Source organism: Lygodium microphyllum, chromosome 8 (assembly GCF_053477565.2).
Source record: "Lygodium microphyllum isolate KBCC chromosome 8, Lygodium_microphyllum_v1.1.10, whole genome shotgun sequence".
Lineage (NCBI taxonomy): Eukaryota > Viridiplantae > Streptophyta > Polypodiopsida > Schizaeales > Lygodiaceae > Lygodium > Lygodium microphyllum.
Genome location: NC_141142.1, coordinates 111,209,604 through 111,281,692, shown reverse-complemented (window position 1 = coordinate 111,281,692; position 72,089 = coordinate 111,209,604). Strand labels below are relative to the sequence as shown.

The window sequence follows — 72,089 nt, the reverse complement described above, 5'->3', positions numbered from 1 at the left end:
TCATGATAGGACACCCAAATCTAGGGATGACTTTCTCCCACAGGAATCTGGTTGTAATTTTAACATTGTTTTTGCATGTTTCTCCAACTTCCGCCCACTTGATCATATCATGAATTTTCAACTATTATGTACCAAGTTTAGGAGTATAGTGCTATAGGGCTAATTGGTCCCATGAAGTAAATTTTCATTCTCCCAAGGGTTAGCAATAAATTAATTGTGTGAGATCTATCTTTATCTTTTTGTATCACCATCTTCGTATGCTAGCATTTGTTACAATGATTAGCTTTAAAAAGGATTGGTCACCATAGCTATGATTATAGCACTTTTTGAGTCGTGGTGTTGGCATTGAAATGGCATGTGCTATGTCTTCATGTGCCACATTGAGCACATTCTCAAATTTATATTCACAAATGCATATCCTTAGTAGACCATCTTGTCCCAATCAATAAAGTTTTGTAATGAATTGATTTGTTGTAGAACTACTAAACAATATGAAATGGGAGATTGCAAAAACTCTCTAAAAATCTTGGTCGATAGAGCTCCAAATGAAGATTAAGGGTTGGGATCTCTGTCTAAACACTTTGCAACAAGATACATGGGATTCTTAGTGCATTGACAACCTTCAGTACATTCAATTAGCAACCCATTGGAAGCTAATAAATTGCCTTATATTCATAACTTCCAATATTGAGACCCTCAAAAGTTGGTACTACTATTATGATTGCACAATGGAGTTCCTAAAGCAAATGAGCTTCAAAGATTTCAAAATCAAATTTCTTCTCCTTTATAATGATACAAAGATTGAATGAGGGTGGAATTTGGTGAGCTGGATAAGATAGAAGTGGAAAGGCTACTAGTAAGATAGTGCTTTCAATCTTAAACTAAATAAAATATCCTCTATGCACTTCTATATGGCACTGACAACTTGTGTGGCGCCATCATATTCACATAAGGCACAATAAAGAAATGGAAAAAAGAGATAACCAATGCTTCTTGTTTTCTTTCATATTGCAAGTTAAAGAATAAGAGACTAAAATCACAATAGAAGTTAAGATATGTTGGTGAATCTTCTTTATTAGTGGACTACTCTAGAGATTTGGGCACATACCCCTACTTGCAATATATGTTTGGAAAATGAAGTTTTGGGGATTTGAACATATACCCCTACTTTTAACACATATTTGGTAAAGTTACTTTTAGGAATTTGAGCACATGCACTTGTGTTTGGCGCATTTTTGGTATAGTATACTTTTTAAAATGTGGTATATGGTAAGTAGTATTATCAAAAGGATAATATAATTACAAAATATTCACTTGAATAACTTTAAACAAGGGTACATTATTGCACATAAGAGCATTGCCTTGTTTTAGAGAGAGAGAGAGAGAGAGAGAGAGAGAGAGAGAGAGAGAGAGAGAATTTTTTAATTTTCTAAAATAAACACATTTCAAGGCTAAATGGACCACTTAACTAAAGTTAGTAGTGTGTACTTTTTTTGGGAGCTGCACCACCTTGTCACTCACCATTGTATAAGTATATGCCCTAAAAGGCAATGCTAACAAATCACATTTGGAAATTTTTAACAAACAAAATATGACATTTTGAATTTAACCAATGAGATCCTTACTTGAAAATAACGAACTGACACCCCTAAATTTTTTTCTTCATGCAATACATTTAACTCTTTCAAACCCTCTATATGGCTTCTAACCTTTCCTCCTCTATCACAATAACATCTTTCAAGACCTTTATATGGTTTCCTCCTCTATCACAACAACAATATTAAAGGACTATGTATTAGGTCAAATCTTGATGCAGACATTTTGCAATAGAGGTTCCTCTTTGGAATACAGACCAATGGTGATCAACCACTAGCACACACTTTAAAAGATATTATTAAAGAGCTCTACCTAGCCACCAATGGTGACTAAGATAGCTACATGTGCACCTTTAACCCCACCTATGTCTCAAGTGGTTGCTAGTGGTCCATCTCGACATTTCCTATGAGGCTCCTATCATGGAATGATCTATAAAAGGACCCAAGTATTCTCCAAAAAAGGGAAAAAAAATTATATAGACAATCAAACTTATGATATGGTCCCTTTTTTTTAGTGGGTTGGGGGATTAGACCACTCATTTAGATGGAGAATCAAAGTACCCAATACTAGCATGCTCTCCATCCATTTTTCCTATTATGAAAACTTAGAGTCTATTAGACAAATTTGGGGATCAAGCCTCTTTTTAGATAGTAAATAGCTAGAGATCTACATGAGAGTATTTAAGAGATTGGTTCTTTCTTCAAATAGGTGGCCTCTACGAGGAGAGAGCCTTGGAGGAGGGGGGGGGGGCATTTGAAGCTTCATTGGGAGAACTTCAAAAAGTGAAGAGTCATATAGGACATACATGGGTGGTTGAGAGGATGCATGGAGTAAAGCAACAAAGTTAAATGTGATGGAGGAAGCTAGATTAGAGTGCAAGTATCATGTTCGAGCTTCCTTCTAAACATAAGCAAGGGACGATGAACAAAAATTTCTTCTAAACTACTAGCCCTAGACACCAAATGGGGGTTGGAGACTCAATCATGCAAAAGGATCCTTGCTTATGTCCCTAAGAGGTTAGACAACTAGTCATAGATACCTATACTACCTTCTAAACATAAGCAAGGGACAATGAACAAAAATTTCTTCTAAACTACTAGCCCTAAACACCAAATGGGGGCTGGAGACTCAAGCATGCAAACGGATCCTTGCTTATGTCCCTAAGAGGTTGAACAACTAGCCATAGATACCTATACTACCCAATTAGGTTGTATGAGCAAACCCCTGGTATATGACAGAGGGAGAGAGAGAGAGAGAGAGAGAGAGGGAGATGTTAGCAAACATGGATCTTGAACACAGTTTAGCTATGGAGGCTTGAACTCGTAAGCAAGAGACATGAAGAAGACTGATGACTAGATACAAACTTTTACTCAAGTGAATTAGGTTCCAAGATAGATTAGCTTGGACTCATAAACACAATCTTGAGTGGATAGAGTTATAGACTCTAAGTACAAAGTACAATAGCATTCATTCAAAAAAGTGAACCAAGTACATGCTTTTATAGCTTTCTAGCTTCTCCACTTCTCAACATCCCCTCTCAAATGATGAGTCCCTACACTTGCTGAATTTTGCCCCCCCTATATTATAACATGGCTTGGAAGACTAGCTCATAGGCAGCCTAGTCAAGTTAAAGCTTGAGACTTTACATCTTTGGCAAGGGTTTTTCAAATCAAATCCACTAAGGGAAACATTGAGATCCACTATGGGAACAAATTCCTTAAAACAATCTGCCGAGAGTTGTTGATGGTAGCAGAAGTATATTTTTCTTCTTCTTCATTCATGAATTGACTTTGGTGGTGGTCATTCTGCAATTGCTGTGCTCTTTTCTTGTGGAAGCATTCACTGACAATATGGCCAGTTTTACCACAATAATGACATGTCATCCAACTCCTGTTGTCGGTGTTGAATCCTCGACCTCTTCCCTTGGGTCCAATAGCTCCTCTAGTGTATAAGAGGTTTTCCCTTGAGTTGGTCTCTTTTACATCTTTGCTTTTAAATTTGCTTTCTCCATCAAGCAGTGAGTGCTCAATATCTTTGAGTGAGAGACTTGGAACATTACTTCGAGTGGACACAAGGTTCTCATATGGATCCTTGTTTCCACTTGCAAATAGTACAGCTATTGCTTCATCTTCATCAATATTCTTCTTAAAAGTTGCAAGATGGTTTTTTAGGCTCTTGAACTTGTTTATGTGTGTGGTCATAGAAGCATTGTCTTTGATATCTTGTTTATAAAACTGCATGAGTAATTTTACCTTTGAGTTCTTTGCTTGGGTACCAAACATTCTTTCAAGTTCCTCCCAAGCGGTTCTAGCATTTCTAATGCCATATATATAATGTAGCACGTCATCACTTAGTCCCCAGGCAATGATGCCTAGTGCCTTGTTATTCATCTTCTTCCATTCTTTGGTTTTGAACTAGTCTTCTTCAACGAACCCATCTTCATCATCTTCGTTCTTGTTTTTTGCATCATCTTCAAACAAGTCCCACAAGTCTTTCCGCATAAGATGGTACATGGTCTTCTCCTTCCAGGCATGGAAGACTTCACCATTAAACTTTGCTATATGTTCCACTTCAGTCATCTTAGTAAGAGGTCTTACCACGAGAACTCTTAGGCGCAGTGTCTATCCTTTTACAAGAAGATTGAGATTTACAAGGGATTTGATAATTGTGACTTTAAAAACATTACATAACTTGAGAATGTTCTTCGAAACTGGAATCAAAAGATGAGTTACTTTTGAGTAAGCTGAAATATTCAAGTGCCAAGAAGCACTATTTGAGTATCAATAGATATTATATCTTGAAGATCTTGATATTTGGCTCGATGTTGCTAGGTAATCTTTGAACTTCCTTGGATCCTTCTAGATCTGCAGTAGGCTTCAGAGATAATTTCAGAGTGATCAAGGTCACTAAGTTCATGGCTATGGCTTCCACTGTTTAGGGTTTTAGACAGCCCTAATTTTTTTGTTGTAGCAGGAGCTAGGCACAGCCGTTCGGGCCGAGGATTGGATGGGGGATAGCCTATAATATAGGCTTTAAATGCCCCATATGAGCAGAACGAATCGCAGCCTCCATACGTCACGCATACTATACAATTTTCACAGGGCGCAGTAGAGATAGTGATGCTCGATTTTCATAATGCTAGGCTCTACGATGGATAATGTCACACTCTGATGTGATAGGGAGCTACGCTGGGAGCAGAGGAAGAGCTTCTCAGAAGACACCTCAAGTTGAAATTGTCTGTATGATGAGATCTGAGAGCTCCACTGAAGATAGGTGCAATCTGGCTATGGTGACCAAGAAGAAGTGTGTGAAAATAAAGTAGGAGATGAACTCAACTAGTTGTGCTGAGCTGGAGTTGAGCTATGATAAGCTGGAGAAGTAGGAGAAAGGGCTAAACTGAGCTCACCGTGGCTCTGATACCATGTTAGCAAACATGGATCTTGAACACAGTTTAGCTATGGAAGCTTGAACTCGTAAGCAAGAGACATGAAGAAGACAGAAGACTAGATACAAACTTTTACTCAAGTGATTTAGGTTCCAAGATAGATTAGCTTGGACTCATTAACACAATCTTGAGTGGATAGAGTTACAGACTCTAAGTACAAAGTACAATAGCATTCATTCAAAAAAGTGAACCAAGTACATGCTTTTAAAGCTTTCCAGCTTCTCCACTATCCTCACTGAGCATATGGGATTCACGATAGCTCTTCCTGGAGCATACATCATTTGTCTATTTCTCAACAAGAGAGAGACAGAGCACTAGCAAGGCGGTCAGCATGAGAAGATTCTTGATGACCCCTTTCTCAGAGGAGGAGCTTGCAAGGTTGAAAAAGACCTTCTTTTTCAGTTATTGGGATGTTATGAGCGCAAGCCTTCTTTCATCCTTCTAGGAGATTATGGCACCAAGAGATATGCCAGAGAGACTATATGAGAGATTGATCCACCTCAGTACCAAAGGTAGTGGAGACATATTTAAGATCTATTAATGGAAAGAGAAACTTGGACACTTTGCTAGGGACCATGTTATAAGATCCTTGCAAAAATGATCTAGATTTTATTCTCATGTCAAATATCATCCACCCCAGTTAGGCTTGTTATGTTTAGGAGTGCAATATCTTGGGACATTCTTGACAATACATTGTCTTTATTTTGTTCTGGATCATAATCCCTAATGAAGAATATGGCCCCATGTGCAAAATCCCCTACCATGATAAACCCAGCAATATATTGATGATGGGTATAAAGTGCGGCTTATCTTGGACAACATTTTTACATTGTGGAATCCATAGAGATAGAAATGTAGTTTTCTACATATCAATTTTAATCAGGCCTATGATAGAGTGCGTTGGCAATTCCTAAACGGAACCATACTATCCAAAAAAATGGGTCAAAGGTATAGCAACCCTCTAGTCTTTGGCTCACTGCAAAGTTCTGATTAGTGATTCTTGAGGAGATTCAAGGTTCAAATACATGGTTGTCTCCTTATCTCTCTACTTTTTCTTTTTATTAAAAAAGTCCATGAGCTCATTTTTTAGGGACATATCTACAAGTATCAATGGCATTAGGCTGCCCATCCCAAAGTTTAAGGAGCTTCTACATGTAGAATCTACAAATGATACAATTGCATAATAAGGTGGAGATAAAGATAGCTAGCATTTTTATGGATGCAATAGAGATCTTCTCTAGATCTTGAGGATATCTTATTAATGGCCAAAAATCCTTGGAAATTTGCATTTATGATGCTTAATAGTCAAGTTGGAGGCTACAAGGACTTGACTCAACTTCCTTGAGGAACTTCCATGAAGTATCTTGGATGTCATGTGGGCATTATCATTACCCAAAGTAGTAACTAGCATCCTTTCTCTTAAGCATTAGAGGAAAACTCCTAAACTAAAGGACGGCAAGAATTTCACTACTATTAAGGAGAGTGGTGGTGGCTAATTAGGTTCTACTCTTCACCATGTGGTGTATAACTTCCTATCAGGCATTCAAGCCATTCATTAGCCAAGCCAAACAACTCATTGGGAATTTTATATGATTAGCTAGAGATGGAAGGCCACCTAGGGGCCATCATTATTCATCCCAAATCTAGAGGTAGCTTGGAGATCACAAATCCACATTATAAGAGTAGAGTTTTCTTGGTGAAGCTCATTATGAGGAGCCCAAGTGAGGAGTCAGGGAAAAGCGTTGTGGAGACTAGGGACTTCTTTCAAAGGACAAACCACCATTCATTGGATTTTCCAACAAGTTGGGGCTAGAGAGTTCGTACAATTCTTAAAGGGTTTCTTTGTTGTGATACCCTATGGGCAACAAGCATTCATTGTTAAGGCTTATGTATTGAATGCTTACGCATGCTTTGGGATGTTGCATTGATGTATTGATACTTGGCATTGGTTATTATGTCAAAATTTACTTAGATTGAGCTCTAGGCTTTGGTTTTGAGCTCCTCTGGTTGCATATTTGCAATGGCTACTTGCTTTGATACTTTCTAAGTTACGTGCTTGAAGGCTTACTGTGGGTACATGCTCTCAAATGTATTGCATTATGTCGAGCACCTAGATGCTATGAGGCATATATATTGAGCTTTGCTTTGCTCTTGGACATTTCGATTTGCTTCTACATGAGCACTTTGATCTTTTCTTTGCAAATCTTGGAATCCTAAGTCAATGGGAGACCCTTACTTGCTTATGTATATATGTTTAATTGGTTATGGTCTACATTGTTCATGCAAATACCGATGATTGTTGGCTGATTTTTCTTTGCTTTGTACACCTAGTACTTCCTCCTATCAGATAGACTCGTTAGCTTGGATACATTCTCGGTTATATACTCGAGCTTCATTGTTCATATGTAGTGAGTTAGCTGTAGATTAATGGATCTCTATTGCTTTTAGGATATCTCACACAATCAACTTATGTACATGCTACTGCTCTATTTGAGATTACATCTATGTCTCTGACATCTTTGGGTCCTCGACAGTATTTGCTACCCCAGTGGTTTATGCTCTACTTTGTAGTACTAGTTGCTACCCAAATGTTCCTAGCAATGGGAGCTTTGTTTTTTGCTCATTTGCCTATAGTTGTACATTCATTTACTACAATTTTATGACCAACCATGTTGAAATTTCAATTTTGAGCAGTTATTTGAGAGCAAACATTTGTTACAAACACTCTACAAGGGTGGAGCCTTATTAGGCAAAGGCCCAACTATCACATGGATCTCCAAGAACAAGATGCTCAATGCCCCTCTCTACAATTGGAAACTCCACAAACCGAACATCTTAATTGGTCTACACCTCTCATGATCATAAAGTCTGTATCCTTGGGACTATGAGCTATATCCCATGAACACTTGTTTCTTGGAAGCTGGCTTTATCCATCTTCTTCTTTGAGATGTGAACATAAGCATCACACCCAAACACCCTGAAATGAGAGACAATTGCCTTTTATCCAAAGAAAGCCTCAAAAGGGTAATATCAACCATGGCCAAGGTAGGGGATCGATTAAGGATGTGGACAGTGGTGGCCAACTCCTTCGGTCCGTCGACATTGAGGTGTCTACAAATACTCCATCATAGTCTGTGCCATCTTGATGACACTACGATTCTTCATCTCTAATATGTCATTCTCCTTAGGGATATTTGTGTTGGCAAACTCTTGGTGAATGCCAAGATCTATACCAAAAAGAGTTAGCTCTTGGAAGACAAACTCCCCTCCCTTGTCAAAATGCAAGGACTTCAGTTTCCTGCCAGACATGTTCCTCTTCAAAGAACAACCAATCCTTTAAATGTGACAATGCTTCAAGATTAAATGCCAAGAAATACATCCATGTCATCCTCCTAAAATCATCAACAACTAGCATAAAATACAAACTCCCCTTAAGGGATCTATCCTCGTAGGTCCACATAAGTCCGTTGAAATAAAATCCAAGTGATCCTTAACCCATCATGAAGCCTTGCTGGGAATAGCATCTCTATGTTGCTTAACGCTAATGCAACATGCACATGGCAGGTGGCTCACCCTAATCTCTAGCAAGCCTCACATAACCTAACCACAAGCTACCTTTCGAATATACTCACAGTTCAGGTGGCTAAACTGAGAAAGCAAAGCTTGGTCAGAGTCTGTGAAGAAAGAAGAAGAGAATAAAAGGTAGAAAAAAATCGCATCTTGTAGACTCTATTCACCTCATGTCCTACACAGAGAATCTCTTGAGATACACCATCAAGAACTTGGAAGGAGTGCTTATCAAACTCAACTATTAAACCAAGAGCATAGATCTTGCTCACAAAAAGGAGATGATACCCTAGAGCTCGCAAATAGAGCACCTTTAATGTGTGGGCATTGACCATCTGGAATCAGTTGCATACTTGCCTTTGATGGGGACCAAAGAAGTGTCACCTATGAGAATTTGCCCATGCATTCGATGCATATGAGCAATCCCATTTGAAGAAATCATGGGCAAGAAGTGTGTTGTCCACAATCCACTCACAAGACTAGGGGGGCACCATCGTTGCATCAATGGTTGGCCTTGGAGGAACATCCTCTATCACCTCCAAATAGAGGAAGGCAATCAATGAAGGAGAAACCACCGCTCCTAAGTCCTTTGTAAACTTCTCCTTCTTGGTGTCCTTGTCCTTGTTGAGGCAACCTTTCTTATAATGACATGTCTTGCCATAGATGTGGCAAGTAGAGTACTTCGCTTTGTCTAGTTTGGACTTCTCATCCTTCTTGTTGTTGTCATTGATGTTCCCCTAATGTTGCGAAGGCTAACCAGTCAAAGCCTCCAACTTGGGAGTGTTCTGACCTTTGAGTTTTTCCTCTTGGTCCAAGACCATAAGAACCAGCTACTCCCACTCAAGGGTCTCTCTTTGCCCTGAAGCGATCAAGGTGGAGTAGAAGGCATTGAATCGGAGCAATAATTGAGAGAGAAGAGTTATCGCCACGTCCTTCAAGATAATCGCCTTCCCTATGTTCTAGACTTGCATCTGCAATTGTTGAAGCTTATTAGTATACTCCCACATATAGAACAAGACTTGTTAGAACTCCAAGTCCTCATCTGAGCCTCCAAAGACACCTACTTCATAACGGTCATCCGACTATACATTTGATCTAGCTCCAGCCATATCTCTCGACCCATGATCAAGTGCTCAATGTGAGCTATGATAGCTAGAGTTGGAGGCATCACCTGTTCTAGGATGGTTTATAGCCTTGGTCACGAGCTCTGCCAAATCATGAGACTCTAGTATGGCAACATCATAATGTGCCAAATGCAGTAATTCTCCCCATCAAGCTTCTGATATGAAGGAAGACCCAGCAACATGAGGACCTTACGGTCCATAATAGCCTAAAACTCCATGTCAATTTCGATCAACATTGTAAATGGGATGACTTGCACAAAAACAAGGGCAGTCCCCTTTGACTCCACTCATGGTGCAAGTGCCTCCTAGGACTTCCTTCGCTTGTTCTCAAAGAATTTCACCCGTCGAAGGCAATGAAAACTCAAAATCTCCTCCAAAAGGCTGAAAACATAGCCTTTTCTCCTTTAACAACAGGAAAAACCTACAAAATACAGCAACTCTACTCCTCCACACTTCACATGTTCACCTCAACCTCCATAGGTTGTAAGTGCAAACTTTTGTCATGAAGAATCCTCCCAATTAGATTTGCCCATGACCAATCAATCCTTCTATATGCTTCAATACCATGTCACGGTGTAGCAAATGCAAAAGCATATGAAAGACAAAGAACACAAGAGAGGGAAAGAGAAAGGAGATAGAAGAACGCAGAAATCTGTAGTCAATGGATGCTGAAATGAAGAAGGCATATATACAAGGGGCTGTCAAAGTATCTCATTGAGCCTAATACCTAAAAAGACAAGTGATGGAGGGCAAGCTACCTAGTGGCCATATACAGCACAAAATAAAGAAATAAAATATACAAGGTGGCCAACAAACTAATCGGCCCACCAACTAGCGGTTGGCCATAAATGTAGTAGACTGTTGCAAGACAATCAAGAAAATCAGTGATCTCACACCTAGCTGCCACATGGCATTGTCCTACCCGCATGTATTATTTCCCCTCAAAAATATTGTTGAACTTGACTCCCCACACGCCGCGTAAAACTTGAGCAAGGTTATCTCCCACATCGTAATTGTCGGCACCCTAATTCATACCTTGCACGCACAAAAATGAGGCCTCCACATTGAGCAATTGAGGCGAGGGGTTCAAGACCGCATAGCTGCGGAAGAACACCCCTTTTGAAGGGGCAATTGGGATAAAATGATGAAATTTAAGTCAATTTTTTTTATAATTATCCCTTCCCCCAACCCGATGCATGGCTCGAGGAGAGGGAGTGTGGGGAGCAATGGGCTAAGTAGGTGTGGTGTAGGGAGCATGAGAAGGGAATGGCCATGCACCAGCCACGTGGTGGCCACCATCTTTCCTCCCTAAGCACTATATGAACCCCCATGTGGACAAAGGGGAGGGGGATCAGATGAACGGAGATAAGAGGCTGTTGCGCTAACGACTAGGGCGGAGAAGAGAGTGGGAGGCGGCCATGCTGGAGGAACGAAGGGGGGACGCTATCGTGCTGCTCGATTGTGTGGAGAGGAGGGACCACCGCCTACAGTCGAGGTGATCGCCGCCACACACGCCTGCTGCTGCCGTTGCAGCTGCCGCCATAATCGCCCTCCCTGCCATCATCCAAATCACCCCCCCCCCCCCCCCATCGACAATCTTTTTCTTCTCCTAATCATTGGGGCCCTACCATGTCGATTCTGTTTATAATCAGAAGCTTCTAAGGATAAGGGACATAGGCCTTGTTCCTACTTGCCATTCCTCGGTTTTAAAACCGGGTTCGTAAAACTCCCATTCCTATGCGAGGAGAAGGTATTGACCTACAAGCAGTCTCGAAGAGCGAGAGTAGAGGCTAGAAAGAATCCGCGGAGTTCAAGTCATCAACGATGGCTCCCAAGAAGACGCAAGGCCCTACTGCGGGAGGTTCCTCCCCGAACTTACGCGTGGACATCACCGCAGATCCACAAGCCCAGGTTCCACGAATTTATTTCCACATAAAGAAATGCTTTAAGCACGCTTAATTCCGTAGGGAGAATGCATTTTACGCTTATCGTTGATTCATGAAATACTGATATAAGGACATTTGAGAAATTATCTCTGTAAACGATGGACAAGGATTGGTGCATATCATGCAATTGGATCGTTTGCATTTCCAAAGTTGTGAACATAAACTACTTGTCCATCTTAGGAGATTAGGTGCACGTTGCCTTGTCGTGCACTTCAAAGTGAAAGTCTAAAACGCATATTGCCTAGGGTTAAAGAGGAAATTGTCAAGTGCATTGGCCATGAAGGAAAAGAGTATCTTGCATTTAGTCAATAACTTCTTGTTATGACTCGCATGGAAAGAATTGTTAACGGCCGTTGCACGGCATGAAAACAAAACAATGGACATTGCACGTTGCATGCAAAGATGTTTGTCGAACGGATCAAAGGTTGCATGTCACATGAACTTCATTAACAATGTTGTATTTAGAAAAGAGTCGCATGTTACATATTTGTAAATTTCATTTCATCGAGTTGCATTTGAAAAAGATTGCATGGCTTGTCAAAGCATGAAATTCTAAAGCTTGGACAAAAGGGTTGTAGGCATGATTCTTTGATGTAAAACCTAATAGGTCCTATGTAAGTTACTCTCCAAATTATCATGCATAATGACTTTAGCAAGAAAATTTAGGGTTATTGCAAACCTTTTGGTGCGTAGAAGTAAGGATTCACATGTTTACATGTATTGTGGCGTCTTGCAAACTAGTTTAGCATCTCTAGGAAAGGATCGTCCTTGTCACAAGACAAGTAGGTCAATTTACCCAAATCACTTGTGATATTATAACCGTTAGTGTTTCGTATAGGCATAACTAGTCGATACGATAAAAACCTCAAGTACTAGCTAGGGTTTGGCACGTCAGAAATGCAGCCTAGTATCGTACTTGGACGCCAAGTCGAAACCCTCAAACCCAAAGGTCCTACCCACATTCACGGAATGTTTGGGGTCAATTGGATGCTCATGCAAACAACGATCTAGGGTTTCTACCCTAAGGATCGTTCGACCTAATTCTGAAACTTGGATTGAGTTTGGAAACCCTAGGACCGAACATTGTCGGCCTAGTACTATTAGGGTTGGGTTGGATAAGAAAACACCCTAAACCCTGCTTCTTGCCTAAACAAAATTCCTTGACCAGGAAATGCTATTCAATGGGATATATTCGACACTTGTGCAACAAGTTGCAACGTCGCATGGCCTTGTGGTTTAATCACAAGATAGATTTTCCATTCCTTAGAATGAGGTTGGCAAGTTCTAGCGCAAGTCTAACTTGCAAGAGGATGAGTAGACATCCTGTTACATCACCTTTCTTGGGTTGATTTGCCAAGTTAATGGAAGTTATGTATTTGCTTAGTAGCAAAGGATCAATCAAGTTAGAGCGACATGGTCGCCAGGATTTACTGTTAATTTATGAAACATGAGGTGTTGGTTAAGTTGGGTTGACAGGGTATAACCCTAACCCAAGGACAAAAGGGTAAAACAAACAAACCCTTGGGGATCTTGCCAAGTCGCAATTGATCCCGGATCGAATGTTGGATGCATTTGAAGAGAAGAATTCACTCCTTAGCAGTTGGCCAAAATAAACGACCACTGGATTGATTGTGCTTGTAACAGTTTAGGAGTATTGTTTGCATTGTTTCCTCAAGGAACTAAAAGATGGAAATATAATTAATGCTTCAGGTTGAAGGCCTGAAGGGAGGCAGCATCAGTTACCCCCAACTGTCTGCCTGACCCTAATCAAGGGGGTTGTTAGCTGCGCAGGGAACGTGGACCAAACCCGCCGCGAGAGGTCTCTCCGTTGGGCACTACTTGGAGCAGGAGGACGCTTGGGTGCCAGGGGGGACTCAGGCCGTAAATCCCTTGCCTTCCGGGCCCTACACAAGAGGCCAACATGACTCGAGATTGGATCTCGAGGCCCGCATACTAGTCTACGCGCGTTAGATGTGGCCATGGGTCCGTCCTACAAATGGGTGGTCCCGGTTGGCCGGGAACTTTTCTCAAATGAAATTGACAGCAAGAAACTTTTCTCAAAGGGAATGAACAGCAGGTAACACTGACCTAGAGTTCAAGTTACTAGAATCCCGATTTATGTTGTTGTAGGGGAATGGAATGGGACTATGCCTTATGGACAGAGAGGTTGAGCTTCGCATCCCTCTCGTTTCCATTCTCCTTGAACCAAGTGCAGCATGAATCCGCTTCGACCCTGATGTTTCTGCGTAAAGTAGTTCGCCTGGGTTCGACGCTAGTTACTCTCTAGGAATTTGACCATAAGAGGAAACCCTGATTCAGGTCGGCCCTAAGTGGGAATGGCCAGGAATACTTCCGCTACGTGGCAGACTCGGGAAGACCTAGATCGCAAACCCCGTAACATTCCATGGGAGTGTCGGGCGGAGCTTTCTAGACCCTCTTCCCGATGGGCTACTAAGATATGTCCCGAAAAGGGAACAGGTGGACACGTTACACCGCAATAAGGTGCACATACACAATGATTGCTAAAAATGCCCAATAACTTATAAGAAAATACATAACTCCACTTGAGAGAGAGAACTAACTACACCGTTTGTAGCATGAGAATGCTAGTCCAAGGGATCACTAATATCTAACAACTTGGATAGTATGTACATCAATAACCAAGGATGGTGGATGGCTGCTAACAATCGATCTACAATACTTGTGTAGATATTGCAAAGTTATATAATCTAACTATTCAATTGACTTTTCAAATGGTTCAAACTAGACAATCACAAGATGCCTGCCCTCTTTTCAAACTCAAAGTATCACTTTTAGAAGACCTACACTTTGTCATGAGACTCGGACATGTGTGGCAATATTCAAAAGTAGCGTCCAATGACCTTGTGGTAACCTAGTTAAGATGTAATAGTGTTGTAATCGAAGAAGCCAAGAAATATGGCCAAGATCTTGCATCTAAAAGGAGAAGGCTATGAATTGTGTTTCGAGAATTAGAAGGAATTTGCTATCTAATATTACTTTTACTCCTAATCACTCTTATCTTCCCCTACTGCATGCATGTGAAGATTACATAACAGAGTTCAAGTGACTAAAATCCAATAAAAAGGTCTGATGGGAGGTGGAGGGTGATGCACCTTCCAATTTATTTCTCCAACCATTAGGAACAGGTAGAAATGAGAGTCAACCTCATGCATTGAAGACAATGATAGAGCCCAATACTCTACAACAAAGGATATACTATCTACTTTTCACGTGCATCTAGCTAAGATACTAGGTGCTTCTATGGAGAAGGTGGATGACTATGAGCAAAAAGTCTACTTACTTATTTGAAGATTGCAAGCCGACTAAGGGCCTTGGAAACATGGAATACCACTAGGGGCCATTTTTCAAAGACAACGTGGAGATGATAGTCAAAATGATGAAAGATGGCAAATCTATGAATATGGATGGCCTATCCATGAAATTATACAATACACTATGGGATGTTTGTGGGAAAGAACATGTTAGATTCGTTGATTATTGCTTTAAGAAAGGGAATGTTCTTCTTGTTGTAAATGCAAGGCTAATAAAGTTGACACCCAAGTCAGTTAAAAGGCTTCATTTGACATAATGGTGGCCTCTCACCATATTCATGGTCTCCTATAAAATAATGGCAAAAGTTATGGCCCTTAGAATAAAATACCTTCTTCCTAAGGTTCTACATGCTCACCAAAAGGATTTGTTCATGATCGAAAAATGCAAGATGCAATGCAAAATCTTGTGACTACCTTAACTAGTGGACCGCATCCACCCTCTTAGTCAATCTTGACTTTGACAAAGCTTATGAACACGTGGGTTGGGATTTTATATTACTCATGCAAATGCATAGGCTTTGGCTACAAGTTTATAGATATGTTTAGCATTCTTTTCACCAATGCCTTAGTGTGTGTGCAAGTACATGGAGTGGTCTCTAAAGCCTCTGCCCTAAGAAGATTTGTGTGTCAAGGTTGTCCCTTGGCCCCTCTTCTATACACAATTATTACCAAACCGTTGTTGAGAAGAATTGATTGGCTAGTCCAAAGAGGGACCATACATTGAATTGAGCCTCCTAATGGTGAGACAATGGTTGCCCATTTTTTTGTAGACCACAACTCTAATATAATTAAGGATGAACGTTATAAATTGGATGCATTGTTGGAGCTCTTTCAAGCTTTCTCAAAACTTTCGAGTTCAAAGATTAGCCACAAGAAGATAGAAATTATGTATCTTGGCTTTGATGGTGACCATAGGTAGCTCGTGCAATACAATTGCAAAATTATCAAAAATGGGGAGATCATAAGATATTTGGGATGCCCACTTGGCATTGGAGTTTCCTAGAAATAGCACTTTCAGTGGTTTAAGAACATAGTTCGAAAGTTCAAAAGTGGAGTGGAGAACAATATTCCTTGGTGTGTAAGATTATAATCCTTGCCACTATGCCAATGCTTCTAATGATCTCCATGCTTACCATCTTCACCTAAATAGATCTACCTAGAATGAATTGGAGAAAATTTCCCACAAATTCTTGTGAATGCAAGGAGAAAGCCAACAATAGGATATTATGGCCTAGGGTTTAATCACCGCTCCCAAAAAGGAGGGTGGTCTAACTTTATAAGCATTGAAGTAGAAGGCTGAAAGGACGATTGCCTTATCTTTCAACTCCTCATAAGGCTAGATGCACAACCACCTTGGGCATCAATTGTCAAACATTATATAGCTAATGCCAAACTACCAAGAAGTTAATGGCCTAACCTAGCATGTTGGGATATTTGGTTGAGCAAGAGATTTCAAATCAAGATTCTTGATTCAATGGACATCCAAAGACTTGTTAATGTGTGAAACCAAGAGATTTATAAGGCCACTTGAATTGGCAATACCTATGAAAAAGACAATTTCAATTTAAATCAAGCCTTTTGGCTACTTGCAAGGCCTTGTGAGAATGACAAGGCACCAATAATAAATAGCTCTAGAATCTCAAGAAAACTATATTTGCAAGGCATTCAAAAGTGAAGACATCTAGAAGGAGCAAAAGTTGGAGTGACTCTCAAAACAAGAAATGAAACAAAGATAGATGCTTGATGAAAAAGAGGTCCAATGGGCCTTTCAAGCACTAGTAAGACAGAGAGTAATTTACTCAACTAGACCTTGTCCTCACTTGCTAAGGTGGTATTAATTCAATTACGCATTTTTTTTAAAATTATTTAAGTTACATATGGTCTTAGCATTATAAGCATGATTGGATATTAACCAAGCCGTGCACCAAACTTCATGTATCATTGATTATTTGCTATACTTTGAAAGCACTTAACAAATCTACTCTTGTACTATGCCTTGAGATAGCTGGTTTTGAGGGTGATCAACAAGATTCTCTCTTTGAAAAAAAATGGAATTTTACTCAATAAGCTACTGGGCAACTTGTAACAAGTTTTGTTTCCATGTTGAATCTTTCTTGCTGCAAAATAAGTGTTAAACCTTTATTGATGTTCTTCAACGAGTCTAATGTATTGAACGTTTTGTTTCTTGATGTGAGATTTTATTGGTCTATCCTGCATTGCACCTTTTGAACCTACCGTCTTCAAGCGTCAACATTATGGACAAGGCTAGTGGCAAACCCTCCAGGCCAAATTGTCAATGACAGTAACAGCTCCTCACAACTTTAGACCTTCATTAGCTGAAGGCAACATAGATGGCAATATGCATGTGGTAAAAGCTCTGGAGTCAAATGCTTCTGATCAAAATGCTTACACACCAGCTCTTATACATTTATGGACATTAAGAGATTTTATAGTTGTTCTTTCAAAGGGTAACACTCCAACTAAAAAGAGAAGTACAATTGCAAGATCCAATTTTTCCTCTTCACAATGGTCCTAATCTTCAATGGCTTTGACCATAAGGACTTTTACAACATAGAAGTTCTTTACTTTATGTTTATTTGAATTCAATTTTTCCTAACACGTTAAAGATATTGACTACAGCTAAAGAATGTGGGAAAAGCCAACCAGCATGCAATAACCTCTAAGACACCTACCTGAAGTTTGTGGACTTGAACATGAAACACCCGACCTATATGATTTCATGTCTACACTACCCTAGGCAAGGCAGGTGTGCATGCAAATAAGTGCATTAAGAAAACACCCATATCATGAATAATACAATCTTAATCTTGATGCCTAAAAACAGGTGTAAAAGGTGTAATTTAAGTAGTGAATTCACCATGTGACACTAGGGGACAGCAAAGTAGTTAGCGTGAGCCTTCACTCATTTACTGATCATGTGCACCCTCGTAAGGATGTTGGCCTTGGCATCAACCCAACCACTGAGGCCATCCCCTAAGGGTATAGACCGACCTCTTCTTCCTGTTCTTTAACAGATTAAGGGAATGATTGCTGACTGCCTTATGTCAGATCTGATTGCTTTTCATTTTGGATGGCCCAGTTCCACTTGCTTGATATCACCATTCCCATCACAGTCAGCAGTTTCTTCGAGGGACCAAAATCATGCCACAAGGTTTCACTAGGTGTTAGACATTTATGATAACATTGAGCCTGCTGCAAATCCATGCCAATTCAAGCCTAATCAATTATCCCTGATCAATAGGTTAAGAGGATCTCACTAATTCATGTTTTAATACTTCAGGCGTCATGAACCAATTTCAAATACCACAGCCATAACTATCCATGACCATTAAGGCATTCAAAGACTGACATCAATATAATAACAATATCTGAAGTCTCATTTCACATAAAGCTTAAAAGGGAATAAAATGTTGAAATCACATGAGTTCACCAAATTCACAGACAAAGCCCTATGCTTCATACTCTCAATGTCTCGCCAAAATTGCATAGCAATACCACCAGGCCACCTGTATCATCTCTTTCATGGAGTGTCAATTAACCAGGTGGCCAGGTCATCTGCCTGCCTCCAAGAAGGTGAAGGTGAAGATGGTAGACAGATTGACCTGCAGGTACAGAAACACCATAGATTGAACCAAAGTCCTACATCCATCTCAACTCCAAAATCTGATTAAATCCGCTAGAAACTTACATGCTTTGGGCCCATCATTGATAACAACTCTGTAACCATCCTCAAGGCCTTCCTGAAGTGCAACCTTCTTTGCAGCATACAGAAGTTGTCCCAAAATTTCTATATGCTTTTCTTCAGCCTGCAGGAAATAGTCTTGGTCAGCAACATCCTTGTGGAAGGTGAACTCAAGAGCAGACAATCTCATTTACAAATTGCAAAAACTTTACTAAGATGAGCCACAATCTGTGAGATGATTTGAGATCTCAGAAGCCCGTAGTAGTTTCATCTATGCATCTGTTAAAAGAGGTACACCCATCAATAATGGCCCAACAAATATCACTGAAGTTTCTTGTTTGAGCTTCCACAATATGACACTCGCCAAACAAAGAGTGAAATGGAACAGGATCCATGCATTGGTATCCTAACCTCACCTTGAAGAGATCACCATTGTGCATCTTGGCACTATCAAAGTAAATATTCCTGCATACAGGGCCAGCCCTTCAATGGATCATGGATCATTTGGATCCCATGCAGTTCTACCATAGCCACCAATTTGTTGAGAAGTACAATCTCCAAACAGAACTCACCAGTGTAGCACAGCTAGTAGAGCACACAGTTTGGCCTAAGGTGCTGAGGCTGAGAAGAATCCGGTGTGTATTACAGACATACACCATCATATTCTACCAGCCATTCCAGACTGCTCTTGTATCTAGAGGGAAGAAATGACAGCCACTCACACGAGGTTGAGCCTCCACGGGTACAACAGTGCTGTGTAAGGATTGCACCATCCACCAGGTGTTATCCCGGATGAGGACAAAGTGAATGATTATCCACCAAGCCCATGTGATCACAGAACCAACGCTCCCCCTCAAACTCCTTTGGGGTTGTTCCACATTGATTGTGCTCCCTTTTGAATGGTAGACATACTATCAGCATAGTACCTTGGATGGTATACACAGTCCCTAGAGAGAAATCCAAACGTCTTTGGTTTTGTTCCAAGTTGATTGTGATCTCGTGTCAAACATACCGTCAACACAGTAGCTTGGATGCATGCTGAATACATCCAAGTTCCACTACATACGAGAGCTGTCCAAAACTGGTGGAGTGGAAGTGCTACCTCCCCCTTGAGCATCAGGCAATGCTCTAGACCCCTGCTCTACTGAACCTAACTAAGCCCGAACTGAAGTCAACTCTAACTAAAAGGCATCTAGATAAAGTTGCAACAATTGAGGAAGGTCTACCAAGTCATCCTCTTCCATCCATTGGTGAATAGTTCTAAAACTTCACCAAGAATCTCCTGAAAACTTTACCTCCAACCTTTCTTTCCTTATGCTCCAAGATCCACCTAAGTACCAAGATCTCATGTAACTTGTCAACCTCAAGCTGAATTTCAGCAGATACATCCTCTTGCACATCACCACAAAAAGACCTCAACAAATTGATATGAAAGGCATTGTGTATCCGCCAATGTGGAGATAATTTCAGCCGATATGCCACATCATTGTGCATGCTGAATACATCCAAGTTCCACTACATACGAGAGCTGTCCAAAACTGGTGGAGTGGAAGTGCTACCTCCCCCTTGAGCATCAGGCAATGCTCTAGACCCCTGCTCTACTGAACCTAACTAAGCCCGAACTGAAGTCAACTCTAACTAAAAGGCATCTAGATAAAGTTGCAACAATTGAGGAAGGTCTACCAAGTCATCCTCTTCCATCCATTGGTGAATAGTTCTAAAACTTCACCAAGAATCTCCTGAAAACTTTACCTCCAACCTTTCTTTCCTTATGCTCCAAGATCCACCTAAGTACCAAGATCTCATGTAACTTGTCAACCTCAAGCTGAATTTCAGCAGATACATCCTCTTGCACATCACCACAAAAAGACCTCAACAAATTGATATGAAAGGCATTGTGTATCCGCCAATGTGGAGATAATTTCAGCCGATATGCCACATCATTGTGCATGCTGAATACATCCAAGTTCCACTACATACGAGAGCTGTCCAAAACTGGTGGAGTGGAAGTGCTACCTCCCCCTTGAGCATCAGGCAATGCTCTAGACCCCTGCTCTACTGAACCTAACTAAGCCCGAACTGAAGTCAACTCTAACTAAAAGGCATCTAGATAAAGTTGCAACAATTGAGGAAGGTCTACCAAGTCATCCTCTTCCATCCATTGGTGAATAGTTCTAAAACTTCACCAAGAATCTCCTGAAAACTTTACCTCCAACCTTTCTTTCCTTATGCTCCAAGATCCACCTAAGTACCAAGATCTCATGTAACTTGTCAACCTCAAGCTGAATTTCAGCAGATACATCCTCTTGCACATCACCACAAAAAGACCTCAACAAATTGATATGAAAGGCATTGTGTATCCGCCAATGTGGAGATAATTTCAGCCGATATGCCACATCATTGTGCATGCTGAATACATCCAAGTTCCACTACATACGAGAGCTGTCCAAAACTGGTGGAGTGGAAGTGCTACCTCCCCCTTGAGCATCAGGCAATGCTCTAGACCCCTGCTCTACTGAACCTAACTAAGCCCGAACTGAAGTCAACTCTAACTAAAAGGCATCTAGATAAAGTTGCAACAATTGAGGAAGGTCTACCAAGTCATCCTCTTCCATCCATTGGTGAATAGTTCTAAAACTTCACCAAGAATCTCCTGAAAACTTTACCTCCAACCTTTCTTTCCTTATGCTCCAAGATCCACCTAAGTACCAAGATCTCATGTAACTTGTCAACCTCAAGCTGAATTTCAGCAGATACATCCTCTTGCACATCACCACAAAAAGACCTCAACAAATTGATATGAAAGGCATTGTGTATCCGCCAATGTGGAGATAATTTCAGCCGATATGCCACATCATTGTGCATGCTGAATACATCCAAGTTCCACTACATACGAGAGCTGTCCAAAACTGGTGGAGTGGAAGTGCTACCTCCCCCTTGAGCATCAGGCAATGCTCTAGACCCCTGCTCTACTGAACCTAACTAAGCCCGAACTGAAGTCAACTCTAACTAAAAGGCATCTAGATAAAGTTGCAACAATTGAGGAAGGTCTACCAAGTCATCCTCTTCCATCCATTGGTGAATAGTTCTAAAACTTCACCAAGAATCTCCTGAAAACTTTACCTCCAACCTTTCTTTCCTTATGCTCCAAGATCCACCTAAGTACCAAGATCTCATGTAACTTGTCAACCTCAAGCTGAATTTCAGCAGATACATCCTCTTGCACATCACCACAAAAAGACCTCAACAAATTGATATGAAAGGCATTGTGTATCCGCCAATGTGGAGATAATTTCAGCCGATATGCCACATCATTGTGCATGCTGAATACATCCAAGTTCCACTACATACGAGAGCTGTCCAAAACTGGTGGAGTGGAAGTGCTACCTCCCCCTTGAGCATCAGGCAATGCTCTAGACCCCTGCTCTACTGAACCTAACTAAGCCCGAACTGAAGTCAACTCTAACTAAAAGGCATCTAGATAAAGTTGCAACAATTGAGGAAGGTCTACCAAGTCATCCTCTTCCATCCATTGGTGAATAGTTCTAAAACTTCACCAAGAATCTCCTGAAAACTTTACCTCCAACCTTTCTTTCCTTATGCTCCAAGATCCACCTAAGTACCAAGATCTCATGTAACTTGTCAACCTCAAGCTGAATTTCAGCAGATACATCCTCTTGCACATCACCACAAAAAGACCTCAACAAATTGATATGAAAGGCATTGTGTATCCGCCAATGTGGAGATAATTTCAGCCGATATGCCACATCATTGTTCTTTTCCAACACCTGAAAGGACCTATAGTATCTCATACTCAACTTCGGATACAACCTCTCTCTTCCCTTCATCTTTTTCAACCTTGCCTTTTCAAAACGCAACAATACATAATTATCCTTTGCAAATTGCAAAGCACATCTATGAGGATTAGCTTCCTTCTCTTGCTTTTCCTGTGATTTCTAAAGTGCATACTTCATATTTGCATAGGTTGCATCCAAGTTTTCCACATAATAATGAGCCTCAAAGATCTTATCCTTAGTCTGCAAGATATGTGGTATCTTCTCGCCATCCTCAACCACATCAAATGGAGCTTTACCAGTGGAACTATGCACCCTGTTGTTGTACACAAACTCAATCAATCGCAAACACTCCTCCCACTATGCCTTGTGGTCTAAAACATAACACCTCAAAAGATCCAACACCATGGAATTTGCTTTCTCAATTTGACCATCTATTGCCGGATGAAAGAATAAGGAGAATTTCAATGTGGTACCCATATTCTTAAACAACCCCTTTCAAAATAAACTAGTCATCCAAGAGTCTCAATCACTGACAATCAACTCTGGTATACCATGATACTTAAATATATACTGTAAAAATAATCGTGCCATATGGTTAGCCTTTATTTTCTTTCTTACCGGAAGAAAATTGACATGTTTGCTAAACCTACAAATGATAGTTCATATCCCATCATTCCTTGTAGGTGTCCTAGGAAACTCAAAAATAAAATCAATTGCAATGCTCTGCCAAGGCCTATCTAGAATAGGCAAGGGCTACAACAAGCCCGACATCTTACCTATCATGCTTTACCTTATAACATATGATGTATGTCCTGACAAATTGTTCTATGTCATGCCTCAAAGCTAGCCAATTAAAAAAATGCTCCATTGCCTTGACTGTGGCATTAGTACCTATGTGTCCTACATACGAAGGAGCGTGACTTTTAGTGATAACTCTAAGCCTCAACTCCTTTATGATACATGTTCATCCATGCATCATCATAAATCCATCTCTAAGCACAAAGTGCTCATGTCTATGGCCGCTGTAAAGCTGATCATAAACATTAGCAAGTCCAAATCAACAACATACTACTCTTTCATGGCATCCATCTCAATGTGATAAACCATGCTAACAATTGAAATTTGTAACTTACATGATAGTGCATCAACCACAATATTGTTTTAACCATCAATAAGTACAATCTGAAAATGAAATATAGAGAGAAATTTTGCCCATCTCATATGCTTCTCTAACAACTTTGTTTGCGTCAAAAAGTACCTCAAAGTTTGATGGCATGTCTATATTGTAAAATCAGACCCCCAACAAATAAGTTTCCACATAGACAATGCATCAATTACAACCAAGAGCTCTTTCTAAGACCTATAAATTCTTCTCTACACTGGAGAATTTGGCTCTCATAAGCCACAACCCAATGCTATTACAACATGCATCACATTGAACCACAAAAAACTTCCTTAGATCAAGCAAGACAAACACAAGATCTGAAGTAATCTTATCCTTCAACTTTTTAAATGCTGAAATTTCAACTACTGTCCATCTAAATGGCATATTCTTCTTCTGCAAAGCATGCAATGGAGATGCAATTTCAGCAAACGTACATGCTTTCTGTGGTAAGAACATAGTCCCAAGAAGCTGTAGATCTCATGTATATTTCTCAAAGCCAACCATAATCCTTTTGTTTTCGATCTTTGCAAGATCCATGTGAATACCATCAACCAATACAATATGCCCCAAAAAGTGAATCTCATGCAAAAAGAATTCACTTTTCTTGTCATTGATAAACAGTGTATGCTCGCATAGTTTATTATACACACTGTCCAAGTGTTTTCTATGCTCTACCTCATTCTTTGAATAGACAATCATGTCATCAAAGAAAATGCCCACAAATCCTTTGTGTGGCCTAAAGATTCAATCCATCATCTGATTGAAAGTGGCAAGAGCATTCATAAGTCCAAAAGGCCTGACAAAAAACTCATACAACCCAAAAGATATCTTGAAAGTTATCTTAGACACATCCTCCGATCTAATGCATATCCGATGATACTCAATTTTCAAATCTATACGGCTGAACATGGCTGCCCCTTGCAATCTATCCATAACATCATCGATTTGAGGGATCCAAAACCAATTCTTTATTGTGATCTTGTTCAAACATAATAATCAATGCGTATATGCCATGAATCATCTTTTTTCTACACCAAAAACACTAGAGAACAAAAAAATTATAAGTTGGGTTGAATTAGCCCTTTTTCTAACAACTCATTCACTTGACTCGTAATCTCCTCTTGCTAGGTTGAATGGACTCTGTAGGGTGGCTTATTAGGTGAGTTACTTCGAAGGATAAAGTCTATGTCATGATCTTTAGGCCTTCCAAGCGGTAACTTACTAGAAGTGATTATGAGAAGCAATCAATACACATTTTTAGAAATGACATGTGATCCTTCTCTAACTTAGAGATATTTCCAATATTCTCACTATCATCCTTATCGTTAGTAAAAACAAAGTGCGCTAACAAATGATTTTTAATTACTTTAGAAATAGCAACTACAAATACAACAGAAATAGATTCTCCTTTCAACTTTACATCAAGTGTAAGAGTCTTTCTCTTATGCTAAATAGTGATCTTTTTGGCATGTGAATCAATCATTGCATGTATACAGTGACACCATGGCATACAAGCAACACATCAGTACGCTCAAGTGAAGCAATGAACAACTCTTCGTTGTCCACATATCTGAAGCTTTCCAATGAGCGATGTGACAAGCTCTGCATGGCCTTTACATGCCATTCCAACTTTTCCCATGGATTCCATCTCCTCTCTGAGGCCTAGACGGGTTGCCATGTATACAAAGATGAAATTGCCTCGTGCACTTCCAGCTTGCTACCTATGGGAACAGATCTTGCAATGTGACACTCCTATTCACAAATAAAACATTTATTTGCAGCCGTCAATTCTCTGCATTGTGCCATTGTTTCCAAGCTCTTTCTTTGCTGTTTTGGCCTCTTTTGAAGATGATTTTCAGATCTATCCCTTTCAAGACTTGAACAACTTTTTATTCTACTTCTCCACAGTCTCTAGGAAGCCCTCCTTAGAGAGGATGGCAATTCCCTAATCAAGCATTTAATTACAGCAATCAGCAAATATAAATTGAAATGCAAGCTTTACCTTTATAATATTGGACAAAAGACACCCTATTGGTCCCAAAATTTATGCCCCTTTTGGTATTTCTTTAACTTCAATTGCCAATAGATGTATTACAAATCGAGATTCCACAATCTCCTTGGCTAATCCAAAAGCTCCTTGTTGGTTCAACAATCAACAAACAAATTGTGAAGGGTGCAAGAGAAAGCACTCAGATAGTATGTGCGTCAATCGAGGTGTGTTCAGTTGTGCAGTGCAGTGAGAGAGTCAAGAGATGGGTATGTATCAGTGTGGTACACACAAAGAATAAAAGAATGTATTTATACTTAGGATACGGTACACTTACACTCACAAGGGTGTGTTCACATGTGTAGATAAATATATACACGGAAGTAGCATAAGAGCCTTTACACCCAACAACCTCCCACTTAAAGATCTTAAGTGAACCTTTAACCAACTCTCACTAGCCGAATGCAATGCTCATGTTGAGCCTTTGCAAGATTTTTAGTGAGAACATCTGCAGGTTTATCTTGTGTTTTGATCTTAGTCAGTGTGACTAGGCCATCATCTAGAACCTGTCTGATAAAGTGATACCGCACATCAATACATTTGGTACGTGCATGAAACATGGCATTCTTAGCCAGGCATACAACACTCTGGCTATCACATCCAAGGACAAGTGTTTTGGTGGGCAGCCCAAAATCCTCGACTAAATAACTAAGCCAAACACCTTTCAAAGCTTCAATGACTAAAATATATTCACCCTCAGTGATAGAAAGTGTTACTATCTTTTGCAATCTGAAGCACCAAGAAATGGCCCCACAAATCAAAGTAAATCTATACCCGCTAGTAGACTTGCGAGTATCCAAGTCACCTGCCATGTCTGCATCACAATACCCCTACAGATCTAACGTACCCTTTCCATAGCAAATACATTTTCTTTGTGTGCCCTTAAGATACCAGAAGATGCATTTCACTACTTAATGTGCTTTGCCAGGATTTGATATAAACCTGCTCACAACTCCCACTGCATGAGCAATGTCAAGTCCAATGGCAAACATAGCATATATGAGTGGCCCACGAGCTGAAGCATAAGGAACACCCCTCATAGAGCTAGTTGCCTAATCATCTTTTGGGCAATCTACTTTGCTAAGCTTTAGGTATGGTGGTAAAGGAACACCAATTGGATTAGCATCTGCCATAGAGAAACAATCGAGTACTTTGCCGATGTACTTTTCTTGTGAGAGAAATAAGAGCTTCTACTCTCTATCTCTTTGTCACACGCATGCCCAAAATGTGTCCAACTGGACCCAAGCCCTGTTAGGAGTCAGTTCCCTGCCACGTCAACAGTGCTACGTGGCAATTTTGCCATGTGGCAATAGTCGGACTATCCGACTGCAGTCGGCTACACCTACCTATTTTGGGCATTTTTCGAGGCATTCTTTTCAGCCTTTTAAAGGTTGAGTTTCCAATAGACTTCATCACTTGTATCTGACAGATTTCAGCCTACCAGTGACGGAGATAGCACTCAGAATGAGGGAGATCGAGGTCCTCAAGGCGGAGACATACGCAGATATTCTCTCTGCACCCGTGTATAATTCTGCATCCTTATACAGCATCCTTCACTGCAGATTTTCTGTGTTTCACTATCTCTTTCACTCTCTCTCTTCTCTCTCCGTTCACTCTTTGTCATGGTCATTCGCTTCCGCATTGCTTCACTCTGACATGGTATCAAAGCATTGGAGGACTGAGACCTATCTGAAGAGGAGTTTTCAGCGCGACACAAGGCTGCGTTTTCAGTGTTCAAGTGCGAGCAGGTGGGCTGCGTTTCAAAACAAGGCTGAGGCGAGCATGGGTGTGCGAGAAAAGAGAAGATTTGCTAAAGCTGCTGCTGTTTTTCTGCTGATAGAGAAGAAAGAAGGCTGTGTTTTTTGCCTTCAAGTGCAGATTTTACCTTTTCATCACCTCCAGCGGGCTGAAGAAGGTTTGGGAATCGAAGACAAGAGCCCTAGCAAGCTGCCATAGTTGCCTCCGTACGACATACGGATCTGTTCGTACCATACGAATTCATACGTGATTTTGCGCCTATTTAGACCACCTCGCCCGGGCATCCTACATCCCATGTCAAGGGTTTCTTGCTCCCCCGCTTTTACTCCGCCTACCTACATGGCACTTTTTGGGGGGTGGAAAGCTTGGATACCTCATCCCATCCTCTTTTCCAGCCATGCACTCCCCTCCCCAACCCTCTTTGGATTCCTTCTAGCTAGCAGCCCTCTCTTTGACCGTTGACCCCTCTTTGACTGTTTGAACTTTGATCCTCTCTCATCTACAAAAGGTGCTCCTCTCCTCCATGCTTCCACACCAATTCAGCAAGCACTTACCATTGTCATCTTCATCTCTTGGATCTTGATTCTTGAATGGACTTGTGATTTATCATTCTCGAATCTCACCTCCCATCCCCTCTTTCCCGCACCCTATCAAAGCATTTGCCATTCTCAAATCTCATCTCCCATCCCCTCTATCCCGCACCGTATCAAAGCATTTAGCATTCTCACCTCCCATCCCCTCTCTCTCACTCTTGCTCTTTCAACTTTACCCTCGAGCCTCTCTCAAGTCTCCCTCCCTTTCAACTTTCAAGACTCAACTTTCAAGTTTCAAGAGTCAAGAGTCAAGACTCAAGTCTCTCTCTCTCTCTCTCTCTCTCTCTCTCTCTCTCTCTCTCTCTCTCTCTCTCTCTCTCTCTCACACAGACCTCTTTATCCGTCATCAGCACCATGACTCGTGAGAAGCACGAGGCCTTTAATTTGCATGCGTTCCATGTGGAGAGGGATACAATTAAGTCCAACTCCCACCATTGGACATGCAAGTATTGCAAGAAACACTATACAAGTGGTGCAACTCGGCTTCCAACATCTTTCCAAGACGGGGGGGGGGGGGGGGGGTGGAAGTTGCTCCATGCAAGGAGATCCCTCAAAACATTGCGGAGAAGATTCTCGCCAAGATGAGAGGGGGATCCACAAAAGGAGGAAATGGCTTATCGGCACCAACTCCTATGCCTACTAACGAGAAAGCATCCAATGTGGGCATATCTTCAACCAATGCGGGAGAGGCCTCTACCATTGGTGGTGGGGGCTCCACATCCGCATCTGGCTTCGGTAAAAGACAAAGAGTGGAGCTTCATGCGGTGCCGGAGAGACAATCCTCTCTCTCTCAAGCTCCCAGTCATGTGCGTGGATCGGTTGCCTTTCTTAGAGAAAGACAACGATGACCAGCGCATTCATCTACCACCACATTCAACAAGCTATCATTGAGGTATACACTGCAATTTGCCTTTTAAATTTGTTTCACTTTCTTTCATTATGATAATATCATGATTTATAATTGAAATTTGATTTATGCATAGCCATGATCTATCTCGATTCTCTCTTTTCCCCCCAGGCCGCAAGGCCCCCAACCCCTAGGCCCCTTCTCCCACTTGTTGGAGGAGAGAGTCACTTGTGAAGCCTTTATTTTGGTGTCAAAACTTTGGATACGCACTAGAGACCCTTCAGCCCTTAGCCATGAGGATCCTTGCCCAGGATTGCTCTTCGGGTGCATGTGAAAGAAACTGGAGTGCCTATTCTCTCATTCACACACAGATTCGCAATCGGCTTAGCACATAACAATTAGAGTGGCTAGTCTATTCACAATCGGCTTAGCACACAACAATTAGAGTGGTTAGTCTACTGCCGCATTAACTTACCCATGATGAGAGCTATGATGAGCATGGGTAGTCCGAAGCAAGTAAAGTTTAAACGCTTAACCATAACATTTAAATTTTAAATTTGTTGTTTTAACTTTTAAACTTTGAACTTTGAAGTTTATACTTTACAATTTAGACTTTAGCATTTACAATAATCGATCTTACATCCATCACTGCATTGTGTAGGTGAATGTTGATACATTCAAGTTGATGGGTGACACTTTTCCGAGTATACATAAGGAGGTGGACGAGGAGGAGATGATTTTTGCAAAGCTCTATAGAGAGCTTATAGCAGTAAATACTCGTGACACTCGCAATCAACGTGCTCGTAGGCGAGGAGTTCGAGTAGGTGGTAGCAAGGGCATGGTCATTCGACGCCCTCCATCATCGAGGAGGGGTGGTTCGAGTGGCTTGCAAACATATGTAAGGCGAGGCTCTAGTAGCTCACATCCTGTGCCTCATGATGACACCCCCCCTGCCTACACAGCCACCACCTAGGGAGCCATCATTTGATAATGATGGTAACCTCATCAATGAGGATGAGTATGAGTATGTCTCATCATCGAATGCCGAGGAGTCTAGGGTATCATTTACTTTCGGTACATAAGATTTGTTCTCTTGGTCTCTCGGTGGAGTTTGACAGTGATGTTATTCGCATTCTTGATAGTGGATCGAGGAAGATTCTCTCTTCAGGGTATGAGGAGAATGACATCTACAAATTGCAGTCTTCTTTCACTCTTACCTCTCTTCTTCTTACCCCTCAGACACAATCCAAGCTATGGCATGCTTGATTTGGCCACCTGAAATATAAGTATCTTCAAACGGCGTCACGAGGATTACTTGTTCGAGATTTGCCAAACATAGTGGTGAACCAGCAACCACGTGTCTCCTGCATTCGTGCGAAGCAGCATAGGAATACGATTCCCAACAAAGCTTAGAGACGGTCTACTTCACCTATGGAGCTTGTATCTACAGATCTTTGTGGCCCGATGAGCAATGAGTCTCTAAAGGGGAGCTTGTACTTCATGTTGATCGTAGATGACTACAGCAGGATGACATGGGCCTACTTCTTGACGTTGAAGTCAGAGGCTTTCTCCCACTTTAAGGAATGGCTTCTCTTCGAGGAGAATCGATCTAGCCGGAGATTGAAGACCTTGCGATCAGACAAGGGTGGTGAATTTGTTTCTAATGAGTTTACTCGTTTTTGTGCAGATAGGGGCACTCACCAGGAGTTTGCTAATACCAACACTCCTCAAGAGAATGGCATTTTGGAGCGAAAGAACCAAAGTGTGATCAAGATGGCGCGCACCATGATGGAGCACCAACAGACACATCAGTTTCTGTGGGTCGAGGCAATGGCTACAGCAGTTCACATCCTAAATAGATCTTGCACTTTGGCCGTTGACAGAATGACACCTTTTGAGGCTTACTTTGGGACTAAGCTTGATGTCTCTTATTTCAGGACCTTTGAGTGTGACGCCTATGTACACATCCCGAAGACGTAGTGTGACAAGTTTGAGGCGGCTTCCCGACGACAGGTCTTTGTTGGCTTCCCGACGACAGGTCTCAGTTTCTGTGGGTCGAGGCAATGGCTACGGCAGTCCACATCCTAAATAGATCTTCCACTTTGGCCGTTGACAGGATGGCACCTTTTGAGGCTTACTTTGGGACTAAACCTGATGTCTCTTATTTCAGGACCTTTGAGTGTGACGCCTATGTACACATCCCGAAGACATAGCGTGACAAGTTTGAGGCGGCTTCCCGACGACACGTCTTTGATGGCTACAGCTCTCAATCCCAAGGTTATCGCTTGTATGATCTCACAAAGCGGGATGTCTACACGAGCCGAGATGTGCAGTTCGTGGAAGTTCCGGCCACAAAGGGGAGTGAGGAGCACCCCGTACTTGGAGATCCAAGGGAGAGTTGGGCCCCCAGGACAATTCCTTTGGAGCCCGAGTCTCTTGACGGCGATTCTTCTTCAAATTCCAAGTCTTCTCTTCCACCGGCCACTCCAATGGAAATCCCGCTGGTGGATGTACTTGAGTTTTCAATGGATGGAGAGCGCCGAGGAGAGATTTGGTGAAACCAGCCTTCCTTCTTGAAATGGGTGGTGATAGCCTGATTTAAGAGTTAATTACAGCAATAAATAAATGCACGTAAAATGAAATACACACTTTACCATAACATTCTTGGACAGTAGACACCCTGTTGGCCCCAAAATTAACGCCCCTTGTGGTATTTCTTTAGCTTTCATTCAATTGGAAGAAGTACAACTTGAGATTCTTCAATCTCCTCCTAACCAATTGCTCTTACTGTCATAAATGTCCAGCAAGCCTTTTGGGTCATTTGCCCCTTGTTTCACCCAGGACTTCTCCTCCAATTTGACCCTTGGCTGGCCAAATGCTACCCCAAATCAATTCGGGATGGGCTGGCTCCTGAAATCCCTTGATAATATTCAATTATCAGCTGTTGATTTCAGTCCCTTAAGCCTTCAATCTCTGGCACAGATCCCAAGGTGGCTGCTAAACCCTAATTTTTGCTGTGAATTAGGGTTTACTGCAGAAATTACAGATCAGCCCACCAAAAATGGCTGAGATCTCCTCCGAATGGGTGAGAATTGCTGAGAATGGCTGAGCATAGGCTGAAGGAGATGAGAGAATGCTGTAGAGAGAGAAAATTTTGAGATTTGTCGCGAAGAACTGATCAAAATCAGTTGCTGCCCTCCTGTACCAACCCCAAACGGATGCATCAACAACAATAGGAGCATCAGAGACTGTAATCTTCACGAGAAAGTGCATCAGTGGCAGCTTTCTTAATCCAATTTCAGCAATTTCCAGCCATTTAATTAATTTTCAGAATTAATTAATTCTGAAAATTAATTCAGCCCTTAATCCATGCCCAGAAAATTGACCTTGCCCATCCAAAAATTAATTGGCTAGGCCATTTGCAACCCAAAGTGGTCCCATGCATTAATTGACGGACAAGCATTATTCCATTAATTAATGCCTAGTCCCTAGTGCCACCACTGACACTTAATGGCCAATAATTGGCGGAAGGCAATGGAAGCAAAGTTGGAGGCTATTGAGTGGAATGGCACTTGGTTTCTTGTGCCTCGCCCCTCTCATAAGCAGGTAATTGGTGTCAAATCGGTCTTCAAGACCAAGTACCAAAGTGATGGCTCCTTGGACAAGCACAAGGCTCGCCTTGTTGCTAAAGGTTTTGCACATCGCCCAAGTGTCGACTTCCATAATACTTTTGCCCCTACAACTCGCATGGCGACTATTCGCATTGTTCTTGCCTTGGCTGGCCCTAGGAGATAGCCTGTTTTTCAATCGGATGTAAAGTCGACCTTCTTAAATGGTGATTTAAAGTAGGAGATCTATGTAGGGCAACCTCCCAGATTTGGTTCTTCAGATGGGCAGATTTATAGGTTAAAGAAGACCTATGGCCTAAAACAAGCTCCATGTGCTTGGAATGAGAAGATTGACTTAGTTCTCCAAGCCAAGTTGGAATATCAGCGTTCTCGAGCCGATCCACAGCTTTATGTGCGTACTTCCGAGGGAGGTCGTGTGTTGTTTGTTTTGTATGTTGATGACTTGATTATTGCAAGTGCTCATACCCAGAAGGTCGAAGAGACGAAGGGAGCTTATGAGAGACGAAGTCCTAAGCTTATGAGATTTTTCAATTTCAATTCGAGATGACAATCTTAGGACTTCTCCATTTCTTTTTGGGCCATGAGATTTTTCAATCTCAAAGGGGGATTTTCATCTCTCAGTAGAGATATGTACAGGAGCTCTTGGTGACTTTTGAGATGGAGGATTGTCGGTCCATTTCTACTCCTATGGATCTGAACTGGAAGGCCACTTCACACGTAGATTCTCCTTTAACAGAAGCTACTCACTACCGTCAGTTGATTGGCTCATTGATTTGGCTCCTCAACACACGAGTTAATCTATGTTTTGTTGTAGGTCTCTTGGCTAGGTTCATGAGTGCGCCTCAACAGGTGTATTTGCAAGCTACTCAAAGGATACTACGGTATCTGAGGGTGTCCTTCCACTCAGGGATTCATTATCCAACAGGTACGCGTGCTTCTGATCTTGTTCTTGCGAGTTGGAGTGATTCAAATTGGGTTGGCGATATGGATCACATGCGGTCTACTACAGGTTACTGTTTTACCTTAGGTGCTGGTGCTATCTATTGGAGTAGTATGAAGCAACCCACGGTAGCCCTATTTTTAACTGAGGTAGAGTATCGCACTGCGTCTCCTACCATATATAAAGCTGTATGGCTTCGGCGGTTGTTGGAGGAGCTTGGCTGCCCCCAAACTCGTCCTACCATCTTGCGGTGCGACAATGAGAGTTGCATTGCCTTGGCACAGAATCTCGTATTCCATGGCCGGACGAAGCACATAGAGATCCAGTATCACTTCATCAAGGAGAAGCTTACGGATGCGACCATTGATGTGGAGTACTGTAAGACTAAAGACAATCTTGCAAATTTGTTTTCGAAGGCACTTCCCCAAGCTTTACTTCATTGATATTCTAGATTCCTACATATGCTGCCTTGTCCCGGATCTGAGAGGGGGTATTAGGAGTCAGCTCTCTTCCACATGGCAGTTTTGCCACGTGGCAACAGTCGGCAGCCAACTGCAGTCGCCTACATTAAATACAGCCAACCTGCCTATTTTGGGCATTTTTCGAGGCATTCTTTTCAGCCTGCTAGTGACAGAGACAGCATTCAAGCTGACGAAGATTGAGGTTCTCAAGGCGGAGACATACGCAAATATTCTCTTTGCACCCGTGTATAATTCTGCATCCTTATACAACATTCTTCACTGCAGATTTTATGCATTTCACTGTCTCTTTCACTTTCTCTCTTCTCTCTTTGCTCACTCTTTGTCATGGTCATTCGCTTCCACATTGCTTCACACTAACAAGCCCTTCATGGAAAAGATTGAAATCAACTGTCTCTTCAGTGCATTAACCTGGCTTTTATGCTTACCAGCAATAAGCAAATCATCCACATAAAGCACAAGTATTATAAGGCTTCCATTATCAATCTTCTTTATATATAAGCAATGATCTGCATTGCTTCTTTTAAACCCATGTGAGAGAATGAAGGCATCAAACTATTTATACCACTATCTAGGAGCCTATTTCAAACCATACAAACTTCTCTTAAGCCTATACACCAAGTGCTCCATTCCTGGCATAACAAAGCCTTCTAGTTGTTTCATGTACAGCTCTTCTTCTTCTAAATCACCATGCAAGAATGTAGTTCTAACATCCATCTGATCAAGTTCAAGATCCATAGATGCTACGATAGCAAACAATACCTGAAGAGTGATCACTTTAACAACGGGTCAAAAGACTTCCTGAAAGTCAATCTCCTCTTTCTGTGTATAGCCCTTAGCCACAAGCTTGGCTTTGTATTTGGGTTTTCCATCCACACACTTGATTTTATAAACCCATTTGTTAGGAATGGCGTTCTTATCTTAGGGTAATGGAACCAAATCCCAAGTATCATACTGATACAATGACTTCATTTCTTCTTGCATAGCTAGCTCCCACTTTTTCTTTAACTCGCATGATAATGCCTCTTTGTATGTGAGAGGCTCACCCTCATCTGTGAGTAAAATGCAGTCCAAAGAGAGATCAAATCTCTGTATAGGTCTCTTGACACGTGTAAACGTCCTCACCCAATGATCTGTGTTATTAGGCAATGGATCCACATCGAAGGGAATGTCAATGACCTTATTATTTGGGTGTTGAACTACATTTTCAGGTTGCTGTAATACATGTTTAGGCTGCTGTAATTCATTTTCAGCATGCTGACTTTGTTACCCAACCTGATTTTCAGCATTCCTTTGCTGCCCATTGTCACCTGGCTCAATGATGATACATTGATTATCTGATTTTCAGTGGCTGATCATGCTGAAATTTCACTTTCTTTTTGTCCAAATCACTAGATGTAGCATTTTTCAGTAGCTTTGACTCATTAAATACCACATCTCAACTACATAGCACCTTTTCATGCTTAGAACCCAAACTCTATAGCCCATTTCACCTTCATCTCCATAACCCATGAAGATGCCTTTGTGGGATTTTATATCAAGTTTGGTTCTGCTATCAACAAGTACATGTATATAGCATTCATAGCCAAAGATCCTTAAGTGGTCATACCAAGCAAGTTTGCTAGGCCAAAGATCCTTAGGTGGTCATACGAAGCAGGTTTGCCAGACCAAACTTTATAGCCCATTTCACCTTCATCTCCATAACCCATGAAGATGTCTATGTGGGATTTCATATCAAGTTTGGTTTTGCTATCCAGTACATGTACATAGCATTCGCAGCCAAAGATCCTTAAGTGCTCATACGAAGCAGGTTTGCCAAACCAAACCTCTTCAGGGATGCCACTTTCAAGTGCACAATGTGAAGATCGGTTGCAATTATGCACCGCGATTTTGAGCGCCTCTCCCCAAAAGAATTACGGGAGGTTAGCTATGGACAGCATGCACTGAATCTTCTATAAGGAGCTGTAAGCTCTCATTTAATCCCATTGGCATCACAAAATTTAGTGAATTGTTTAGATACATACTCTCCCCCATTGTCTGTCTTATGCATTTTAATTTTAAGCCCTTTTGAGTACTAACAAATGCATAAAAATTTTTAAAGGCGTGCAATTCCTTGCTTTTCAACTTAAGCAAGTAAACCCATAGCTTTCTAGAATGATCATCAATAAAAGACACAAAATAACGAAAACCACTATGAGTTTTTATTAGCACGGTACATGCATCATAATGAACTAAATCCAAGATACATGCCTTCCTAGAGGCTCCATGAGAGTATAAACTCTTTACATGTTTTTACCAAGACACAATCATCACAAAAGTCAAGCTTTGAGTTTTTCACATCAACTCTTCCAAGTGAAAAAAGTGTCCATAAACTCCTTTGGCTCATGTGTCCAAGATGCTTGTGCCATAACTCCATGTGTGACTGCACTTGATTAACTGCAACAAACTTTCCAAGAAGTGCCTTGCAGTGAAGATAATATAGAGTTTTCTTTTTACCGCCTCTCTAGTGACTAGCATAGACCCTTTCTGTATCTTTCACATTCCACCACAAAAGATAGTAAAGTAATCCTTGTTGTCGAGCTGCCCAACAAAAAGCAAGCTCTTCTTAATGCCAAGTACATACCTAACGTTATGAAAAATCAATTCTTGATCATTTTCAAGAGCCAGGTGTATGGTGCCCATTCCTTCAATATCACATACATGGTTATTGCCTAGGTAGACTTTCCCAAGGTTACCTGATGCATAAGAAGAAAAACACTCCAAAGATGGAGTTACATAAAATGAAGCACCACTGTCTCAACAATCCACGATTGTGACAAACAATCATGAGCAAACAACAAGGCATCTATCACATCCCTTTTAGTGATATACATGTCTTTCACTGTCATAGCATATGGATCTGAAGATGCAACTAGCAAATCAGCATCTTTATCTACTTCTATCTCCTCAATAACAACATTAGATACCACATTGTTCTTTTTTGTTTCTTTAGGAATAAAGCTACCATCCTTCTCATTCTTTTTGTCTTTTGCATTAGCCTGCTTCTTGCATTCTTGCTCCCTTTTATAACCTGCAATCACGCTTTTTATGCCCCTTGTATCCACACTAATAGCAAGTGACATATTGTTGTTTTTCCCTACTTTTGCTGTGACTTTTGTTTTTATTTGCAGCATTTGTTCTCTTTTCAATTCATCCTCTTATATTGTAAGCTAAGCCACTGCTTTCCTCACTTGCCTTATGTCTAATTTTCTCGTTGAAAATAGAACCATGCACACCATCAAATGTCAAGGTGGGATCGTTGCTCAATGACACAACCAATCCTTCCCATGAATCTAGCAAAGTCATTAGCAAGAAAATAGCCCTCAACTTAGGCTCAAAAGCTAGTAAGCCTGCATCCTCTAACTAACTCAAAATACCGATGAAAGCATTTAAATGCTCTAAGGCGGGCATAGACTCATCAAGCTTCAAGTTGACTAACTTGCACATGAGATAGAGCTAATTGATAGGAGTTATATTCTCATACATAGCCTTGAGTTTCTTGCAAACTACATAGGCAATGGTAAGTCCCTTGATATCAACCAAGATATCATCTGTGACAGCCATTTTAATGTAAGTAATGGCTTTCTTATTCATTTTAGCCCAATCCTCATCCAACAAAGCAACACCCTTATGTTATGCCAAAACATCATCACAATCCTTCATAAAAAGTATATCTTGCATACAATCTTTCCAAAGATCAAAGCCATTTCCATCAAATTTACGAATCTCAAAAAGATTCTTTGTGTCAGATATAGATGCATCGCCAACCATCTTCAACAATAAAATGCTAAATACTTTCAGCCAATGACAAGGTTGCTGAATATAACAGCAAGTACACACACTTGTACTTCCAAAGGTGCCCAAGAAGCATATATTTTTGCTGCAATTTCAGTCCCAAGAGCTGATTACAGCATGTACATGAACCAAATCTGATACATTTGCATAAATGAGAGTTCCCACTTCAACAATACATCACCGAAACGCCCAAATGCAATAACCCAAGTGCTGTATGTACCGTTGTTTCACTGCATAATAAGCATTCAGCAATACGTGTACCAAGAGAAGGTGCCCTTTTACAACATTTAATACATCGCAAATCCAATTTCTCTCACTCAGAATCTGCTGTAATTTCACTATCAAAGAACAAATTGGCTCAAAATGCATCACCAATGCAAAAAGCCCCAAAATTTTTGAAGTAACTCTGCCCCAATTGCATTAATTCATCATCCAAGTGTCAAGTATGGACAAATGTTGCAGAAATTTCAAAAATTCTGCAAAACCCCCAAATTTCGAGGTCCAAATACGCACAAATCACAGTGAAATTGGCTTAGGTGAGCAAAATTTCACTTGTATAAGAAAAGCTCCAAATTTTTGAAGCAAATGCACACAATGTCTACAATTTCTAGGTCAGATGTCACTATTCTGTATAGCCAGCATCAAATCTAGGAAAAGCCCTGTGCTTGAGCGCGTAAACCCTCATTAATGAACAGGAGGCCTGCTTGCAGAAAATTCATTGACCTGTCAACTGCCCCCGCATCCTCACTACTATCAATCGTGTCTGCAACAGGCCCCGCCAACCTGTCACCTGTCCCTTTGATCACTAGAATGCGCCACCAGCTGCAGTTCATGCCTAGCGAGCTGCTCCCAGCAGCTGTTGCTTGCAGAAAACAAGAGCTGCCTGTCACAATCACGCTTGCCCTGAAACGTTGTTGCTAGCTTCGTCACACCTACTAACGCCTCACACCTACTAGTCAAATTAACCAACGATTGACCATGATTGCCTATCTCTGTCCTCACTCCTCGGGAAGCCATACTCTCTTGCCAATGCTCTGATACCAATTTGAAGGGCGTGAGAGAAAGCACTCAGGTAGTGTGCGTGTCAATTGAGATGTGTTCAATTATGCAATGCAATGAGAGTCGAGAGATGGATGTGTACCAGTGTGGTACACACAAAGAACAAAAGAATGTATTGATACTCAAGGTACGGTACACTTACACCCGCAAGGGTGTGTTGACATGTGTAAAAATATATATACACGAGAGTAGCGTAAGGGCCTTTACAACCAACAAATAATGCCAACTGCCCCTTGAATTTTACTAGAGACTAGCTCTAAATTGAACCCCAACTAGCCAAATGCTGCCCCAAATTACAATGGATGGCTAGGCATTAGAAATCCCTGACAAGTTGCAAATTTCAGGTGTTGATTTCAATGTACCATGCCTTCTCCTATGGCACAAGTCTCGAGGTGGCTACTAAACCCTATTTCTACAAAAATTTAGGTTTACAGCAGAAATCATTTTACTATCCATCAAATATTATTAATATTTGTTCCAAATGGCTGAGAAATGCTGAGATCTCTTGAGAATGGGCTGGAATAGGTGAGAGAATACTAGAGAGAGAGAGAGAGAGGAGAGAGAAAGCAGAGATTCTTTGCGAAGAAACCCCTCAAAATGGCTGCTGCCTATTAAAACTGCCCCAGGAGTTGTCGCCTACTGCCAAATATACCAGAGATTGTTGTCACCAACTCTTGTAGGCTTCAAATTTGTTGTCTCTTGCCCCAAACTCATTGGTTGCTATTACCCACTATAGAAAACTAGACCAGCAACTTCCTCTCTCTCTCTCTCTCTCTCTCTCTCTCTCCAACAAGCTCAAAAACTTCCGAATGGCTGAGACCCATCCCCAAAAAACGTTTTCTTTGTTTGCATGGGCATTTTTGCCAAGTAGCAACTTTCTAAACCCATTTTCAGTATTATCCAGATATTAAATTAATTTTCAGGATTAAATAATTTCGAAATTTAATTTCAGCCCTTTTAACCCTACCCAAAATTAAATGCACCTATCCATAATTAAATTGGCTAGGCCATTTGCAACCTAGAGTGGTCCCCAATCTCTATTGACCCTTAGATTGGCATTAATTAATCAATTAATGCTAGTCATTAGTGTCATCACTAACACTTATTGGCCAAACAACTATCCTAGAGTCAAAACCGACACCAACTAACCACCAAAACCCAATTGACATAACTTATCACAACTTTTCCCTTTGACATCCATTGCATCCTCGAGGTCCTTGGCCTATTACCATGAAACAATTGCCATGTGTATCATGTGTGCTAGATGAAACCAGCCTTTTTTCCTTGGAAAGGGTAGCAATTCCCTAATAAAGTACCTAACTATAGCAATCAGCAAATGAATATAACTTGAAATGCACAAACTACCTTAATAATCTCGAACGATTCAAAATCTCCTTCGCTGTTCCAAAAAGCCTCTTTGCTATGGCAACAATCTCAGAAATCAATTTGGGCCAATTGTCCCTTGATTTTTTACCCAAGAGTTGCACAAATGGAACCACCAACTGACCAAATGCTACCCCAAATTACAATGAACGGGCTAGCACTTAAACTCCCTAACAATTACACAAATTTCAAGTACTGAATTCAGTGTATGATGACTTCACTAATTGGCACACGTCTCAAGGTGGTTATCAAACCTTAATTCTTGCCTAAATTTAGGATTTACAGCAAATATCTCTTTGCTCTCTATTAAATTTGGCTAAGATCTACTCAAAATGGCTGAGAAATGCTAAGATCTCTTGAGAATGGGTTGGAGAAGGTGAGAGAAAGCCATGATGAGAGCAAAATCTAATTTTCTTCGCAAGAAAACCCTAAATTCTACATGCTACCTGCTCCAACCTACATTTAATGCAATCACATGTCACCCAATCAACAATGTTGTTGCCAATCCTTGGTAGGTGACTCCTTCTAATCCCCTGCCTATTGAGGCCCCCAAATGGCTATCTTCTGCAACAAATTGTTGTTCTTTGATCAAAAGATGGACTAGCAACTCTCTCTCTCTCTCTCTCTCTCTCTCTCTCTCTCTCTCTCTCTCTCAAGCTATAAACTTACTAAATGGCTGAGACCTAGCCCCCAAAAAAGTTTTCTCAATTTGCATGGGTATTTTTGCCAAGTGGCAACCAACCATTTAATTAATCTTCAAAATTAAATAATCTTGAAAATTAATTTCAACCCTTCTAACCTTGTCAAAATTACATTCGTCCATCCATAATTAAATTGGCTAGGACATTTCCAACCTAGAGTGGTCCCCAACCTCCCTTGACCATTAGACTGGTATTAATTAATTAATTAATGCTAGTCCAAAGCCCAGCTGGCACAACTTATAACAACTTTTGCCTTTGACACGCACTACATTCTTAGGATCCTTCGCTTGTTACCATGAAATAACTACCATGTACATCACATATGCTTAAACAACCTTGCACATTTGATTAATAACTTAATCAAAAGCATCTCAAAATTTCACGTCCTTGTAACAACATGTGATGGTCATTTCCTAGCTTCTCATCCCCGTACCACATCCCAATATTATCCCCGTGTTAAAAACCCATATCGAGGTGATAGGGGATGGCAATCCCCATTTCTATTCCTATTCCCAAAATCCATCCCATATCACTATATTATTAAGTAAAGGGGCTTCTCTAAGGATGCATACAGAATTAATCCTCTTGGATTCCATACTTGAGTCTTCATACATTTGTAGCTCATATAAAGACGTCCTATTTGCCACATCCACATTCATCCATTGTTCATCACGGCTCGTTTTGATTTGTCCTCTTTGCTTTTGTTGTGAATGTGCATTTGGTGGCTTATTTGTGGTAACTCTCACATGATAATACTCATTATTCAGTTATTTTGCAATGATTCACATTTTCTTGTCAACAAGTGAAAGACCTCATGGTATTGTAATATCTCTATCCACCTCCCATTTGTTAAGAGATTGTTCTTACATTTTCAATGCATATGATGTGAAATTATGGAGAAAATCCAAGTCATAAGGGGAAGCTACGCATGTTTGGGTCTCATTTTGGACTTGTGGTGCCAAGGTTTGTGTGATGACTAGCTGAGCATGCTCATTGAGAGGCTAGAGACTCATGGAACAGCATGCAAAACTTAAAGAGATGACATGATTGAATCTAAATGAAGCAAGTTGGATCTAAAAGTCAATCAATTTTAGCATGTACAAATTAATCTAATATGTTAAAAGCATTAGCCTTGTATATTTCATGAGTTTGTGCATTGTATCTATAGGTAGTTAGAGCCCCCCTCTCAAAGGAAATAAGGGATGGCAATTCTGACTCCATCCCTATTACCATCCCCATCCCCAAAACCCATCTCATGTTTACCATGGTAGGCAGCCAGCAATTCTTGGAGTTGTGTAAAAAACAAATGTTTAGGGTGTCAAACTGCCACAAACCAATGGAGGATAGCAAACACAACACTCGAGCATGCTAAAGGCAACCTGGTAAGCTTAAAGTGGTATGTTTGAAGTAAAAAGTTTAGTAAGAGCAAGCACAATAACATGGGCCACTCAGAAAGCTATATGAGCTACATTTTTGTGCAAGGCAAGTCTAGAACAGCTGCACATGTGATGCGTCAATAGCGTGCGGAATTGAGCATTAGCAATCAATCAATACTAAACTTGTGCAATAGTCAACATAGCAGTAGCATGGAAAGTTGATTATGTTCACTAGCCATCAAGTAAAACTGTTGGGGCAGCACCTATATCCAATGCGTGTATAATCATTGATGGCAATTGTGAACAACAGCTAGAATTACAATGAAGATTAATTGATGGAAATGAGGACTAGGTGATAGCAAATGGTGATGGTTGAGAGCCCTTTTGGCAAAACTTTTTGAGAGAATTGTTATACCAAAAACTCTTGTTTTCGATTAAATTGAACCTCGCTGATTTTTCTTTTTTGTACAAGAGCATGATGAATATTTCATTTTGACCTAATCCTGCATTGATTAGCCTCTCTCTCTCTCTCTCTCTCTCTCTCTCTCATAACGAATAATAAGTAATTATATTAATCACATGAGAAATGTGAAATCCATGGTAGAGTAGCAAAAGAAATTGCCATATGCCAAGGAACTAAGTCCTCCCTAGGGAGAAAATCTCTCTCTCTCTCTCTCTCTCTCTCTCAAGAGACACATGTCAAGGATACAAGGGATACTACACCACCACCGGAGAGCCATGCCTTGCCAATTCACCCTCTCGATGTTAGATAGACACATGCGGGACATTTTAGGATAACCAAGCTTCATGAGCAATTCCACACCATACTTGGAACACATATGAATTGTACCCAACCTATATATCATTTTGTACCTACTCAATTAGTTTATCAAAGCATTAGATAGTAGCTTTACTAGGACTTGAAAAGTTTTCCAGACATTTTATATGTAACATTTTGGTCTCATAGGTCAACTTGGCCTTTCGTAGACATTAATATAACTTTCTTCTTTCTCTCTCTTATATATATGTCATAAGGACATGTATTTTTGAGACCTCACTTAACATGTGGATTAATTTTTAATCACATGGTTAAGTATATGTTGCACATATAAGCTATAATTGGGGTTAGAGTAAATTTACGAGCTCGAGACCCAAGGAAATCACGAGATGTCAAAGGCAAAAGTTACTATAATTTATGCCGCACGGGTATTTCATGGTATCCGGTGCCAATTCTTGGCCTAGGCCATTCATTTGGCCATAAGTATCAATTGGTGACACTAGAGAAAGTGGCGTTTAATGGTACTTAACACCAATCTGATGGTCAAAGATGGCGTAGACATACTCGAAGGTGGAAGATGCCTAGCAAATTCAATTATTGGCCAGTCAAACTATTTTTCAAGGCACCAAAATAATTATTCAATTAATTTTCAATATTTAAAGACTAAAAATAAATATTTAATTATGAATAATGCTAGAAAAAACATTTGGGAAGGTTGCCACTTGTCAAAAATACCCATGCAAGACTGAAAAACGTCTTTAGAGGCTGGAGAGAGGCATTTTTAGTGTATTCGGCCTGCAAGAGAGAGAGAGGAGATGCTGCTGCTCTGATTGGCAGCCATTGGAGGACCTTCTGAGGCAAGCAATGGCAGGAGAAGACCAATCAACAACAGGTGATAGCATCTACAGGCTGTTGAGATAAGGCAGCACCAATAAATGACCAATTTACTTCTATTCTTTGCATCTACAAGCTGTTGAGAGAGGGCAGCTGCAGTAAACGAAAATTTTCTTCAGTTTTTCGCGAAGAAACTCTGAATTTTCTCTCTCTATAGCTTTCTCTCTCATATCCCAGCCATTTCATAGCCTTGCTCCGAAGATCTCAGCATTTGGAACCTTGGAGACTGAGAAATTGCAAATTTCTCCGCTATAAACCCTAATTTACAGCAGAAATTAGAGTTTAGCAACTGCCTCAAGAAGTGTGCCAAAAATTGGAAGCTCCAAGACTTGGATTTTTCAAGGTTGAAGGTGAATTTCAGCTAAATTCAAGTGGAGGACTAGCCAGCCATTGAATTTGGGGCATTTCCATCGTCTATGAATGTTGGGATATAAAGGTCCTTTATTCACCTCCGTGTATTTTACACGTATATTGTTATGTTGTACATGTGAATGCACCCTTACGGGCCCTAAGTATAAATACATTTTATTCTTTGTGTACCAACACATTGTTGGTACACCCAAATCAGCTCGTACTCTTTGACTCTCACTCTCACTCACCTCCTCACTTCCTCTGCTGCAAATCTTCACGCTTCCACTATCCGCGCACTCCAACAACCGGTATCAGAGCTGAGGTTAAGGTGCTCGCGCTCCTCGGAGTCCGTGCGAGACATCTTCAGTGTTTGCTCACGCGAGATACACAGGTCGTTTTTTACCTGGCAGCTCACAGGAGTGGTCGTGTTCTGACTAGCGGGCTCACACAGGTCGTGCCTGACCAGGCGACTGCAGGCGACAGCTCACAGGAGTGCAGGCGACAGTTCCTTGCAGGCGGCAGGTCACGAAACTGAAGCGACAGGCTGCGTGGCTTCATGCAACAGCGACAGGCTGCGTGGCATCAGGCGGCAGGTCAAAATCGTCAGGCGACAGCTCACGCTGAATGCCTGCAACTTCTTTCAGTTCTGACATTAAAAGTTTAATGGAAATCAAGCGATTTGATGGTCAGGGCTTTGATCTTTGGAAAGATCGTATGCAGGGCATACTATTCTTAAAGGATTGTGAGGATGCTTTGCAAATGGATAAACCCGCACAAATGTCTGAGGCGGATTAGGCCAAAGTCAATAAAAGGGTTGTGGCTTATATAAAGATGGGTGTCACTGATGACATTTTGACAGACATTAAGGGTTTAGACACTGGTCATGCAATATGGGAGAAGTTGAAAACTACCTATGAGATCACCACACCTGTTAATCAGGTGCATTTAATGCGCAAGTTGGTGAATATGCGGCTAGATGAGTCCAAGCCTGCAGCTGAGCACTTGAATGCATTTACTGGCATTTTAAATCAGCTCAAGGATGCAAGTTTGGATTTTGATGATAAGTTGAGGGCGATCTTTTTGATCATGACATTGCCTGACTCTTGGGAGACTTTGGTTGTTTCTCTCAGTAATAACCCCAATCTCACATATGATGGTGTGAGGGGTTCGATCTTGAATGAAGAAATTAGACGTAAGTCTAGTGGAGAAGGCAGCAACTTAGCTTATAATGTTAGAGGCAGGGCTGAAAAGAAAAATACAAATGCTGGACAGAGAAGCAGGAGCAAGAGCAAAGCAAAAGAAAAGAGTGATGTTACATGCTATCAGTGTGGTCGGAAGGGCCACAAGAAGCCTGATTGCAGATATTACAAGAAGGAACAAGAGAGAAAGAAGAATGCAGGAGACAAAAAGAAAAAAGAGGAAAAGACAAATGCATCTGAGGCAGGTAAAGGCAAGGAAAAGGCCAATGTGGCCTAGTGTTGTCATAGAGGAGCTCTCAAATGCAGAGGCTGATGTATTATGTGCAATGGATTATGATGCCCTTGTATGTCACATGCAGGATATGCACATCACCAAGGCTGATGTGATTGATGCACTTTTGTCAGTTGATAATGGTGTCACTCAGACTTGGATTGTAGACTCTGGTGCCTCTTTCCATGTGACTCCATGCTTGGAGTGTTTTGCTACTTTTGATGCAGGCTGTTATGGCAAGGTTTACCTTGGAAATAATCATGCTTGCAGCATTGATGGGATTGGCACCATACACTTGTCTTTGGATAATGGGCAAGAACTTGTGTTGAAAGATGTCAGATATGTGCCTGGCATCAAGAAGAGTTTACTGTCTGTTGGACAGCTTGACTTGCATGGTTACACCACACTGTTTGGTGGTGGTTTGTGGAAATTAAAAAGGGGTTCCATGCTGATTGCTAAAGGAACCAAGAAGGGCACTTTGTATTGTCTACACCGTAAAGCTTTGAATGGCAAGTTTCTTGCAGTTGCTGAAATTGGCTGTCATTTGGAGTTATGGCATAAGAGATTAGGCCATATGAGCCAGAAAGGACTTGATGTTCTTACCTCTTTGAAGAGGGTTGATGGAAAAGGCTCTAAACTTGATTTTTGTAATGACTGTCAGTTTGGAAAGCAAATGAAAATTTCATTTTACTCTGGTGTCTCCCGTAAGTCAAATGTCTTGGACTTAGTGCATTCTCATGTATGTAGCATGCCTTTGAAATCGTTGGGTGGTGCTGCATACTTTGCCTCTTTTATTGATGATTGTTCCAAGAAAATTTGGGTTTATTTGTTGAAAAAGAAAAGTGAAGTGTTTGCTGTTTTTAAAACTTTTCATGCATTCGTGACCACTCAGACAAGTAGAAAGTTGAAATGCTTGAGAACTGATAATGGGGGTGAGTTCACGTCTAATGAAATTAAGTCCTTTTGTGACTTGCATGGGATCAAGAGGGAGCTTACAGCCCCTTACAGCCCTTCTTCAAATGGTGTGGCTGAAAGATACAATAGGACTCTATGTGAGAGAGTGCGGTGCATGCTGTCCACTGCTAATCTCCCTCATGAATTTTGGGGAGAGGCACTTAAAACCGCGGTTCACATTTGCAACCGCTCTCCAAACAGGTCCCTAAATAATGGCATTCCTGAGGAGGTTTGGTCTGGCAAACCGGCCTCATATGACCATTTACGAATATTTGGCTGTGATGCTTTTGTGCATGTTAGAAATGAGCTGAGGAATAAACTTGACCCGAAATCCACCAAAGGCATTTTCATGGGCTATGGTGATGAGGGTGAATTTGGCTATAGAGTGTGGCTACCTCAGTCCAAGAAAATTGTTCGCAGCCGTAATGTTGTGTTTAATGAGGCAAAGTTGCTGAAAAGTACTTTAGCCTCTGATGAAGACATGAAAAAGGTCAAATTTCAGAATTCGCAGCCACCTATTACTTCAAATGATGAGCCTCATGGTGCTGTACCACAGGCTGAAACTGATGATCAGCCGGTTATCTTTGAGCCAGATGATGATGGACAACAAATAGAAGCACAGGGAGGTCATGGACAGCAAGATAGACTTGCTGATTATGAAAATGCAGGTGCTGGAAATGAAAATGAAGGTGCTGTACAGCATGAACAGCATGCTGAAAATGGCTTACAGCAGCCAATAAATGCTGAAAATAACATGCCTCCAGATGTAGATCCGATTCCTGAGAATGTAGATCATTGGGTACGCAGGTCTACACGCCTAAGAAGGCAGCCACATAGGTATGACCCCTCTTTGCATTATGTGATGCTTAGTGATGAGGGTGAACCTCTGACATATAAAGAGGCTAAGTCATCCAAATTCAGCAATAAGTGGGAGCTAGCTATGCAGGAAGAGATTAAATCTCTGTATGCTAATGATACTTGGGATCTTGTGTCGTTGCCCAAAGGAAGAAAGCCTCTTCCAAACAAATGGGTTTACAAAGTAAAGACAGTTGATGGGAAACCCAAGTACAAGGCAAGATTGGTTGCCAAAGGGTATGCACAGAAGGAAGGGATTGACTTCCAGGAGGTCTTCTCACCTGTCGTGAAGATGACCACAATACGTGTGCTTTTTGCTCTCACTGCTGTATTGGATTTAGAGCTGTACCAAATGGATGTGAAAACAGTTTTTCTGCATGGTGACATTGATGAGGAGATCTACATGAAACAGCCCAAGGGTTTTGTAGTTCTTGGAAAAGAGCAGTTGGTGTGTAAACTAAAACGCAGCTTATATGGGCTGAAACAAGCACCACGGCAGTGGTACAAAAAGTTTGACACTTTTATGCTCTCTCATGGGCTTACACGCAGCCATGCAGATCATTGTTTGTATATGAAAAAGGATACAAATGGCAGCCCTATCATACTTGTTTTATATGTGGATGATATGTTGCTAGCTGCGAAGAGAAAGACTAGCTTGGATGCCCTCAAAGATCAGCTGAAATCAGCTTTTTCCATGAAAGATTTGGGGAATGCAGAGCATATATTGGGCATGAGGATTCGTAGGGATAGAACGCAGAAATTGCTGTTCTTATCTCAAGAAAAGTACATTGAAAAGGTACTAGACAGATTTAACATGGCTGAAGCTAAGCCTCTCGGAGTACCCTTACCTCCATACCTTAAGCTTAGTAAAGCCAACAGCCCAAAAGATGACATGGAAGCCAATGCTATGAAGGGAGTCCCTTATGCATCAGCTTGTGGCTCTCTTATGTATGCTATGGTGGCTACTCGTCCAGACATTGCTCATGCGGTGGGAGTTGTCAGCAGGTTTATGTCAAATCCTGGCAAACCACATTGGAAGGCTGTCAAGAGTATTCTTAGATATCTGAAGGGTACACAAAGAAAGTGTATTTGCTTTGGGCAGGGTGCACTTAATCTGCAGGGTTATTGTGATGCAGACATGGCAGGTGACTTAGACACTCGCAGGTCCACTAGCAGGTATGTCTTTACAGTTGCTGGAGGGGCCATCTCTTGGTGCTCCAGGTTGCAGAACATCGTAGCACTGAGTACTACTCGGCATGTCTATGAGTACTCCAGTGTTGGGATGTGATAGCTAGAGTGATGTGTATCTGGCTAAAAATGCCATGTATCATTCACGCACAAAACATATTGATGTGCGATATCACTTTATCAGACACATTCTGGAGGATGGTCTAATCACATTGACCAAGATCAAAACACAAGACAACCCTACAGATGTTCTCACTAAAAGTCTAGGCACGGCTCAGCATGAGCATTGCATACGACTAGTGGGAGTTGGTTAAAGGTTCACTCCGGACCTTTAAGTGGGAGGTTGTTGGGATGTAAAGGTCCTTTATTCACCTCCGTGTATTTTACACGTGTATTGTTATGTTGTACATGTGAATGCACCCTTACGGACCCTAAGTATAAATACATTTTATTCTTTGTGTACCAACACATTGTTGGTACACCCAAATCAACTCGTACTCTCTCTGACTCTCTCTCACTCACCTGCTCACTTCCTCTGCTGCAAATCTTCACGCTTCCGCTACCCGCGCACTCCAACATGAAGTGGTTGAAGGCCAATGAAGTGCCCGAATCAAGGGGCAAATCAGATTGAAGACTTGCTGGTCACTTTGGACAGCAAGGGAAGTTTCGATTGCAAAGGGGATCAGATGAATCCCATTGTAAATCAACTTCTTCTTCAATAAAGCTAAAGAAATACCAAAAGGGGTACCAATTTTGGGGCCAATCAGGTATACATTGACCAAGATTAGTACGTAAATTTGTATTTTCAAATTTTCATTAATTATTTGCTGTTGTAGTTAAGTTGTAATTAGGGATTTACCACCCATCCACGGAAGGAAGGCTAGTTTCACACACACACACACACACACACACACACACACACACACACACACACACACACATGCACACGTCTTTATATCTCAGACTCAATAGTCTCATCACATCAACCCAACTTCAATGAGTACTATGGTCAATATAACAAGCAAAAGCATGCCCTTTAGCACCCATCTCTAGAAGGTTATTAGCGATGACCATGAGATCCAACCATTTATCAAGGTTATTGCCAAAGCCAAAAAAGCCAATCTAATAATTTTCCACATCTACATTTTACTCTATTAGAGGTCATAATTGCACCTCATATATGTCCACCTTAAGAGGACCAAGCAACCACTCTTTGGGGCCACTTGCATTTCTCTCTGTGGCATTGATACTTGGGTTGTGCCTATATATGGATGCCCTTTTCCCTTTGTGGAATCACTTGTACTTTTGTGTTCCATTGTAGATGTCATTGGGCATGAGATCCTTGCTCTCGGATATGCAGAGAGGCTATTGTGTTCTTGCTACCTTCTCACTAGTGACTAGGATAATGATGGTTGCACTTTCTTTGGTTACACACTAGTGTATTTAGTTTTGTTGCTCTCAATTGTTCTTCATGCTTTCATGTGTGTGTTTTTCCTCTCTATGCTCTTCGATCTTGTATTATGCTTCTATGTTTTGTCATTTTGACATGGTATTAGACTTTGCATTTGCTTGATCTTGCATTTTGAGTTTAAGTCTAAACTATGATAGCTTGGGCTTTGCTGGTTACTTGTTTATGAAATCTTTCTTAGTGTAGACCTAGCTTTTTTGCCATCCTCATTGCTTGCATTTGAAACTTTCATTGTCATCATTTTAACTCACATTTTCTAGGATATACAGTACTTGCCATGGACACTTAACTCTATTGAAATCTGACTTTCATTGTCTCGTCTGAACTCATTGCTCACATTTTTAAGCTTTGATACATCATGGCAACTAATCTACCATTTTGCCATCTTTGCATGCTTGTGCGCCATCTTTGTTTGTGAATGGGTGCATCAATGTGGGACTAAGTCTTGATGATCTACCTACCATATCGCACATTTATGTCTAGCACCGCATCACCTACCCATGTCACACTTTCTACACCTGTCGCTAGCAATCATTGACTTGCTACCATTGTCTGTCATTAGCCCTAAACCTGTTGTCGTTATGGATCAAGCTATCATCTAGCGTTGTGGCAACATGGCATACTAAGGACCTACCATCAAGCCTTTGACTTGGTCATGTCATTCATCTTTAACTTGCAAGTTTTCATTGTCATTTTTGTCATATGTATTTAACTTTTATATTTTGTCTTCAAATGCATTTGATATTACATCTATTGCACTTGCCTAAGCCCTTGTTTGCGTATGGTATTCTAGTTTCGTTTTTGTGTAATTATCTATCTAATATCAAACAATAAATTACCGTTTGAGATTTTCATGAGTTGTTTCAGTCCTCTCTTCTCTTTGGCTAATGAAAGATTTCACGCTACATTCACCATGGTGAATGTTCCTTTGGTGATGACAAGACAAGCATCATCGAGTTACTAAGACAATGGGTCACATGATCTCACGTATGTTATGAATGATCACAAGCTACTTCATCCTTTGTTCTCCTTAGCCATTCCATGGCTGAGATAGTCTACCTCTCAAAATGTGATACTTTTTTCTCCTTCTCGTGCTCTTGTTCAAAGAGGGGCACAACAAGGCTACAAGAAAGGGTGGCAATAGCTGGTATAGTGATGCTTCTATTTAGCATCTCTCTTGGTTCCCTAGCAACCACCTACATGACCTTCCAAGAGCCTCGTAAGATCTTCTAGTTTATGTGAACTTAACTTCACATGCTTTCAACCAAAGAGGGCATGTGTAGAGGCAAAAAGAGGGCATATTGAAACCAGTCTATGACTCACATAAAGCAGTAGTTCCTTCAATTAACACCTGGTCTTTTCACACACACACACACAAACAAAGACCTCACTTCCTCGCTCAACATCAAATTGGCCCCGAAGATTGGTGCCTCTCTCAATATTTCTTTATCGATTAAAAGATGAAAAGTTACAAAAATGAAATGTTCCAAAATGCATAACCTGTGAACTGCTGGTTTTCATCTTTTCTAAGTAAATCCTAGCTGCATAAGGATAGTATAGCATGACCAGAACAACATCCCTTTTAGGAAAGCATTTTTTATGACCATAACTTAATAATTCATGTGCAAAATTGCGGTTTGCAGAACTCTGTATTTACTATTCTTGCTGTCCAACATATCTAAAACAACATCCCTTTTAAGAAAGCATTTTCTGTGACCATAACTCAATGATTCATATGCAGAATTGCAGTCTAGAGAACTATGTATTTACTGTTCTTACTGTCCAGCATATCCAGAACAACATCCCTTTAAGGAAAGCATTTTCTGTGACCATAACTGAATGATTCATGTGCACGATTGCACTCTGCAAAACTCTGTATTTACTATTCTTTATTGTCCAGCATATCCAGAACAACATCCCTTTTACCCTCGCATCATTCCAACAGTAAAACAGTCCCACAAACAACACTAAATCAAAGCCGAAAAATCATGTTCTTGTGTGGCATGGTCATCACTTTCTTTAATTCCTGCATTGGATAAGCCAACAGCTGTACCTGAACCTGGACAGTGAGGCTCTTGTCTCAACAGAAGTGCAAAGAAAACACAGTATTGTATCTTCGATGGAATCAACCATCATGCAGAGCATTTCCTCTAAGAATAGAGAGAGAGTTTATCAGAGGGAGCAAGCTCTACCTCCGTACATGAGTCAGTGACGAAGAAGTACTCTTCATAGCTGATGAACTTGCTGCAATCTGCCCTCAACTCCTCAAAACTTCATTCTCAAATCTGCCCCTCATGCCTATTACGTTTTTTTTAAATGCTCTCTCTATCTCTTTAGGGAATTTGTGCCACATGGCATACATGTAACAATTTTTCCGTTTAAACCTTCCAATCTTAAATTCTCCATGATTGGTGCAAAATTTAACCTTGGCAGAAACCAGAAAATTAATCCTCGTGCAAAAATGAAGATAATAGCACGAACAGATTCTAGGGTCCAAAAATAGTAACTCCCCCTGCATTTCTCAAGTTGTTTTGAGCAACTTTTATCATTGCAACCACATCAAAAAGTGTGATGTGGCTCAGTTACGGTGACTTTTATTCCGTGAGCATTCTCACATGTGCATCTTCTGTCTTGGCCGGGCTCATTGTCCTACACCATCTCCAATGACTAAGCACACAGTCCCAAACCACTGGCATTCTATTCTTCAATGCCCATTCAATATGGAACTGGTCCTAAGGCCCACGCAAACCATTAGTCCAATTTTTCCCAATGGCTATCTCTTCTGAACATGCAAAGATCCTGGCTTAATCCAAGAGAACTCTAGGGGTAAAAAGCAACAGTAACTAAAAAGAAAAATAAAATATTTATATAAGTAAATAAAAAAAGCAACTACAAAAAGTATCACCACCTGGTGACACATATTAATGCTATTGTCACAGTTAGAGAGGGTCTTTCCTTGTTGGCTCCTCTTATAGTGATAGTTCTTGGGATTGTGGACTCGATGGAAGTCATATTCCACTATCTATGGCTATTCTTTGAGCCTCTTCTACAGAGAGGCCTCGTGAGAGAAATCTTGAATCATCTATTGTCTCCAAGTTCATGTATGCTTGTACTTTATGCTTCCTATACTTATGCATAGGAGGGAATGGCATGCTAATGCTCACGAGAGCGATTCCAAATTCGTTATATGATGAGCTTTCTTGATGGCTCATATAACTTTGATATGGAACTGCTAAGTGTTTGTACATCTTCTTCCTATACTTGGCATATCAATGATGCTTCAAACTCATTGCGCCTCTCTTAAATGTATCCAATAGAGACCTATGTTGTATGTCTACGATGCACTTTTTCTCTTCCATGGACCATGCTCCACCTATGAATTGAGAGACGGTGATAGAGGTCATGATTGTGTCTCATGTGTGTCCACCTTAGGAGACCCAAGTGGCCACTCTTTTGGGCCACTTGCATTTCTCTCGTGCAACACTCATACTTGGATTGTGCCTATATGTATGTGCCCTTTCCCCTTTGTGGGATCACTTGTACTTCTGCATTCCATTGCAAATGTCCTTGGGGCTGAGATCCTTGCTCTTAGATTCAAAGAGACGTTGTCGCATTCTTGCCTCCTAGCTATGGTGATGGTTGTTGTACTTGCTTTGGTTGCACACTAGTGAATTCAATTTCATTTGCCCTCGTTCATTCTCATGAATTTATGTGTTTTATGTTCCATCTCTATGCTCTTCAATCTCGTGTTTTGCTTCTGTGTTTTGTCATTCTGACACACTCTTCATAGTCATTCTAAGGACAGCTGCAACCTCAATGCACAAATGTGGCATAGTTCATGTGTCAGAACACGTTTGGAGGACACTGAAATAAGTCCCCACATTCTTCTCTTAATTCATCAGCATGCCTTTGCTCTTCATCCTCTAGCCCTGAGGTGTTCTGCCTTCCCTTTGAAGATTTTCCCTTATTCTGCAGTTTATGTTGCTCGTAATATCAGCTAAGGCAGTAAAGAGTGACTAGGTTTGCTCTAAAGTAAACAAACATAAACCCATCCATTACCATGAGCCTGGATCTCTAAAGTTGTCCGGTGACCAACAGCTGGCCAGCCTAGTTACTGTAGGAGAGATTACTTACAAGCTTGGTTCAATGAAACCAGTGGATCCATCTCCCAACATACTCACAGGGGACTTTTTTGGGCAAAAGAAACCCTTTCACATAGGTATGCACAGTTGACCGTTTTCAGACTTACTGAAACTCTCTTAGGAAATCGGGAAACAATTCCTGTGAGTTACTCGAGAAGGAAACTAAGATTACCAAAAACATAGATCCCTTCGTGCCACAAACAGGCTTCCCAGCTTTGAAAGTTGAACCTTACAAACTAATAGCATGCTTACCTTGGATAATTGTGTAAGACCGTCTCTGTGTTTGGGAATAATCAAGATGTGAATAGGAGCGGCAGGAGCAATATCTCTGAAAGCATATACCTGCAGAATCAAAAAGCCCCTTTCAGACGCATTATGTTAAACTACCAGACCAAACTTGCCACATCCAAAGAAACGGTAACAAAGAATTAAAGAGAAGATTAGTTAGCACTTACCAGCTCATCTTCGTACACACACGTAGAGGGTATCTCCTTCTTCAAAACTTTATCGAATCTGGAGAAGTATAGACCATAAGTTAACTAGTACTAATCTGACTGAATACAGTGTACAGAAAAGTCTAAAAACCATAGACAGATTTCAGCGATTGTTCACCCTGCCTCCAAAAAAATGCGGATATACTTAAAGCCTTGATGGCTTGATAGTGCTGTAACATAATATCCTCTGCATATGATACAAGCCTTTTGAAAATGTTGACTTAGATCACACCGTATAGCATTGCAGCACACTGATGGCAGCATTTGAATCATACAGCCCACTGAGCTGAGAGCCTTGCATACTCTGGGACACGAACTGTAAGGGAGTGAGACGTCTCACATGGTTGGAGCGCCGGTGTCTTTGAGAGGAGCGGCAGCTGCTGCAGCCGCTTCCTCGTCCGCCATCGAAGCTCCTTCGACTCCTCCGCGAAGGTGATCCTGCAGAATTCTCAGCCTACTGCCCGTCGCGTAAGGTTGCAGAAACCCTGGTTCGACGTGGGGAGAGAGAGAGAGAGAGAGAGAGAGATACTATTTCGAAACCAACGTGATAAGAGCGCCTTCAACGCATAAACATTTCCGATATTTCGACACATTTACTGATGTCTCACTCTAATCTTCCCATAGAAAACTATGCCCCGAGCCCTCATATCTCAAACTATTCCCCATTGGCCATAAAATTTGTCTTAATGCAGAGTTTCAAGATTATAGATATACAACTCAACTATGCTATGTGTGAACCTTTCTAATATATTATCATAGCGCCTGCCTACTTAAATACACAATATATATGAGGTCGTATGGTAAATTTAACATATGTATTTTGAAAAATACATATCAAAGAAAAAATTAGTGTCTAAATAAAAAAATCCATAATTAGCACATTGCTCTTATGGGAGAGAGAGAAAGAGATGACAAAGGACTAGATTCTAAAAATATGACCATAAGAATAAACACACGAGTGTGTTGGCATTAAACTTGCCTTCGAAACAAATATATTACAAAGAAATCAAGCTCCTAGATTGCATGCTACCTTAGTCTTCCACCACCAAACCAAGCTTAGGAGATCACATATTCCGAGTGCATCCAAGATGCCTTGACAAATCAAATCAAGAATCAAGGTGCAGTGATAGAGGAGCCTAAAACGAATTCATTTCCTAAATGCAAAGTGCAACTCACATGGTAAAAGCTTCACCTCTTCATTCAAAATGGTAAATCTATGTTATGCATAGGCACCCAATAACATGGCATTCATTCAAGATTTACTAGTGTAGCTGTTAATCATGCATCCATAATAGAGATACTTCAAAGAAAATGATTTTCAAGAAACCATGCTTTCTCAACCTTTGGAGTATCAACCACCTCATTATGTGTAGGAGGTTGCATATTGAGGACATTCAATATATCTATGGATGCAGATCAAGAGTCAAAGAGGAGCCTGGCACAATTCCCTGACTTCATTTGTAAAGCGCAGCTCAACTAATAAAGGATTCGCCTCTTCTATCGTAATGCTATGATAGGGGACACCATGGCAAAGCGCAGATAAATGTAGATTACCTAATAAGAAGTGAGGTACTCAAAATTTTAAGCTTATGCCTTGAAAAGGTGCCAATAGCCTTGAAAGTAGCACAAGAAAAGCACGGGTGGGTTTCATCATGAAGAGGCAACAAGTATGTAGCCTAACTTGAGGCACTTGTAATCATAAATGGTGGTGTTGATAGGGCCATCCCTATGAATTGGTATAGTGTCCCAGTAATGGTTCATCAAAAGTCCTCTATTGAAGAGCTTTGTGTTGTGTGCTAACTACCAATATTTCGAGCCTTAGGCATTGCAATGGATTGTAAGTTTGGTTACAGAGACAAATAGTAGCTAGTTATGTAGCTTTACCATGGGCCATCTATCCAAACTTAATTATGTAAAAAGAGCACAAATGTGGGCATTAGGAATCTATGAATATTTATGGTTAATATGCACAAAAGTGTATCACTAGTTCGAGTCATAGTTCCACAAATCCGAACATAATAAAGTATGGCAAAATACACCAATTTTGTGTGTGTGTGTGTGTGTGTGTAATATTCATCTCCTTAAATCTAACAATTATAAGGTACACAATCCTAGAATTGATGGGTAACCTTTTAGTAATCAACTAGATCCATTGAAGGCCCAATCATTTGCCATCTTAAACCCATCTTGAATTATTGGAACAATTGATTCATCACAAGGTGTAGCATAGCTTACTTGAGTCCAATATAGTGTAAATGTACATGGAGATTGCATTGACAAAGGCCTTCTAGTTAAGGATGCCATCCCTATCCATCTCTTCTCCCTCATATCGAGGTTCAATTAGTTGAAAAGTCCATTTTAGGCTCTTGTGCTTTGTCATCAAGAACTAGAACTTACAATTTGGAGATAATGTCACCATAAATTGAGATAAGTTGTGGTAGCAAGTTGAGGAGTCAACCTACAACAACTTATCTCAAGTTATGGTGATATTAGCTCAAGATAACGGTACCACAACTTATAGGTCTTTAATTTATGAGATATAATATAGACTACAGGCCTTCCTCTTGTACAAGGATACCACTAATTGTAAGTTTACTAGCATCACATATGACTTTGAACTCCTTAATGAAGTTTGAATGCCTAAGAAGTAATGTGTTTGTGAGGATAAAATCGGGGTTGATGAAAGCTATCATGTTGTACTAGTGTTTAGATTATCTTAAGGGTGTTGCTATAAGAGCCTAACCTTTGATCAAGATTATGCACAAACCTATTGAAATAAGATTCATCAAAATCTTATAAAAATCAATATGGTATCAAACTGAAAACAAAGAATCATAGAATAGAGAGAGAAGAGAAAAGGAGTATGTATTATATATGACAAAGTTACAAGCAACAACGACTAGCAACACATTTAAATATGCACTCTAATGTGGAGCTCAATTCACCAAACCACTGCCAAGATATATTCATTTGCATGACGGATCACAATTGCAATCACAATCTTGCTCTTAATCTCACTCTCATTCACAATCTCAATTAAAGAGATCATAGTAGAAGATGATGGCATGTCTTGATTAGTTGTCTTTTGAATGGCTTCATGCATCAGAAGAAGCTTTTTCTTGAAGGACATAGTTTTCCAAGAAAGAATGGATGAAAACCTCTAAAACTAGCATGCCCATGCAACTTGAAGACTCTATTGGGGGTTAAAGACCGCTTGTACCTAGCCTTCCACATTTACATTGCACTTAGTGCCAACACACCTATACATTACAAGTGGTGGCCACCCATCACAGTCACTTTATTCTTTATTCTTACTATGACAATAGAATAGGGAAGATAAGTCACACATTGTGACTATTGGAGTTCCCACGTATGGTCTTACTCTCTCTTCTTGCCCCTATCTCCATAGCTCTTGCTTCATTCTTTCACTTGTGCTCTCATTCTTACTTAGCCTTTCCACCTTTCAACTCGTATTAGAGTGGGCCTTCAAGGAGCTTTATCTACATTCACTTTAGCCTAGGAAGAGAGCTTCACTTACAGCTTCCATGGGAGCCCCACATTCATCCATTTGAGGTAAAGCAGGCTTCCCCTCCATCTTTCCTTATTCCATGCTTATTCAAGGACTTACAAAGGACCTCCCAAGTAGGTGCTTGTCAAGTGCTCATTGAGCTCCATAGTAGCCAACACACCCTTCAGGACAACTCACATTGTTGGCACATATTTGGGCAACACCTATCCCTGTGACATCACACATCATCCTTTGGCCATTGCTTGGCTCTTGGCACTTGGGGCAAACCTTTGGCATTTCTTCCCAAAAAGTAAATTTTTTGAGCATCATTTGAAGTGATTGAGATCTGCCATTGATTCAATAGTTTAGGGGGTAGACCTACTGTTCACTCTTTGGGGCAATATAACTTTGATTGTTTAATGCTCCAATGATGCTTACGTGAAGAGATTTTGATACTACATGATGATACATTGATGGTCAAGAAAGCTTATTGAATCAATTAGAGCTTGTTTATCTCAACATTTGGAAGGTTTTTTGTTGTTATACCCTATGGGCAATAAGGATACACAATGAATACTTATGCATTTGATGCTTATAGGCTCTTTGGAGATGTCTATCGGTAATATGAATGCTTTTCCCTCATTGGTGTACATGCATGGTTATGCTCTTATTGTACTTCAAGCTTTGTGTTTGAGCTTGATTACATACCTATTTGCAAAGGCTACTAAGCCCATTGGTTTCTCACTTATGAGCTTGAAGACCTATTGCATGTATATGCTTCCAGATGTATGCCTGATGTATTCAGGCTTCCCAAATGCTATGAGCTTTATGTATTGAGCTTATTTTACCCCCTTAGACATTCCAAACTTGCTTCAATTAGAGCACTTTGGCATTTCTTTGCATAGCTTCATTCATTAGAGACAGTAGGAGTCTCTTATTTTATGTACGTGCTCATTTGGTTTATGCATACCCTGTCTTTGCATACATTGCCTATTGTGGGTTGATCTACTTTTACTTTGGATACCCATTACTTATTCCTTTTAGTGGGTTATTAATGGTGTAGATATTTCCTATTGTGGGCTGTCTACTTTTACTTTGGATACTCAATACTTATTCCTTTTAGTAGGTTGTCAATGGTATGTACATGCTTGTTAAGCACTTTGGTATGTATTTATGTGCCCGACACCTTTGGATGTTTGACAATATGTAGTACTTGGTGGCTTATGCTCTTTCTTGACACTCTAGTTGTGTGATATATCCTGATTGCTACCCGAACTTCCTTGGTAGTGGGAGCTTGTTAATTTGGAGTTTTGCATACGATTTGCAGCCTCTTTACTATAGTTCTATGGATAGCAACCTTGAAACTCAATTTTGAGTCATTTTGTTCGAGAGCAGATATTTGGTTTGAGCAATTCAGTGCATTCATTTTGTGGGCAACCATACATTGTACAGCACATTGCCTCTTGCATTCAATTTTGGGCTAATTTTGGGGCTGATCTACTATTATTATAGTAGCCCATTCACTTTTTACTTTGCATTCATAATGGCATTTGCTTCAAGTGCTATTTTCAACATAAATAAGCTAGATGGTAATAACTTCAACTATTTGAAGACCCACATATTGTAAGTTTTGGTTCAAAAGAAGAAAATTAGACCATTGAAGACTAAAGGGATAAATCCCAATGAGTATGGTGTCAAGGCTTGGGCTAATCTTGATGAGTTATGCAAGTCCACTATTATCTTGTCTTTGTCAAAGCAAGGTTACTTTAATGTCATTGAGACTAAGCGTGGGTGCTCAAAATTTATGGGAGAAAAATATATAGTCTTTATGATAAGCAAACCCCTTCTTTGCAATTGTATTGGCTTAAGAAACTCATGGATCTTTATATGAAGGATGGCACTACTATGTATTCTCATTTGAATGAGTTTCACTCCATTTCTAGCTAGCTTACTTTGTAGGGGATTACGTTTGAGGAGAATGTCAAGCATATGTTCTTGTTTGTCACTCTTCTTAAGTCTTGGGATATATTTGGCCACATTGCCATAAGATGTTCCAATATAGGCAAGATAGAGACAATAGAGATTTGCATGATAATGCTAAGACTTCATATGATCATAACATCACAAAGTTTACTATCAAGATTGAGGAGATAAATGCATTAGATTACAAATTTGATGAGTACATTCTAGTTGCTTCTTCATCTAATGCCTAGTTGACTGATGCTCAATCCTCTTTCTCCTAGTGCACATGTTGCTTGATTCGAGGGCTTTTTTTCATGTGACCCTGCATTTTTATATCTATCATCGTATGACAAGTTCTATGAGACTAGGAGATGATCATGTTTATGATATTGATGGCATTGGTGATGTTTGTTTATATTTGGCTAATTGTACTTTATTTGTTTTGCATGATGTATGCCATGTATCTCTTTGGCATTGCCATCTTGGGCATATTTTCCTCAAAGAAATGAAAGTTCTTGACTCATTTGCAATATCCCCCATCCTTGGATTTTTCATATTTTGATTCATGTGATCATTGTTTATATGGTAAGCACACTCGCAACATGCATAAAAAAATTTAGTACTATGCACATGAGTGAGCCTTTGGCTCTCGTTCATGTGGATGTTTGTGGTCCCATACCCTATTGGTCCTTGGGTGGTGCTAAGTATCTTGTTACATTCATTGATGATTATCCACATAAAGTTTGAGCCTATTCCATAAAGTAGAAATCTAAAGTTTTACCTACTTTTTAGCTCTTTCTTGCTATGCTTGAGGAGGACCAGTCTAGGCATAAGCTAAAATACTTAAGATTTGACAATGGGGGTGAATATATCTCACGTGCTTTTGAGCACTTTTGTGATAAGAGGGATATTAAGCATCAATTGACTGCCCCTTATACCCCACCCCATTATGATATTACAAAGCACGTGCATATAGATATTCAAGAAAGAGTTCACACTATGCTTAGTCAGGGAACCTTACCACATACATTTTGGGCTGAAATAGTTATTGGTATAGTTCACTTGATTAATAGATTATCATGCACTACTCTTGGTGGTAGAGTTGTAGAGGAGGTATGGTACAAATGCAACATGCTCAATTCCAAGTTTATCAAATGTATCTTTCTTGGATATGGTAACATAGGTGAGATGGGCTATTACCTTTGGGATCCACATGCTAAGAAGGTTATCCACCACAGCTATGATGTTGTGTTTCATGCGAGAAAGATGTATAAGCAACCATAGCTAGTGATTGAGGTACATAGTGTCTCACATACTTGGTATGCACATTATGTGCACTTGCTCTAAGGGACTCCTCTACTTGTCACACAAGGTACATATTCACCAAGTACTTCAGTGGTTCCATATGTAGGGTAGTAAGCCACTTTACCTTGTCATGTGAAGGTGAGAGTTAGGCAGATTATCCCAAGTTAGATGACAAGAGAGTCAAGATGGCTAAGATCCCATATGCATCCATAGTGGATAGCTTGATGTATGCCATGATAGCCACCAAACGTGACATAGCATTTGCTATAGGAGTTGTGGCTCATTATATTGCAACACTTAACATGTGACATTGGGACACTATGAAGGGTACTATGAGATACCTTAAGTGCATTATAAACTTGTGCCTTTGCCATGGCAGCCATTACACTAGAGTCATGGGTTACACTAACTCGAATTATGCAGAACATGTAGATAGTAGGAAGTTCACCTTTTCCACATATGGTCTTGCTCCAACCTCCATAGCTCTTGCTTCCTTCTTCCATTTGTGCTCTCATTCTTGCTCAGCCTTTCCACCTTTTAGGCACATATCATCATAACAATTGAGGAATTAGACAGAGCCTACAAGAGGGCAAAATGTTCTTCTCAATACAATTTTCACAATCTGTGGGATGGTAGAAGACCAAATTCCACATTGTTTAACCACAATTTAAGCTCAAAGACAATACATGTTCTTATATGCTATAAAAAAATTGAGCAAAAATGTGCCATTACTGAAATTTGTCTACACTCTCAAAATGACCTAAAAATCAATTCTAAACATTATTTACATGTGTTACAAAAAAGCTCAATATGGCTTTATTAGGACATATCACACCTATGGATCATAGGAACTCATGAACTTTCTTAACTATCTTGAGTTATTGCCATCCCACAATATTTTGACCTTAGCAGAGTCTACCATAAAATACAATCCTTGGAAACAATGCATCCAAGATACTCAATATAAGAGGTGAAGAAGATGCATTTTCTCTTTTTGACAAATAGTTTATGAGGATAGAGTAATTTACTACCTTATAAATGTTCTTATTGTGCTCTTTGTTTTTTAATTTAGTGTAAATCAAGGTGTCATTGAAGAAGATAAGCATGAATACATCCAAGAGTGGTCATAAGATATATGAGATTAGTCTATTGTATGTTGCCAACCACTATTTAAGTCAAAGGACATGATGATGAACTCATAGTTGTTATAGCATGCATTTAAAGATGTCATTGTGATTCATCTTCTTTTGGCCCTAGTCTAGCATTAGATCTCAAGTCCATCTTACAAAACATGTTGGTTCCATGTGACATGTCCAAAAGTTCACATTTCAAAAGATGTTTGTCTTCAAGCTTTGGACAAGCATAATTGCCTTGCTCATAACCTTCTTGTCCATCTTAATTTAGGAAAGTGAAGCTTCTTTGTACACATGAGATCATTGCTTGGATGGTGCTACACCATGGGTTGGAGCCTTGGTCGTCAACTATGGCCTAGATGCAAGCCTGCTTTTCCTCCTCCTTGCAAGGTTGATTCTACCTTTGCATGGGTGGTAGCTACATAACCTCATCCACGTCCTCCAAAATTCTTAATGGTTGGGTGGCCTCCATTTCCACACCCTCAACATACTCAATTTCCTTTGTGTGGGTTGGTTTTTAGCCTTTGAAAATTGTTATTGAGGTGTCCTAACTCGCTACAATTGAAGCAAGTAGGCTAGCAACTTGGTATAAATTTTGGTAGTTAGCTCTATAGTGCCTTAACTTATTATACTTATGGAAATAAGCGAGTTAATATTTGAAAATTGTGAAGTATGCATGGGAATTATGGTAATTCTTTACCCTTCTTGGAACATTGGCTTGGTTCCCATACTAATAATTCTTGAGATATTGACTCTTAGCATAAGACTTAGGATTTCCCCCCTTTTTAGCCAAACTTGTACTTATCTCCTTACAAGGAAGCTTAGCCCTAACAAAATCATATTGAAGAAAAGTGGGATGCAATGCCTCCAAACATGTGTCTAATGGTGGCTTAAGTCCTTGATAGGACCAAGCCACTTGTTGCTTGGTATTCATAGTTTGTGTGCACTTTTGCAAGGTTTTTAACTTGGAGTAGTACTCCTCCAACATCGTCATGCTTAGAGAGGGAATATCTAAACTACCCTTTATACTTGATACTCATTTCTCCCCCTCCTTCTCATTACCATAATTTTGTCAATGAGTATAACTTTCATAATCCCTATGTGCTAAACTAGTATGGTCTCTCCTTAAACTTTTAAGACTATGTTAGTGCAAAGGCCATCAAAGAGAAATAACTCCACTAGCTTTAGCTTCTTGGCCCATTGCACTCCCTCAAGGTTATTCGTAAGATTATTGACCTTGTTAACATCAAAATGGAAGTAGCATCTTGGAAACCACTATGGAATACCTCTAGTCCATCCTCTCTGGATGAGAGTGGCATGGGGATTGATCCTTGTTTCTAAGATTTCTGCCATGGTTTCAAGGAATCCCTTATCCAAAAATTGATAGGTAGCTCGATGTATTGTCTTAAAAACCAAGAATTATCAAAGGGATCTCTTCCTTCCTATCGGCACAAATAAATTTTGAGGTTAGACACATAACTTGTCAACATATCATGCATCAATGGACAACTTTTCAAAGAGAAACTTGAGCTTTATTAATTGTAGAGACAAAACAATAAATATAAAAAATTTGATGACAAGAAGAGCTTAGCCGTAATTGTAGATACTTTTATTTCAATGTCTACCAAGATCATTCTCATCAATGATATAAAAAAAATTGAGTGGTTTAGAAAAATTGTAAAGTGACCTGTATTTGCTTAACAACTTAAGAAATTCCCAAAGCTTGTAATTATTTTTTTCTCTTTTGGACACAATTACTCTATTAGTAGGAAGCACATTGACAACTTGTTTATACATTCACGAGTATGTGGATTCCACTTGAGCATTTAATCTAAATATTGGATTAGTAAGGCTTCTCCAAAAGATAAGTAAACACACAAGATAGAGCTCCTTAACCCATTTAAGCCTCTTTAGGTTGTGCTCTAAGAACCTAATTTGACTCACATCAATGAAGCTTTTAAAAGTCAAATAGATCTAGTGAAGGCCCAATCATCAACATCATAACACTACATTAGATTAATGAAACTAGTAATGATTGGAGAATCTAGCTCTATATCTATAACCTAGAGTAATCCCTGCCAAACTAATTCCACACTTGGTTCATAGAGACTATGAAAATAGGGAAAGCAATTTTCAACCCCTCTATCAAAACATGGCCATACACCATTCCCCTAAAATGGGAATTAGGCCTAGTTCTAAACTCTATTGGATGCTTTACGAGTCTCAGATGGGACAACCACTTGATTGATCGAGTTGTCATGTCCTAGGACTCCATCTCTCATTTTTCACCCACTCACCTATATTTAAGTTGTTTAATTACTACCACAATATGTTTAATATGCACACTCCTTCATTCCACCCTTGGCACATGTTCCTCAAAGCAAATTTCCTTATTAATCAATAGTGCAAAAACAATTCTTTTCTAATGATTAAATAAACTTGTTCCAAACTATTAATTACATTTGGCAAAAAAGCAATCCACGCATAATGTAGGACTAGCATTCCTGGCGTGCTTCGCGCGCAAGGAATGCTATCTCGCGAAGCGAGGGAAGTGAAGCTGCCGTATCGCACGGCAGCTTCACTTCCCTTTCGCACAGTGGGTAATGCTATCACAAAAACATCACATGCTTTACTCTCATCTACTCACAATCCCTCTATCTCTCATCCCATTTACACCTCCCCCCTCTGTATCCACACTCACTCAATCACTCACACACACACACACACATACACATACTCTCTCTCTCTCTCTCTCTCTCTCTCTCTCTCTCTCTCTCTCTCCCCCCAATTCTCTCTAAGCACCCTCTCTCTGTCTCATGCACACACACCAAACTTAAAACTAAAAGTAGTTTAAAACCAATGTAACACAAAATGCCAGACATAGAAACAATCTCTTCCATGCACCATACTTACAAACATTCCTCTCGACATCAATGTAAGCAATCATATGCTTGCACACACAATAATTAGAAACAACAACGTAATATTGAAAACGAAGCCACAAAGGCCAAGTATAAGGTACGCAAGTGTTTTTAAACACCATAGGCAAATGGCCGATGCCAACAAAAAAAGACAATGTCTCGAAGATGCCTAATAGAAACAAAGCTTTTTGAGTAATCATTAACAAAATCTTTCCCGTTGAGAAAAACATGAGAAGGCGAAGCCGGGAATGATCCCATAGTTTCCATTGGTAATCGCATGGGCAATGCAACGGTCCTACCACCTGCATCGGAACAAAAATCACAATATAAGTACGTGGAACAACAACGTTACACTAAAGCAGGTCATAATTGAGACAAAGACCAAGCACCACAAAAAGAAATTCTGTAAGAGCCTAGTCAAAATGAAGCCACAAAGGCCAAGCATAAGGCACCGACGTGTTTCCAAGTACCATAGGCAAATGGCCGATACCAACAAAAAAAGACAATGTCTCGAAGATGCCTAATGGAAAGAAATCTTCCTTTTCTTCGAGGAATCATTAACAAAATCCTCCTCCTTGAGCAAAATATGTGAAGGTGAAGCAGGGAACGATCCCACAGTTTCCATTGGTAATTGCATGGGCGATGAAATGGTCCTACCTCTCTCTTTACCACCTGCATTAGAACAAAAATTACAATATAAGTACATGGAACAACTAACAAAGATCATTCCATCCCGAACTATAATAATACATGGTCGAACATTTGTGAACCACTCCGCAGGTACTGACAAACGTCGATGCAGCGTCACAAAACAACCCAAATCTTTGAATCCATACTTGAACCAATGCCTCGTTATCTTATCTGTATGAGAGCGTTGAAATCTCTTCTTATGGTCAACCTCATACATATGCACCCGAAAACATTGCGTGTATCCACAATGTACAACTTCAATAAAAACTGAAAGCTTGATGTCGAAATTAACATCATCATATAAACGCTCAATGACCCTTGCAAGTGTCCTTCTTATGATATCATCAGGAGCTATAGTGAGTAATGTGCACTGTAGCTCCTTTTGATAGTCAGAAGCTGGGTAATAGTGCCACCCTAGGGTAGGCATTTGTAAAAGTTAAATGAATAGTGAAATATAAAAAAAAAATACTTCCAAGAGAGTATATACCAACCAAACAGGGCATAGAGAGCAATTCACACATATCCAAAACCAACGTCCCTGCATGGTCATCAATAACTGTATCTCCACAAAGAAAGGAATAGAGAGTAATTCACATATATGCAAAACCAATGTCTCTACATGGTCGTCAATAACTACATATTCGCAAAGAAAGTAATGCACATTACTGCACCTTTCAGAGAATATCCTTGTATACAATGTTTGTGGTCATATCCCCATCCTCTTCACCCAATAGCACTTTCACACCATGCGAAGATTTTACCCTTGAAAATGCAACATACAGTTGACTATGTGTAAATACTGGTGTCTTTAGATAAAGCCCAACAATGAACAAAGTCTGCCCCTGTGACTTGTTGATTGTCATTGCGAATGCCAATCGGATGGGAAACTGTCTCTGCTTCATAGTAAATGGCAATTGTGTAGCATTCGAAACAAAAGTAATTCGGGGAATAAAAACTCGTTCGTCCACATTTGCCCCTATTATTATCTGAGCATCTATCACTTTCCTATTGAAAGCTCTACATATCAATTGCATACCATTACACATACCCCTTCCTGGATTTAGGTTTCTAAGAATAATAATAGGTGCATTTATCTTCAGCAGCAATAAATGAGGAGGAAATCCACCTCCAAGGTCTAATATATTTAAATACTCAACAGAGTACAAAAATGAGTCGTCGGTCTCTGCAATTGAATCTGCACTATAATATTGCATGACCTCCCCTGGCATTAGTTGCAATGCACGATCATTCAAAGTAGCCACCTCTGTATTGTCAGAGTGCAGCGGTGCGGAAGCGTAGGACTGAGAGAGAGAGAACGCAGAGAGAAAAGGGAGAGAAAGAGACAGTGTACAATGAAGATCTGCTGTATAAAGAATGCTGAATACAAAGATATACACGGGCGCAGTGCGCTGGGCTGCGTGTCTCCACCTCGACGATGCGACCTGCTGTCCACCTCGAAGTCTGCTGCAGTCTGCACTGTCTGCTGTCTGAAATCTGTGAACAGAGACAGAAATCTGCACGGCACCGGTCTGTAATCTGCGACAGAGAAGAATGGCCAGACTGCTGAAAACGTCAGCAATAAATATGCAAAAAATCACCTAGAACGGGGCTCAAAAATGGGGCGCAGCCTGATAAAAATGGCTGCAGGCAGTCGGACTGCCACGTGGCAGTCCGACTGCACAGTCCGACTGTGCAGCTGGTCCGACTGCTGGACCAGCTGTGCTGCTGCCTAAAAAACAGGCTATGAACTCTAACACCCCCTCTCAGAGCCTGGACAGGGCAGAAGCCTGAGGGATCTGGAATGTTGCCGAAGTAGAGCCTGAGGAAGCGCCTTCGTAAACAAATCCGCAAGATTGTCCTCCGTCTTGCAATACTCCACAGTGATGGTCTCATCCAGAAGCTTTTCTCGGATGAAGTGGTACTGGATCTCAATGTGCTTCGTCCGGGCATGAAAAACAGGATTCCTTACCAAGGCAATGTAACTCTCATTGTCACATCGCAGCAATGTAGGACGAGTCTGGGGGCACCCAAGCTCCTCCAACAATCTCCGAAGCCACACAACCTCGCATGTGGTGGAAGATGCGGCCCGATACTCCACCTCAGTAGACGAAAGGGCTACCGTGGGCTGCTTCTTGCTACTCCATGAAATAACACCTGCACCCAAAGTAAAGTAGTAACCTGTGGTCCACGTCACCGGCCCAATCCGAGTCGCTCCAACCTGCAAGGACAAGATCTGACCCATCTGTCCCTGTGGGGTAATGAATCCCCAAATCAGACGTCCCCCTCAGATACCGAAGTATCCTCTGAGCAGCCTGCCAATGCACCGTCTTAGGTTCACTCATGAACCCTGCCAAGAGCCCAACAGCAAAACATAGATCAACCCTGGTGTTGAGAAGCCAAATCAAAGACCCTATCAACTGTCGATAGCGGGAAGCATCCACCAAAGGAGAAGCTGAGTGGGAAGTGGCCTTCCAGTTCGGATCCATAGGAGTAGAGAGGGCCCGACAATCTTCCATCTCAAAAGACACCAAGAGCTCCTGTACATATCTCTATTGGGAGAGAAAAATCCCCCTCTGAGACTGATAAATCTCATGTCCTAAAAAGAAATGGAGTAGCCCCAAATCCGTCATCTCGAACGTCCGATGTAAAGCTGACTTTGTCTCCTGGACCTGCTGTGCATCATCACCTGTGACAATCAAATCATCAACATATAATACAAACAGCACACAACCTTCCCCGGAAGTGTGAACATACAGCTGCGGATCGGCCTTGGACCGCCGATATCAATTGAGTCTGGAGGAACGAATCAATCTTCTCATTCCAAGCTCGCGGGGCCTGCTTGAGACCATACAGGGCCTTCTTCAACCTGTAGACTTTCCCATCTGAAGAACCAAAGCCAGGAGGCTGCTCAACGTAGATCTCCTCCTTCAAATCACCATTCAGGAAGGCCGACTTCACATCCAGCTGATAAACAGGCCATCTCCTATGGCCAGCCAAAGCAAGAACAGCTCTAACGGTTGCCATACGAGCTGTAGGGGCAAAGGTGTCATGACAGTCAATCCCTGGGCGCTAGGCAAAACCCTTAGCAACAAGGCGAGCCTTGTGCTTATCCAAAGTACCATCACTGAGATATTTGGTCTTGAAGACCCACTTGACTCCAATCATCTTCTTATTCGGGGGGCGTGGCACAAGTGACCAAGTGCCATTCCTCTCAATAGCCTCCAACTCAGCTTCCATAGCTTTCTTCCATGGGGCGGACTGTAAAGCCTCCTTCACGGAGGTGGGCTCTCGATCCTGCATAACTCGGGACATCAAACAATAATTGGAGCAAACAAGCTCCGAAGAATGCGCTTGGTGCCTCCGTGACCGCCGCGGACCATCCTGCGGTCCCCACTCCTCAGGAACCCCCTGGATCCCTGAATCACGGAGTGTGTCACGGGCCCAGCGAGGAGGAGGCCGAACCTCCCCTCGTCGTTCTCCATCAGTAGAAGACTCTGGAATGTCCACCGGTGGTAACTCCTCAGAAGGATCCGGTGGAACAGTAGACTCTGTGTCAGAAACAGAATCATAATCAAAAGGCACAGGCTCCAATGGAACTGTAGAAGGAGCCAAACTCTCCCCTGGATCTCCAAGAACGGGATGCTCCTCACCCGTTGAAGAAGCCGGAACCTCCACAAACCGCACATCACGGCTAGTATATACATCCCGCTTGACGGGATCATACAGTCGGTAGCCTTGGGACTGGGAGTTGTAGCCAACAAATACCTGTTTTCGGGAAGCCGCTTCAAATTTGTCACGGTGAGCCTTGGGAATGTGAACATAGGCATCACACCCAAAGACCCGAAAGTAAGAAACATCTGGCTTCGTTCCAAAATATGCCTCAAATGGAGTCATCCCTTCCACGGCCGAAGTAGGGGATCGATTAAGGATGTGGACTGCAGTAGCCACAGCCTCGGCCCACAGAACCTGAGGGGTCTGTCGGTGCTCCATCATGGTGCGCGCCATCTCGATCACACTGCGGTTCTTCCGTTCTAGAATACCATTTTCTTGAGGAGTATTGGTATTGGCAAACTCCTGGTGAATTCCTCTATCTGCACAAAACCGAGCAAATTCATTAGACACAAATTCACCTCCCTTGTCGGATCGCAAGGTCTTCAACTGCCGGCCTGATCGGTTCTCCTCAAAGAGAAGCCAATCCTTGAAGTGCGAGAAAGCTTCTGACTTTAGTGCCAAAAAGTAGGCCCATGTCATCCTGCTATAGTCATCCACGATCACCATGAAGTACGAGCTCCCACGCAGGGACTCATTCCTCATAGGGCCACATAGATCCGTAGATACTAACTCCATCGGTGAAGTAGACCGCCGCGAAGCGGTGTGGGGAATGGCATCCCTATGCTGCTTCCCCCTTATGCAGGAGACACATGGCTGCTGGCTCACCACTATATCCGGCAACCCTCGAACAAGCTGTCCCCGTGACGCCTTCCGAAGATAGTCATAGTTCAGGTGACCAAAACGAGCATGCTATAATTCAGACTGTGACTGTGAGGTAAGAAGAAGAGTAGAGAGGGCAGTGGAAGACTTCAGTTTGTAAATGCCGTTCTCCTCATATCCAGATGATAGAACCTTCCTCGATTCACGATCAAGGACTTGCACTGTAGAACTGTCAAACTCCACCAGAAGACCAAGGGAGCAAATCTTATGGACTGAAAGGAGATGGTACCCTAATCCTGGTACATGCAAAACCTCTGAGGTATGGGTGCCACCTCGTCCATCCGGAATAAGCTGCATCTTACCCCGACCTGCAATAGAAACTGAAGAGCTGTCTCCAATGAGAACCTGCCCACGCGAAGGTCGCAGCTGGGCAACACCATCTGATGAAGGAGTCATGTGCCGTGAGGCACCACTATTAATAATCCACTCTCGAGATTGGGGAGCCGCCATCGCAGCATCAGAAGCATTCGGTGAAGCGTCCTCAATGACAACTAAATGTAGAAATGCAGCTGATGAGGGTGCAGCCACCGCTCCAGAATCCTTGGTTTCCTTCTTCTTGGTGTCCTTCGAGTCTTTGTCAGGGCAATCCTTCTTCCAATGGCCAGTCTTTCCACAAATATGGCATGTGGAGTCTTTGTCCTTGTCCTTCTCCTTGTCCTTCTTGGACTTGTTATCCCCCTTCTTCTTCTTTTGGTCCTTCCCCTTCTTCTGAGAGGCTTGACCTGTCAACGCCTCCGTCTTGGAAGCATTCTGTCCCTTTAACTGTTCCTCTTGGTCCAAGACCATAGGAACCAACTCTTCCCACCGAAGAGTAGACTCTCGCCCCGAAGCAATAAGGGCAGAGTAAAATGTACCGAATCGTGGCGGCAACTGGGACAAGAGTGTGATCGCCATGTCTTCGGAGGAAATTGGCTTCCCCGCATTCTGAACCTGCATCTGTAGCTGCCTTAGCTTGTTAATGTGTTCCCTTAGCGAAGAAGACTTATTGACGGACAAGGTCCGCATCTGTACCTCCAAAGAAACCCTCTTCATCAGGGTCATCCGATTGTACATTTGATCAAGCTCCAGCCATATCTCACGAGCCACCGTCAGGTGCTCGATGTGAGCGATCACGGCTGTAGTGCATGATAGAAAGAGAAAGGA

At 41.0% G+C, this 72,089-nt stretch overlaps 1 protein-coding gene across 1 annotated transcript; it reads right to left on the bottom strand.

Moving 5' to 3' along the window:
• Positions 1 to 18,387: 18,387 nt before the first annotated feature.
• Positions 18,388 to 55,515, bottom strand: HIT3 (HIS triad family protein 3). The gene is made up of 5 exons (XM_087683394.1): positions 55,277 to 55,515; positions 54,898 to 54,955; positions 54,695 to 54,784; positions 18,741 to 18,858; positions 18,388 to 18,654 (listed from the first exon to the last, which is right to left on the bottom strand). Exons 1-5 carry the CDS (start codon positions 55,339 to 55,341, stop codon positions 18,587 to 18,589), a joined length of 399 nt encoding a protein of 132 aa, XP_087539520.1. The 5' UTR covers positions 55,342 to 55,515; the 3' UTR covers positions 18,388 to 18,586.
• Positions 55,516 to 72,089: the final 16,574 nt, after the last annotated feature.

What these genes read in the sequence shown, in the direction of transcription:
- HIT3 (XM_087683394.1), bottom strand. Translation starts at nt 55,341, where the DNA reads ATGGCGGACGAGGAAGCGGCTGCAGCAGCTGCCGCTCCTCTCAAAGAC. An exon ending in GACACCGGCGCTCCAACCAT is followed by an intron (nt 54,956 to 55,276) that starts GTGAGACGTCTC and finishes ATACTTCTCCAG; the next exon opens with ATTCGATAAAGTTTTGAAGA. An exon ending in GTGTGTACGAAGATGAGCTG is followed by an intron (nt 54,785 to 54,897) that starts GTAAGTGCTAAC and finishes TTGATTCTGCAG; the next exon opens with GTATATGCTTTCAGAGATAT.